General features: G+C 34.1%; 1 protein-coding gene and 2 long non-coding RNA genes across 8 annotated transcripts in view; 1 reads left to right on the top strand and 2 right to left on the bottom strand.

Annotated features, from left to right (window-relative positions):
* The window catches only part of LOC137629176 (uncharacterized), an 18765-nt gene extending 10225 nt beyond the window's left edge, over positions 1-8540 (top strand). Inside the window, exons 2-4 of the long non-coding RNA XR_011041469.1 lie at positions 1-83; positions 7969-8075; positions 8475-8540. The exon at positions 1-83 is cut by the window's left edge and continues 13 nt beyond it. This is a non-coding gene — a long non-coding RNA (uncharacterized lncRNA). The remainder of the gene's footprint in view (positions 84-7968; positions 8076-8474) is intronic.
* Positions 8541-21084: 12544 nt separating this feature from the next.
* LOC137629177 (uncharacterized) lies at positions 21085-35561 on the bottom strand. Of its 3 annotated transcripts, none has more exons than XR_011041472.1 (4): positions 35488-35561; positions 27570-27712; positions 25910-26012; positions 21085-23103 (listed from the first exon to the last, which is right to left on the bottom strand). It is a non-coding gene; the product is annotated as an uncharacterized lncRNA (long non-coding RNA). The 3 variants fall into 3 exon arrangements; XR_011041470.1 differs by having other exon boundaries at positions 25904-26012; XR_011041471.1 differs by having other exon boundaries at positions 25899-26012.
* A 3798-nt stretch (positions 35562-39359) lies between these two features.
* On the bottom strand, positions 39360-56691 carry LOC137629765 (serine/threonine-protein kinase mos-like). 4 transcript variants are annotated; one of them, XM_068361386.1, is made up of 11 exons: positions 56599-56691; positions 52955-53328; positions 51117-51264; positions 50130-50367; positions 48588-48684; positions 47647-47933; positions 47362-47543; positions 45761-45960; positions 43392-43548; positions 42876-43034; positions 39360-41559 (listed from the first exon to the last, which is right to left on the bottom strand). In XM_068361386.1, the coding sequence occupies exons 2-11, from the start codon at positions 53269-53271 to the stop codon at positions 41377-41379; spliced, it is 1968 nt and encodes a 655-aa protein (XP_068217487.1). In that variant the 5' UTR covers positions 53272-53328; positions 56599-56691; the 3' UTR covers positions 39360-41376. The 4 variants fall into 4 exon arrangements, with proteins under 4 accessions (XP_068217487.1, XP_068217485.1, XP_068217486.1 ...); XM_068361384.1 differs by having other exon boundaries at positions 51117-51321; positions 56599-56690; XM_068361385.1 differs by having other exon boundaries at positions 51117-51306; positions 56599-56684.
* Positions 56692-64320: the final 7629 nt, after the last annotated feature.

Here is a 64320-nt window from a genome sequence, read left to right on the forward strand (position 1 = left end):
TTTGAACTTGCAGACGAGGTTCTATCTAAATCATTCAAGATCAAACCTTGATTCCTTTCTACTGTAGTTGCAGAGACTTCAAGGTAAGAGTAACTGGATGGTTCACTGTCTAGTGTAAACAGAGTATTATCGAAGATAAGAAAAAGACTCGGTAGATATCCATAGTTCAACTTTATTATAAACCTGTGCAATTAACATTATTCAATGGAGCTATGCTTTAGATATATAGGGGATCGGCGTGGAAGAGGCTGGTTGTTAGAGCTTGTTATAAAGGTTGTGATTGTGAGGTTACGTGAAAACTTTACTTGTTGGATTCAAAACGTTCTGGGACTTTAGTTGGGTACTTCATGCAAATTATTGGTGTCTGGCATAAGAGTGGGAAGTTCGTGCTGTAAATTTTTGGTTGCATTGTCAAGAAAATTAAAAAAAAATATCCATCCTTATCTTAAACTATTTATTCTTTTCACAGGATTAAAAAAATATAATATGAAACTAGTAGCTGTAGGAATTTTACGTTGTTCGCTTGAATTACTGGTTTCACCATAATCAAGCTTTAATTCGTAATAGTTTAATCTTGTTGAGAATTTTCTACCCCCGGATGAAAAACTAACTCGTTGGCCTGTTTTATATATTTTAGTATTTAATAACCTGGCATATTTTGTGTAATATTCATTAAGTAGCGTTAATCAGAAGGGCCAAATATGCTGTCACTAAGTTTATCTAATTCCTTATTTTATGCCCATTTAGTCTAACTACTATTTTTGAAATCATAGAAAGTATACAGGTAGTAAGTGTTGGTAAAATTCTCTTGGCTTCTCCAGTTTATCAGTATAGTATTAGAATGGTAAATTATTTCAGCAATAATGAAGAGTACGGTTATTAGCTTAATATATGCGTAGGGAACCTTTCAAATTTTGATTAGTAAAAATACATGCAATGCTGTAGCAGTTAATACCCTTGGTTTTTATTGTAATGATATACCTCCTGGTAGGCAATTAGTGCACTCAATTCCTTCTAGCATTCCATACATAACTTCTGGGAGAAACTAGTGATAAAAGGTTGAAGGTTAAATGTCTAGTTCGTTCTATCAGAATAGAAGCTCACCAGAACGTCAGCCGAGCAAGCCCAACCACCACCTTTGGAGCCTACCACAGCAGTGGCCTCCCTAGTAAACAGCTTAACCTCGCGGCCCCGGGAGAGGGATCGATCTGTAGCTAGTACAGTAATAGAACAATTGGTTAAAACAAGTTATGAGCTTTAAGGTAATATCCTTAGTGAAATAAGATGTGGAAAATGTATATTTGATTAGAGTATGTACAGTTTAATTTAAATATCGCATGCTCTCCTTAACTATTACTTTTATAGCGTTAGCTTCGGGAAAAAACTCAACGAGTGCACTTGATCAATGAGGATTTTTCAATTTCAAATATGCATAGTAACTTTGAATTGAAAACAGTATTGGAGATATTTAATGTAATACATTCTTTGATAACCTTATTAATTCACATGAGCTATAATAGTCAAGCTACCTTGGTTTGGAAAGCAGAAAACTATAAACCTAAGACTACCGCAGGGAAAAGTAGCCCAGTGAGTCAAGGATGCAAAGGAATAGCAAATATTTATTTTTAAAAAAAAAAAATCAGGAGAGTAAAACTATTTGATTAATAACAAGGTTAGAATTGCTAGTTAAATATAAGTGACATTTACGTCAATCTGTTAGAGAAGTTTTAAAGTTTCAAATACCTGAATAGGAAGATCCTGTCACAATCTGGTCATAGCTGGAATGAAACTAAAAGAAAAGTGTAGTATTGTCTTACGGTGAAGGCCAAGGGTATTAATTTATAAATTACTTTGCTTTAAGCAGTGTTTTTTTCTATGCTATACTGCAGGGGAACCGTACTCTACAGGATCTTTCATAATACATTATATCGTATACATTCAAAGGCATACAGCATTACCAGCCGCTTATAACTTATTGCCAAATCTAATTATCAAAGCATTGTCTTCAGACCTACGAAGGATAGTTTTATTTGAATGTCTTTATGTAGTAAGCTAGCGAGTGCACTAATTAGCCTTGGAATATGTAAAATAAAACATTAGTAGGTAAATTATTAATATGAATGGCGTTGGTACGCATTTTCTACATCCTGATAATTCTGTAATTTAAAGATTTTGTGCATTTAGTGCTCGAACGCGCTCCTGCTAATAAGTGAAATATTGTTATAATGGAAATTGCAGCGATTTTGGTATTTTGAATTGATCTAAAAAGTATCAGCCTGTTAAAGCTTTCTAATGGTTAGAGAAAATTAACAAAAGGTTATCACAAGTTTATATAGATGTATTGATGAGAACCATCTATTATCAATCGGAAACTTTAAAGGTTCGTGTAGGGATCTTTGTATCCCTTCTAAGATATACTCAATGTTAAGAAATTTACTTCCATCGTGTTTTTAGGGAAAGACGGGGACGAAGTTAAATATTATCGTATTGTTCCTTTAAGGAGATTATTCAATCTAAGGCCGCATATTTAAGCAATAGAACTGTAAATTGTCATCCTAGTTCTAATAACTGAACCACCCGTAACTAATGCAGTTTCGACATTGTCTGATGTACAGCAAATCTCTATTGCCTTAAAAGTTCAGATAGCTTAATTTTAATTTCATATGCAATTCAATGTAAGTAGAACTTGATATAAATTGGCAACTTAAACAGATAGTATTCATCATCTACGCCTATTGAGGCTAAGGGGCTCTGGTTAGATTTACAGTCGTGTCTACCTTGACCTTTTTAATTAAATACTTCTCCATTCATCATCTACTTCGTGCTTCATAGTCCTCAGCCATGTAGGCCTGGTTCTTCCAACTCTTCTAGCACTCTGTAGAGCCCAATTGAAAGTTTATTGCAGGTGAAATACCCTATGCTTTCATGTGCATTGAAATTGGATTTTAAAAATAGAACTAACTATAGTTTTCAGTTGTTAGCTCAATGTAGCGTAGGATCAATAGTTTTCAGTTGTTAGCTCAATGTAGCGTAGGATCAATAGTTTTCAGTTGTTAGCTCAATGTAGTGTAGGATCATTTAAGTAATCTAAATTGGTAAAAAAAAACATAGGCTTACTAGAGCGCAGCTAATAACCTTGGTATTTGGAGTAATGATGTTTACAAAATAGCGCAGGCTATAATAGCGTACTTGATACTTACTGGTATTCATATGTAATTTTTCTAGGAGAAACTATTATTTTATTTGAAAAAAAAAAAAAAACTGTACTTTAGGTCATTTCATTTTCTGAAATAAGATTAAAAAGGCATAATGATTTAAGCAAGAATAAACTTGAGTTTAAGGTAGAAATTTCTTCCAACGATAATGTTTTTTTTTGTAGTCAACGCACGGAAGTTTCTAATAACCCAATTTCCTAATCTCTAGTTTACTTAAAGGCCCAAGCTAACATTTCAATAAAATCCTTCATCCTCGCTATGAAAGAATTTTATTTGAAACAGCCAAGAGGTCTGTAGAACAAAGGAATTAACGTGAATTTCTTGTATAACTATTGTGGTTGGCTGAAAACTATGAAAGGATTTTGTCAAGCTCTTTATTTGTAATTAGTCATATTTTTGGGGGATCCATACACTTCCCATGTATTATTATTATTATTATTATTATTATTACTATACAAGCTACAACCCTAGTTGGAAAAGCAAGATGCTATAAGCCCAGGGGCTCCAACAGGGAAAAATAGCCCAGTGAGGAAAGGAAATAAGGAAATAAATAAATGATGAGAACAAATTAACAATAAAGCATTCTAAAAACAGTAACAACGTCAAAACAGACATGTCATATATAAACTATTAACAGCATCAAAAACAAATATGTCATAAATAAACTATAAAAAGACTCATGTCCGCCTGGTCAACAAAAAAGCATTTGCTCCAACTTTGAACTTTTGAAGTTCTACTGATTCAACCACCCGATTAGGAAGATCATTCCACAACTTGGTAACAGCTGGAATAAAACTTCTGGAGTACTGCGTAGTATTGAGCCTCGTGATGGAGAAGGCCTGGCTATTAGAATTAACTGCCTGCCTAGTATTACGAACAGGATAGAATTGTCCAGGGAGATCTGAATGTAAAGGATGGTCAGAGTTATGAAAAATCTTATGCAACATGCATAATGAACTAATTAAACGACGGTGCCAGAGATTAATATCTAGATCAGGAATAAGAAATTTAATAGACCGTAAGTTTCTGTCCAACAAATTAAGATGAGAATCAGCAGCTGAAGACCAAACAGGAGAACAATACTCAAAACAAGGTAGAATGAAAGAATTAAAACACTTCTTCAGAATAGATTGATCACCGAAAATCTTGAAAGACTTTCTCAATAAGCCTATTTTTTGTGCAATTGAAGAAGACAAGAGACCTTATGTTTCTCAAAAGTAAATTTACTGTCGAGAATCACACCTAAAATTTTGAAAGAGTCATACATATTTAAAGAAACTATCAATACTGAGATCCGGATGTTGAGGAGCCACCGTCCTTGATCTACTTACAATCATACTTTGAGTTTTGTTAGGATTCAACTTCATACCCCATAATTTGCACCATGCACTAATTCTAGCTAAATCTCTAAGGGATTCACCAACCCCAGATCTACATTCAGGGGATGGAATTGATGCAAAGAGTAGCATCATCAGCATATGCAACAAGTTTGTTTTCTAGGCCAAACCACATGTCATGTGTATATAGTATGAAAAGTAATGGGCCAAGAACACTACCCTGTGGAACACCGGATATCACGTTCCTATAATCACTATGGTGCCCATCAACAACAACTCTTTGAGATCTATTACTTAAAAAATTAATAATAATGCTAAGAAACAACCCACCCACTCCCAACTGTTTCAGTTTGAAAACAAGGGCCTCATGATTAACACTGTCAAAGGCAGCACTAAAATAAAGGCCAATCATACGAACTTCCCGACCACAATCAAGGGATTTCTGTACAGCATTGGAGATTGTAAGAAGGGCATCACATGCTCCAAGGCCTTTACGAAAACCAAATTGCAAACTAGGGAGTAGATGATTACCTTCAGCAAACCTATTAAGACGTTTTGCCAGAAGACGTTCAAAAACTTTAGATAATATGGGAGTTATGGAAATTGGGCGGTAATCAGTGGGACTTGAGCTACCACAAACACATTTACATAGAGGAGTAACATTACCAATTCTCCAACTAGTGCTAAAAGCTCCTCTTCTTGCTAACTTGCGCAAAATAACAGATAACTTTGGAGCTAAGAAATCTGCTGTCTTTATAAAAAACAAAGGAAAAATACCATTTGGGTCTACACCTCCATAAGCATCAAGGTCCATCAACAGCTTTAATCTCACGAGATCGATAAGCTAAACTAGTTAGTTTAGCCTCAGGAAAAAAGGAAAGAGGAAGTTCAAGTTTTTCATTACTCTGTTTACTGTCAAAAACATCAGCCAAAAGGGTTGCCTTTTCCTTTGGACAGTGAGTGACTGAGCCATCTGGTTTAAGTAAAGGAGGAACTGTTGCATCTACACCAAAGAGTGCAGATTTAAGGGTAGACCACCATTTATGTTCCTGAGTTGTACCAGAAAGTGTTTCTTTTATGGTTAAATTGTACTCCTTTTCAGTTGAGGCATAAACTCTCTGAGCAAAAGCTCGAAGCTGAGTATAGTTGTTCCAGGTCAAATCTGATCTGTTCCCCTTCCAAAGATGATAGGCCTCCTGTTTCTCCAAATAAGCACGTCTGCAATCATTATTGAACCACGGTTTGTCCTTCACTCGGTACCTTAGCACACGAGAAGGGATACGCCTATCAATTATGTTGACTAGATTCTCATTCAAAGGGACAACAGGATCTACACTATTATATAATTGTGACCAATTCAAGCACAAAAGATCATGTAAAATCCCATTCCAGTCTGCTTGGGATTTCATATAAATTTTACAAGAATATGATATATCAGGGACAGGCTGCTCAGTCTTCACTAATAATGAAATCAAGGCATGATCAGATGTCCCGACTGGAGAACCAACCTTACTAGTTATAACGCCAGGGGAGTCAGTGTATACGAGGTCCAAGCAATTACCAGACCTGTGAGTAGCTTCATTTATGATTTGCTCACAGCCTGATTCAGAGGCAAAGTCTAAAGCTCTTAAGCCATGGCGATCGGTAGGAGAGATAGAACTTAACCACTCCCTATGGTGAGCATTAAAATCACCAACAAAGACAAAAGAAGCCTTTCTATCATCTTCTTGTATCTTAGCCATAATGGTAAGAAGACAATCGAAGATAGAATCATCTAAGTCTGGATTCCGGTAGATCGAACACAAATAAAAGTTGTTATGCCTGCCACAAACTTTTATTACCTGGATCTCATGACATCCACATTGATAGCAGGACTTATGAGAAGCAGGGTACTCGGTCCTAATATACACCGCCATTCCCCTGGCCCTAGGGATGGCATCACGTTTCAACATTATTGGTTTCTTAAAACCAGTTATAAGGAGCTCAGATGAGTGCCTCATATTAGAAACCAAAGTTTCTGAGCACAAAAGAATATCATACTGTCTGGACGCAACTGTAAGGTCTTGGATATTTGCATGAAGACCACGAATATTGCAATACAGAAGACGACATTGATGAAATCTAGGACGTACTGGTCCCGGATTTCGCTCAATGTCTCCAGACAGCATAAGAATTAATAGAAATAAAAAAGAGACAGCATACTTAAAAACTAGATTAACAAGAATTATAACAAAAACAATACGTACAGAATTAAAAACAAAGTGATTGATGATACCCATAGACTATAGTAAAAAGTCGGAGAAACTGGTCAACATGGAGGAGCCGATACACCATGCAAGGCTAAATACCCACACTTCTTACAACAGAGAATGGCTATCATAGTTTTTAGACGGATTATCATTACTTTATAAACTACAAATTAAATTATGTGGTCAATTTCTTTCATTGTAATTACAAACTGATTGTTCGTCGTATTTTGGGGGATCCACACACCTCCCATGTACCCACACTTCTCACAACAGAGAATGGCTATCATAGAGCTTTTAGATGGATTATTATTACTTTCTAAACTACAACCTTAGTTGGAAAAGCAGGATGCTATAAGCCCAAGGGCTCCAACAGGAAAAATAGCCCAGTGAGGATAGGAAACAAGAAAAAATATATTTCAACAAACTCCTAAACAATTCATTTATAAACTATAAAACTTAACAAAACTTAACAAAACAAGAGGAAGAGAAACTAGTGCCCGAGTGTACAAAGACAGGTCCTGAACCCTGATTGTTAACGAACAAAAGTGTGCATTGTATACTGTTAGTCTTTTGATTGGAATTTCTCCGTAAAAATATCCGGTTCTCAGCCGTATTAATGTCAAATATCGGAGACAGTTTTTTACTTTTACAGGTTGGTGACCGTAATACCACTCCTAGTCAATATATCAGTTTTTAAAACATTAAATTCCTGTCAAAATTTACTCCAGGTCTTTTTAGTTTTACTATAGTTTTTGAAATAAGGTAATATGCTGGGATTAAAATTTCTAGATTTCCAGATTTAAATGAGAATTAGACAGATGATTTATTTATTTTTAGGTTGAATACTGATCAAATTGTTGGCCTAGTCAATAAAACTGCTTATCATAATTGCCTCTAAGAAATGAAATAAATTTAAAATTTAGATGACTGATATAAGTTTTTTTTTTTTTTTTTTTTTTTTTTTTTTTTTTTTTTTACAATGAAGCTCCAGTTAACGATAGTCTACTTTGAGCAGACTTTACATTGATCAGCAGGAATGTAATTAGCGATGTTCAAATGCTAATGCTGAATATTAGTTTTCGTTGTCTGTTAATATTTTCAATGCATCGACAATTTATGAACCTTTATTTAATTTAGTATTTAGCTAATTGAACTTTACTTTTACAGATACTGGCTTAATTTGGAGCCCGCAGACGAGGTTCTTTCTAAATCATTCAAGATCAAACACTTGACTCCTTTCTACTGTAGTTGCAGAGACTTAGACTTTATTCAAGGTAAGAGTAACTGGATGGTTCACTGTCTAGTGTAAATGAGTATTATTGAAGATGAGAAAAAAACCAGTAGATATCCATAGTTTAACTATACTATAAACCTGTGCAATTAACATTATTCAATGGAGCTGTGCTTTAGATATACTGTATAGGGGATCGGCGTGAAGAGGCTGGTTGTTAGGACTTGTTATAAAGGTTGTGATTTTGAGCTTACGTGAAAACTTGACTTGGTGGATCTAAAACTATCTGGGATTTTTGTTGGGTACTTCATGCAAATTATTCTTGTTTGTCATAAGTGGAAAGTTCGTGCTGTAAATTTTTGGTTGCATTTTCTAGACATAAAGTCAAGAAAATTAAAAAAAAATATCCATCCTTATCTTAAACCATCTCTTCTTTTCACAGGATAAAAGAACCCTTGGCTGAAGGAAACAATCCTTTAAAGCTCTGCTCTCAACACTCCGACAAATTATTTTCGGTTACAGTGCTCTACTTACATTTTACTGCAGTTATAATACTTCCGTTGAAACTACCTCTACAACTGCTGTGAACAAGCAAAGTTCCTAAGGATGACTCTTCTTTTTTTTTTTTTTTTTTTTTTTTTTTTTTTTTTTTTTTTTTTCTTAAAATTTGCAATGTCTTTTATGTACTTCCCTTGAAGTTGGCAGTCTCGGTCCTTAAAAATAGTTGTCAATGCGTTTAACGAATTCTCTATTTTGAGACTTAATTTAGTTTTAGAGCCTTACCTGGTGAAACATTTCTTGTTCTTGGTCAAATTTACTTAATCTGGTTCAAACTTGAATCTTTTCATATAAGGAATTCAATTTCCACTCCGAACATCTACTTTTAACCAGTCTATAAATTCAATTCTTTAAGCCCTAGTAATGTATTTCATATGGTTAAAATTTTCATATTTTTATGGCATAATCATTATCTTCAACTATTTAGATTTCAGTGAATATCTAGTAACCATAATTATATTTTCCTATAACCTCTGAAAGCATCCTAGTATAAGCTATTAGTTTATTTAAGACCATCTGAATTATTCCCACAAAGTTGAAACTATCCGTAAAGCGATTAAAATAGTCCTGTTTTAAATTTAACGTTCTCTCAAGGACCCAGATTGATTAAAATTGTAATTAGTAATTGACAGGAATTTTAATAAATTAAGCTAGATATTTAAGCAGAAAGGTTATGAAATAATTTCAAATGTGAGTTTAGCAGTCATAATGCATTTGATCACTTTTAAGGTATTTCTAATTGTCCTGTCTAGTAAGGAAACTAAAACCAAACGCCTGGGGTCTTAAATATCGGAGAAAATATCCTAAAATCATTGAAATTAATTTCCCTCTTAACTTTTTATAAACTTGAAAAGCCGGAGGTTAGTTTCTTCAAGTCCAGGGGTTTCAAACTCATGGCTAGAGTAACTTAAGATCTTAAAACTAGTTACTGCAATTTTTATAGGAGGAAACCAATCAAAATGTAATTTTTGCCAAACCAGGTTGACCAACAAAACTTATGTCTTGCCAGAAAGTAATTGACCAATATTTGATGGCCCTTGAGACCAGTTAACTGCGTAATTGTCCAAAGAAAGGATTTGAGACTGACATTTCTGTTCTAGACTGTTTAAATTATTATTTGTGAATTTATGTAACTACTATAAACAACGTCATCAAAACGTGTGACTGTGGGTTTATTGGCTTTTTTCACGCTCTAATTTCTCAAATCTATTGGCATGGTTTAAAATTTCTTGGAACTATAACCTCGTACCATTTTCTTAATTATTCATGTGCTCTCGTAATTTATTTATATTTTTAGTTTATTTTTCATTTTGATATTGGCTTTAAATATCTGGTGTTGCTTTATAACTACTATTCGTCAACTTTTATCGGCATCAATGACCTTAGATATCAGGATGCCAGAGAACTAAAAATCATTCATGTAAGTTAAAGTTGACCTAACCAATGTCTTTTGTGTTAGTTATGTCTGAGTTGGTTTTAATGTTGAATTACGTTGATTTACATCCAAATTTTGCGAAGAATTAATTAGTTTTAACTTGCTCTGTCCCTGTACTGTAGAAAAAGCTTTGGTGCCATGGATATTATTTGAATGACTTGAGACATTAGGTAATTGGGAAAGTTCCGTAAAGAATATTTGGCTTTAGTTTTTAAAAATATTCTTAAGTTATTTTTATTTTAAGATACTTATTTTGAAGAGTTTTGTATTAAAAGGCACAAGCCAGTGACCAAGAAAATATTTCATATCACAGCCATTTAAAAGCCTGTATACCTAATGGTATTTGATTTAGATAGGTCGAAGTTACCAATATTACCGGGTATGAAATTGTATATTAAATTTCTCTCTCTCTCTCTCTCTCTCTCTCTCTCTCTCTCTCTCTCTCTCTCTCTCTCTCTCTCTCTCTCTCTCTCTCTCGATAATGTATTGTATATTGGTGTTTCACTAAGTTCCCGTTCTGTTGGAGAGAAAATAATTGTAATTGTCAATAAAGTTAAGACTGCATCATTGTCCATTATTTTCAGTGTCATCTTGAATTTTCAATGCAAATTTGGTTTAAAGAAAAATTCTTGGTTGAACATACTACAGTCACACGTAAGATCCTTGTTTAAAGTAGTTGAAAATTTGTCCCAATCCTTTTGAGTTCATAGTGTTTGAGAAGCCTTAGAATGACGTAACTGCTTTGGAGACGATAATTTAAGCAAAGATAATTGTATCTTATGAAATGTCTTTATTTTTGGTATCTCTTTAAATGAACCGGCCCTATGATCTGCTTCATGAAAATATACCTCAGTCAAATGACGTAATGGCTAAAAGAATGTCAGGAAGATTAAATTCAGCTTATGAATCGGATTAAATTAGGAAAGACATTGTTTTTAACAGGTTAAAGTTAGGACTGAATTATCAGTTATTGGTACTGTAGTTATGAAAAGTTATATGAAAGGTTGTAGAATACCATTATTAGATTATAGATTTCGAGGCATAATTGTGAAATTAATGCGCCAAGAAAGGGTAGGTTAAGGAATAATTAGATCAGTTTTGAAGTAATTTGTGGAACATGTTAATGATTTAAAGTAACTATCAAACTAATAACCCATTAAAGGATAAAAATCTGAAGGAGTTATAAGATAGTGGAGTTTTATGGTTTTCATGAAGTCTAGTAAAGAATAAGTACAGAAATTTCATAGTGAAATGACAGGTTTCAGGAATATCCTACTGAAAGATAGTTGTTTTAATGGGGTGATTGAGATAAGAAAATATATTTACCTGAAAGCTTATGGAAATAGTTAAAGGCTTCTAATAAAGGGGAGCCTCCTTGATGAATTTTACATGAAATATTGTTTGATGTAAGAATAGCTTTCAGTGAAATTAGACTTTGTTTATAGATTCATTCCAGGAAGGCGGTCCAGAAAAGGCTGGTAGTCTTGCCTCTTGGTATTCTTTTGAGAAAGTTTTGTAGATAAATTTGTGATCGAATATCTTTATTGTAATTGAGGGTATCATAAGGGATATCTTAGACTTGAAAAATCTTGCAGCAGGTGTAAAAGATTCACCATCGTTATTTTTCAAGCTGTATGAAGGAAAAGATTAAGATTTGTTCAGTGCACTACGCGGGAGATGGCGTTGGCTTAATTTCTCCCTGGTTTAAAGTATGTCACTACTAAAAAACTTAGGTAATTTAGACAAATATTGTTTGAAACGAGTGATTAGCCTATTATTACAGTAAGGACTTGGCGATAGAAGTTAGCAATAGAAGAGCTTAGGTTCCAAAAGGGGAAAATTATTGCTTGAAACTTTTCTTTGCGATGGTAATCAGATCATGCAATCATTGCTTGAAATAAACTTAATGAAAATATTTTTATTTGCATTTTGTCGTCATTCTAAGGTGGCTCTTAACTTTAAAGGGTGTTTAAGATTTTGGAGCGTTATGCGTAACTAAGACTTAAGAAAAAAAATTGGAAAGTAAGTTTAAAGCTTATTGATGAGTTTCAACTTTGAATGCTTAGCTCGTTAATATCAGTTTCTTGAATGGTAAATTACAGAGCCATTTAGTAATAAAGAAATTAACGTAACTAATACCCTTTAAAGGAATAAAACTCTTTTCATGTTCAGATGGGCTTGCTTTTAAATAATTTTTCTCAATATACGTTCACTAACATCATGCTCCAAAACATTCTTTGTCGTAATTAAGGCTTCAAGTTTTGGTAGTTGCTATAAATCAACATTTTTAGTGAGTATAATCACTAAAGAGCGAACATTTAACATCTCGATTACCTAATATTTTGAGTTACAAGTGTTATAGGATGTAAAAGAGGAAGGGTTAAGTTCGGGACTTAGGAGACTGGGTTAGAGTCGGGATATAACACAATGGGTTAAGTTCGGGATATAAAAGAGCATGGGTTAAGTTTGGGATATAAAAGAGCATGGGTTAAGTTTGGGATTTAAAAGAATGGGTTAAGTTTGGGATAAGAGAAAGGGTTAAGTTCGCGATATAACAGAATGGGTTGTTAAATTCTGGGTATAAAAGAAAATGGTTAAGTTCGGGTATAAAAGAGAATGGGTTGTTGAAGTTTGGGTCAAGTTCTGGGTATAAAAAAAGAGAGGGTTCAGGGTATAAAAGAGTGGGGGTTAAGTTCAGGGTATAAAAGAGAATGGGTCAAGAAGTTTAGGGTGTTAAAGAGATTGGGTCAAGAAGTTCGGGGTATGAAAGAGAATCGGTCAAGAAGTTCAGGGTATAAAAGAGAATGGGTCAAGAAGTTTAGGGTGTTAAAGAGATTGGGTCAAGAAGTTCGGGGTATGAAAGAGAATCGGTCAAGAAGTTCAGGGTATAAAAGAGAATGGGTCAAGAAGTTTAGGGTGTTAAAGAGATTGGGTCAAGAAGTTCGGGGTATGAAAGAGAATCGGTCAAGAAGTTCAGGGTATAAAAGAGAATGGGTCAAGAAGTTTAGGGTGTTAAAGAGATTGGGTCAAGAAGTTCGGGGTATGAAAGAGAATCGGTCAAGAAGTTCAGGGTATAAAAGAGAATGGGTCAAGAAGTTTAGGGTGTTAAAGAGATTGGGTCAAGAAGTTCGGGGTATGAAAGAGAATCGGTCAAGAAGTTCAGGGTATAAAAGAGAATGGGGTAAGAAGTTCGGGAAATAGGAGAGAATGGTTTAGGAAGTTGGGGATATAAAAGGGAATAGGTTAAGTTCGGGATATAAGAGAATGGGTCAAGTTCGGTATGGCCAGTTTGACTTTTGAGGGAGGAGAATTCAATTTGAATTATATTTTATATCAAGAGCATCTTTTAAAGGAAAAGTAATCGAGTCGGTTAAGTGTTCGTTGTATGGCAATTTTACGCTACTATACAGTAAAGTTCATATAAAAATTGATTAATATTTAAACTTTTTTTTTTTTTTTACATAGCAATTTTGTCTGCTTATTCATTGCTAGTCTCTTCTGTGTATATACTACTGTATATTCTATGTATATATTGCTACTGTAGCTTCTATTTATGCATTACTACTGTCTTTATTTATACAATTGTATTTTCTGTTTATAAATTGCTACTATATTTTGTAATTTTGATCTGAAAAATAGTTGTTAAAACAATGAAAAGCGCAGAAAAGAGTGGTCGTGTATTTTGCTCGTCTTATAATACAAAATAATACGGTATAGAAGACATTCATGACTAAGCCATGGGTTATTGTTTTCTCTTCTATATTGTATTTTTTACTTAAGGGTTGTAAGTCTTTCACAAAATACATGACTAGTCTCTTTTCTGCGTTTTTTCTTGTTATAACAGCTCTATTTTCAGATCAAAGTTACAAAATACAGTAGCAATTACAGAAGATATACTAATGTATAAATAGATGCAATAGTAATGAGTAAATAGAAGATGCGTAAAAACGAGTGGCAAAGCAGTGAAAAATGAAAGACACTTAGTAAATTTTTTTTACTTGTAAAATGGATTGGTTGTAATAATTTCTATGAAACTAAAGTTGTGAATAAAAGAATAGAATAATATACCAAATTTATTTTCATTATATCCTTATCAAAAAGAAAAATTCTACATCGATAATAAAAATAAAAAAATACAAATTTTAATAGCATGGAGTATTCTCCCTAACTTAACGTTCATATGATTGAGTGTTCTCCCCAGTCGGCCCCCCTCACCCCTCTGGTACCAGTAAATGCCTGAGTTCTCTCTCCTCTGGAAGACCAGAGTGCTCATGAAGAACACCTCGCTTTTAACTATCATAAACCACTAGTGTTCATCCTAAGACTTGTTTATTTCCCTTCCCATGTACAGAGCTCGTCCACTCTTTCACTGGTAGTATGAGAAAAATAGCCTCTCTTGCCATGTATGTATTATCATAATACATTAGACTGTGCACTGTGGTAACTCATGTTCAGTCCACTTATAAAGTAAATTCATTCCTGACAACTCTAGTCTTGTTGAAATATTATCCTCTAATTCAGTTATCTTTGAATATGCCTCAAGCTTGGTTTTATTTAAACACTGTTTTTAAAGTCTAGTCGACTATTCAGTAACAATTTAAAAAATATAGATTAAAAATGAAGAAAAACAAATAAATTTCGATCAAGTCTTTTATTGTAGAAGATTGGTTGTCATACATAGGACAGGTTTCATTCAATACACTCAAATAGCAATATTCAAGTAGAAATATGAATACACTACTAAGTCAATGACAGACTATACCAAATCCTTTTAAACCCATTTTCTAACAACGAACCCAACCAACTACAGAAAACCATAGAAAACGGACCTTTCAGACATCATAGCATGGGGTACTGAATGAATTCGTTTTCTTTAACTTTTCTGAACATTGAGATGAGTTTGAAGTTAAACATTTGAGATTAAAAGCGCCATGATTGTGTAAATTATTGAAGTTTTCAATAAAATAAAAGAGAAGGAAATGGAAAGCCCACCAAGGCCCACCCCTTCCCACCTGGCAACAAAATATTTAATTGCTTTTCTTTTGAACAAACAAAGTCGCCAGGCCCTTGAATGCTTTCCATTTCCTTCTCTTTTGAAGTATTTTATTGAAAATTTTACATAAAATAATACAATGATTGTGAATTAAATATACCAAGAATATTACGATGTATTTTCAAGGTAATGTTATAGCATTCTAATAATTAGATTTCAATGAAAATGGCAAGTCATTAATTATTAAAGTGAAAATTTAACAGAAGATAAAAATTTTACACTAATTGATATACCTTAAAGAAATTACGAAGCAAGGGGATTTCTTTCAAGATCTAAATTTTCGTTTAGAAACGACTATAGACTAAAAATTATAGGTGGTAGAGGAGTCATTATCAATCTTATTGTGCAATTTCACCACGATCAATTACTCCAGAAACCTTTTGCTTTCTCAAAAGCAGACAGGAACCACAACTGCCCAAAGGCATCTCTCATCCGTCCCATTTCATGTGCATGATTGAGTCGGGTAAAGGAGAAGACACGTGCAAACCACTGCCCTGACTATCCTTACTACTCCTCCTAGCAGATAGCCAGATCGGACCGAAGTACACATTAACCTTGCACGTGGACCACAAAAATCAATTTAGTTCCATGTGTAATAAATTCTCAAATAACAACCCCCCCCCCGCCCCCCGCCCTTTGGAGCCAAGTGGAGAGAACCTAATTTAAAAACCCTTTTCGGAGGCTACTTTAAAATCTTGAAAGTTAGACATTATTTAAACTAACATTACGTACAAAACAAAGCTGTTGCTTACCCTTAAGTATTCCCCTAGTGCTCTATTGCCTAGTACTTAGAAGCTGTTGCTTACAAAATAAGTATTCCCCTAGTGCTCTATTGCCTAGTACTTAGAAGCTGTTGCTTACCCAATAAGTATTCCCCTAGTGCTGTATTGCCTAGTACTTAGAAGCTGTTGCTTACCCAATAAGTATTCCCCTAGTGCTCTATTGCCTAGTACTTAGAAGCTGTTGCTTACCCAATAAGTATTCCCCTAGTGCTCTATTGCCTAGTACTTAGAAGCTGTTGCTTACCCAATAAGTATTCCCCTAGTGCTCTATTGCCTAGTACTTAGAAGCTGTTGCTTACCCAATAAGTATTCCCCTAGTGCTCTATTGCCTAGTACTTAGAAGGTGTTGCTTACCCAATAAGTATTCCCCTAGTGCTCTATTGCCTAGTACTTAGAAGCTGTTGCTTACAAAATAAGTATTCCCCTAGTGCTCTATTGCCTAGTACTTAGAAGGTGTTGCTTACAAAATAAGTATTCCTCTAGTGCTCTATTGCCTAGTACTTAGGTGTTGCTTACCCAATAAGTATTCCCCTAGTGCTCTATTGCCTAGTACTTAGAAGCTGTTGCTTACAAAATAAGTATTCCCCTAGTGCTCTATTGCCTAGTACTTAGAAGCTGTTGCTTACCCAATAAGTATTCCCCTAGTGCTCTATTGCCTAGTACTTATTTCTAACAGACTAGCACACCAACTTACCAAAGAGTAGGCCTACTTGATAAAAATTATCTACACCACCCAGCCCTGTATAAATTCTATCTACATACCTGTTCTTGAACATCTCTTACTAAACTATAAACTATTGACAAGCTTAAGGAGACTTGGAATGATTCAGAATAATACTCTCTTTCTCATATGAATACTTTTAAGTAAGTCTGCCTTAAACTGAATATCTTCGGTATTTATAAACTTAATTACAGCCGTAACATTCAATAGAGAATTAAAGACTTGGAAAATTGGTTCTTTAAAACGTTTTAGTGAAATGAGTAATTTGAATATGATTAATTTGTTTCAAAATAAAAAGTTTAAAACTAATTTCTAAGGCAAGAGTTAAAAGGAAAATTATATTCGGTCTGTACATGCTTTGGAAATGTTTTTAACAATGTACAAAAATATAGCAGCGAGATGTTAAATTCTCCGTAATGTTAAGAATAATTGGCCGGTTCTTATAAGACCGTTCTCATTTTCCGCAAATTACTGTTATGATAATGGACAACCAGATTTCCTTCTAACCAAAATATCTACATTTGGACATACTTGAAAACAATAAGTTTTTTAAGTTTAATTCTAAAAGAATTAATGCAAAAACTCAAGGAATCTATCATATGAATGAACTAATGACCATTCTCTTATCAAAAATGAATTCCATTTCTTAAGCGAATCTCGTGAAAAATCAGAATAATAAGATATATTACAGAAAGTTCAAATTTTAAATTTAATTTCTTATGGTATAAATGAAAAGCACGAATCTGAATTTTGTCCACTAAAAAACTTGTGAAAATCTTTAAGCTTATCCTACATAATAATTGAAAAATTTATAGCTGCATTATTCAACACTCGACAGCTTGCCTATCGCCTTATCTTATATTGGCAACGTAAAAAGTTTTCAGAGATTCGTAAAATCTATAGTCTGGAAATTTATGCGAACCAAAACTAGCAGCGGGGAAAAAATAGAACGTAAGTTACAAATTAACAGTTACGGCTTTACTGATCTACTAAAGCTAACAAATGATTTAAAGAAAACTAAGCAGGTCTGTCCATTCGTAGAATGCACTCTCGGGATATAATGGTTATGAATTGATTTGCTACCATAGAAAAATAGATTTAATCCGAATTAGTAAGGCAAAGAAAAGTAAAATTACATTGATTAAACGACAGACGTCTTTTCATAAACCATTCAATTAGTATTCAAAACAAATTAAAATCTAAGAATCAAATGCAATAAATTTGGGTAGGATGCCCGAATTATCAAATCTCAAAACATTTTTAGTTGCATAATTTGCCGAAGGTTAATTTCAAACCTAAGATTGTCCTCTAAATAATATAAATTTTAGAGCTGCCCACTGAACGTTTGCCCTAATCTCAAACTTTCGAAAAAACATCTAAGATTTAGAATAAGTCAAAAACTTGTGATACCCGAGGTATAGACTACTTTTTAACCTTAATTTAATTCTTGAATATTGCCAACCTAGGTGCCTCACTGGGATAACCTTTACATAAATTCAGCACCTAATTATAACTACTTTAAAGATAACATTAGTACGATACTAGCTTTTCTGTAGACTAACACCAAATACCAGACGGCCTTAAACAACTTGGTTATTTACAAATTAACTGATGTACAAGGAATGGTCTTGCCTATATTTCTAAATTTAATCCCAGGGTTCAATTTACAGTGATAGCAGTAACTTAAGTGACTGATTAATGCCATAAAACAATGGCAATTTAAAATTATTTGCTCAGGTACAATGAAACTTTCTTGTCCTTTTAAGTTACATAAAATCAAATATTTTATTAAAAGTTTATACACGTGAGAAGATTTTTAAAGTACACTACCCAATTTGAGAAATAAATGACTATTTCGTAAAGGTAATACATCAGATTATTAACTAAAAAGCACCCAAAACTATTCAAACCAAAACGGTAAGTTTTCTATACTTCCAATCTATGTGGAAAAAAAATTCCCAATTAAAATTTGCAGATTTTTAAAAAGGAATTAGAAATAAGGTAATTTTTATGCAGGTTACATAGAATTTTCAAGACTAAATTCTCTAAAAACGAATTTATAAAGTTTGTAGTAATCGCTTAAAGTTGATAAAATTTTGTGAATATCAAAGGACTAAGTTTTGAATTATTCTGTTTCTATATATTTACTCAAGACTTAAGTTACAATTTTGAGAAAAGTTAAAAAGTTTCAAAATGAAACTTTTTAAACTTATTAAACTACAGTTTGACCAACAGTTTATCATAAAATTTAAGACTATCATTAACGCAGTTTCAAAGCTTTAGGGACGCATAAGCAAACCACATAAGCAGACCAGAGTTTACCAAGCTTTTGAGCTTTTGGCCTTAAAAAAAAAAAAAAAAAAAAAAAAAAAAAAAAATAACAGCTTGTTATAAACTTCTTAAAACGTGACCAACCTAATGTATACATTTGAATCTCTAGTATTGGCAAGATTAAAAGAAAATTGAGTGTTGAGAGTTTATTTCAATAAAACACCAATGGTTTAACCTTTTCACCACCAGTGGGGACTTCAGCATAATTTCCGATACAGAAAATTCAAGACCACACAAGCCCTACCTTGTTCCTATTAGAAAACTTAAAATCTTTCCATTGAATACAAACTTGTATGATTTGGGTAATTTTCAAATGATAGTTTCCTTTTTTAAAATTTTGACTAAATCACTAATGGCAGTGTAAGGGTTAATAAGGATTAATACTGGCTAAAATCTGAATTACAATGTTTCCACGCACAGGAAAAAACTTCAACAGGTAATTTTTGTAAATTAATAGACAAGATACATCCTTGTACATCAGTATCACAGTATACAAGATTAAATCTAATGGTTGAACTTTAATCTGGCACCATATCGCAGACTGCTTTCAAGATGAAACTATTTGAAATTATAATTTGACCCTTATTTACCTGTACAAACGTCCCTTAACTAGGTTACCAGATCCTTAATTACACAAACAAAGACTGGTAGACCTAATAATCTAATACCCCTAGTAAACATTGACAGTAATTCCTAACAACTCAATCCCTAACTTAAAACTAAACCAACAAATTCAAGAACTTATTACACATTTCTTCTAAAATGACTACAGCAGTTCTTTGTCCCTCCTTTATTTCAAGAACAAAAATGGTAGAAATCAGATAACTTTGGACATTTATAATCCCAGCTGGACCCCTTTTCAGAGAGCTCGGATGTCTCAGTGTAATAGAAAGCAATGAATTGCAAGATTGATAAATTCTCCACTTTTTGAAAAATTGATTAAAAAGTTTAAATTTTTCAAACTGATTTTCAGATTTAAAAAATTGAGCAATACAAATACTAATTCAACATTAACTTTGAAAACACATTCTTGGATATCAAATCACCATCTTGATAATTTCACAACTCAATTTACACAATAAATGAATAATTTGATATAGTGATATTGAAATTACAGTGTACACATCAGAAACCTGTTCAATTTGACATGGCAATCTCCTACAATTAAAGATTAAGAAAATTAAATTCTAAACTATTTAAAAAAAAATTAAAAGCTTGAAATAAAAACTTTAAAACAATTTGAGGCTGTAAAGATTTAGATTATTTAACAAGACAATCATGACTAGAGTTCACAAGAGAATCTACTATTATCAAGATCTTTGAAATCTACAAGATTTCAGGGAAATCAGAGTGGACTGAACATTCACCATGACAGTCTAGCATTTTGACAATACAACATAACCAAGTTAATATACTTCTCTCATTTAACCAGCAAAAGAATGAACGAGTTCCGTACATGGGAAGCTCATAAACAGCCTAAATGAACAGTGGTTTAGTCAAAAGCAAGATGTACTTCATGGGCCTTCTGGCCTTTCACTGGTGAGGAATATGGCAAACACTGATACCAGAAGAGGGAGGGGGGCAACTGGGGAGGGAGGCTCAGACATATGAACGTTCCCATTTTTTTTTTTTTCATCTTTCCAAATTGGGAGGGGGGAGGATCAAGGAGTGGGAATGGGACCTCTGAAAAGTTTCTGCAAATTTTAATCTGATTGGAATAACTTTCAAAATTTGATTGTTGATTTCAAGGCATGTTCATGCAGCTCAAGATAAAAGAATTAGTATTAGTACGAGCAAAGGCCCTACCAGCCCCCCACCAAAGCTCTCCTACCACCCTACCCCCCCACCACCAAAGCTCTCCTACCACCCCCCAACAAAGCTCTCCTACCACCTTACCATCCGCCCACAAAAGCTCTCCTACCACCTTACCATCCACCCACAAAAGCTCTCCTACCACCTTACCATCCGCCCACAAAAGCTCTCCTACCACCTTACCATCCGCCCACAAAAGCTCTCCTACCACCTTACCATCCGCCCACAAAAGCTCTCCTACCACCTTACCATCCGCCCACAAAAGCTCAAGAGCTCTCCTACCACCCCCACACCAAAGCTTTCCTACCACCCCCACCCCCCCACCCCACACCAAAGCTCTCCTACCACCCTACCCCCCCCCCCCAACACCAAAGCCGACTATCGCCTAAAACTTCACTATTCTGCATAATCCAGCAATATTTAAGGCATTTAATTCCCAGTACTAAACGTTTAAATTTATTTCAATTAAAATAACCTTTCGACCTTCCCAAAAGCATAAATCCTAAGGAGCATCTTTATTCAACTTCGTTTTTTTAATCAAAATATGCAATATTTTTTTCATTATTAAAATATGCTAATAAACTGAAATACTTTTACAATAACTTTCAATTACCTATGCTACACTTATCTTTTATTCACACTACACCTAAACTAACGACCAAGTCACCCAAATATTGAGAGAGAGAGAGAGAGAGAGAGAGAGAGAGAGAGAGAGAGAGAGAGAGAGAGGGGGGGGGGGAGAAATATGGTGAGGGAGGATGGACATTCCATCAAATACGAATTCAAATTTAATAAAAGTGGGCAAGTTTTTCATACGAATTTCAACCATTGAAATATTTACTGATTTTTAAGAATAGGACTAATAGTTTAAACTTTAGATTACCCCCAATATACATTTGCTAATTACCACATTAAAAATAGAAAAATTATAACTTTCAAAATGCATTAAGAGGGATCAGAAATCTAAGGTATAATAATGAAACTTGAAAGGGTTTAGTAGTAAGTAAACTTTTGAAAAAGTTCAGCAGCTTATAGGAAAAAGAAAAAAGGTTAAACAAGAACACACCTTGAAATCAACATTGAAAACTATTCAATAACCAAAAATAAAGAAATTAAGAAATCACTTTTCATCAACTGAATTTTGGCCACCATATAATTTAGTGATTTTATATAAACTATTCTTTTATAGTTTTGTAATTTTCCCAACCATTGTACTAACTTGTCCCTGTTTCCTGAACTTTAAAAAGCATATAGATTGCAAACTAAACTCAATTTATGTTTTCCAAATCTTACTACACATACTAATCCTTGATAGTAAAAATTAGATATACAAACTTAGGCAAACTGCTAGAATCTCTATCTACCCCCCCCCCCCTTATGCCATCACAGTGGATTGAACAATTTTAACCTGAAGATATCTCTATGCTTTGAGATCTAAATTAGATAACCCGGTTCCTATCTGAAAATTTCGTATCCAAGCCCATCCCGCCCCTACTTGACATGGCCTAACCCAGCCCAGCCCCTATCAGTCATAGCCTGAACCTAACCTAGCCCAGCTCCAACTAGACATAGCTTGGCCTAGCCCTCACCTGGCAACCTAGTCCAGTCCTGCCCAGCCTTTACCCAATATAGCCCGGGCCGACATGCCTCTACCCGACATAATCAAGCCCGTAACTGACACGGCCAAGCCCAGCCCATAAGTGACATATCCAAGCCCGTAACTGACATAGCCAAACCCAGCCCATAAGTGACATATCCAAGCCCGTACCAGACATAGCCAAGCCCGTACCAGACATGGCACAGCCCAGTCCATTCCTGACATAACCAAGCCCGTATCTGACAGCCCAGCCCAACCCAGCCCATACCTGACATACCCCAGCCCATACCTGACATACTTGTACCACCAGTAATTTCATGAGTTATTTCCATGACATTATATAGGTGCCACCAAGTTAATGGGAATGAAGTTGGGCTCTTGTTATTTGGGTTAGCTCACTTAAGAGTGCAATCTCGATTATTTCTACTAGTAGAGACTAATTTAACTTTGAATTTTAGTCATTACCTAATCATTAAAGCAGTTTCTAATGGGAGTTTAGTATGAATTCACTAAACTAAAAATTCAAGATTTTAGATAAATTAATAAGCTAGTAATTTAAATTCATCATTGTCCAAGACTTAGAATATTTAGATACTTGAATACTCATTGTGAAAAAAAAAAAAATTTAAATTAGAGACATTTTCCTACACAATCCAAACGTCCAAAATGGGGTTTTATGTAGAAGTTCCACTTGTTCTTCTCCCACTGAAGTACTTTACAAGGAGTGCCAGGATAATCCTCTATGCATCAATCAAAAGCATCCAACTGAAGGCCACGTTAACCTGTAAGTAAAAAAAAAAGTGTTAACAGGAATTACACAATCGACTGTGCCACAAGACAACTGGGGCATTTCAAGCCGCCCCCACCCCCAAACCCTGCACGCCATCTACAACTCTAAACCATTCAGGACAAATAACCCCAAGACGCATTTGGGACAATTAACCCCAAGACGCATTTGGGACAATTAACCCCAAGACGCATTTGGGACAATTAACCCCAAGACGCATTTGGGACAATTAACCCCAAGACGCATTTGGGACAATTAACCCCAAGACGCATTTGGGACAATTAACCCCAAGACGCATTTGGGACAATTAACCCCAAGACGCATTTGGGACAATTAACCCCAAGACGCATTTGGGACAATTAACCCCAAGACGCATTTGGGACAATTAACCCCAAGACGCATTTGGGACAATTAACCCCAAGACGCATTTGGGACAATTAACCCCAAGACGCATTTGGGACAATTAACCCCAAGACGCATTTGGGACATTTAACCCCAAGACGCATTTGGGACATTTAACCCCATAACACATTTGGGACATTTAACCCCATAACACATTTGGGACATTTAACCCCATAACACATTTGGGACATTTAACTCCATAACACATTTGGGACATTTAACCCCAAAACACATTTAAACCCAAAACACATTTTGGGACATTTAACCCCATAACACATTTTGGGACATTTAACCCCATAACACATTTTGGGACATTTAACCCCAAGACACATTTTGGGACATTTAACCCCAAGACACATTTTGGGACATTTAACCCCAAGACACATTTTGGGACATTTAACCCCAAGACACATTTTGGGACATTTAACCCCAAGACACATTTTGGGACATTTAACCCCAAGACACATTTTGGGACATTTAACCCCAAGACACATTTTGGGACATTTAACCCCAAGACACATTTTGGGACATTTAACCCCAAGACACATTTTGGGACATTTAACCCCAAGACACATTTTGGGACATTTAACCCCAAGACACATTTTGGGACATTTAACCCCAAGACACATTTTGGGACATTTAACCCCAAGACACATTTTGGGACATTTAACCCCAAGACACATTTTGGGACATTTAACCCCAAGACACATTTTGGGACATTTAACCCCAAGACACATTTTGGGACATTTAACCCCAAGACACATTTTGGGACATTTAACCCCAAGACACATTTTGGGACATTTAACCCCAAGACACATTTTGGGACATTTAACCCCAAGACACATTTTGGGACATTTAACCCCAAAACACATTTTGGGACATTTAACCCCAAAACACATTTTGGGACATTTAACCCCAAAACACATTTTGGGACATTTAACCCCAAAACACATTTTGGGACATTTAACCCCAAAACACATTTTGGGACATTTAACCCCAAAACACATTTGGGACATTTAACCCCAAAACACATTTGGGACATTTAACCCCAAAACACATTTGGGATATTTAACCCCAAAACACATTTGGGATATTTAACCCCAAAACACATTCGGGACATTTAACCCCAAAACACATTTGGGATATTTAACCCCAAAACACATTTGGGATATTTAACCCCAAAACACATTTGGGACATTTAACCCCAAAACACATTTGGGATATTTAACCCCAAAACACATTTTGGGACATTTAACCCCAAAACACATTTTGGGACATTTAACCCCAAAACACATTTTGGGACATTTAACCCCAAAACACATTTTGGGACATTTAACCCCAAAACACATTTTGGGACATTTAACCCCAAAACACATTTGGGACATTTAACCCCAAAACACATTTGGGACATTTAACCCCAAAACACATTTGGGATATTTAACCCCAAAACACATTTGGGATATTTAACCCCAAAACACATTTGGGACATTTAACCCCAAAACACATTTGGGATATTTAACCCCAAAAAAATTTAGGACATTTAAACCCCCCAAAACATTTAGAACATTTAAACCCCCCAAAACATTTAGAACATTTTAAGCCCCCAAAACACTTTGAACATTTTAAGCCCCCAAAACACTTTGAACATTTTAAGCCCCCAAAACATTTAGAATATTTTAAGCCCCCAAAACAACTAGGAAACTTTTAAGACCAAAAAAAATTGAGGTTAACTTGACTACAAAAATTAGGATATTTCAAGAAAAGATATGCAGTAATGAGATTATTTTTATACCTACTGTATGTTAAGTTTCCAACAGTGAATTCACCTAAATATAAGTGAAAAGACATTTGCTAAACAAGCTTAACCAAGTACATCACGTCTGGTGCACTGACTATCCACGTACAAGAACAATGTTACTGGAGAATGGATTACAGCTTCACTCATGCCAACCTGGAAACTTACCAAAAATGTAACCTTTTTTTGTGTAATTTTCATATCTAAGTAGGTTACTTCACGTCTAAATCACATCTAAAAGAATTAAACTAGAAACTTATCAAAAATGCAACTATTGAAGGGCTTTTTAAATACTAGGATTTGGTAAAAATCGGCAGATTTATTATAGCTTTAGTGAACCCCATGAGGCCTATCACTTCAGTAACAAAGGGGGAAAATAAATCATTGAATGGAAAATATCTAGGAATATAAATGCCTACAGAAAACATTATCAGCTATTTACTCAGTCTAGCTTGATATTCCTGGTCTGTATGCAATTCCATACGAACATCAAATGCCACAAAATCTAACCTGTCTTCTATAGAATACAAATCTAAACCAAATTAATGATTTAGGGAAAGTTTACAGCATTAGTTCATTATGGAGGGTCATACTTAACTTAAACAGATGATTCAAACTAGCAATTTCTCGACTGGCTGCAGGATAGCCTTCATGTCCTCTTCGGGGTTCAGTGCCTTATACCATACCACGAAAACAGGAGCACAAATCTGTAAATGATTAAAAGTTAATTTTACCTATTTAACATTAATTTTTGCTAAAATAGTTTAAACTCCTTCAACGGTTAAGACTTTCTCCATCCCATGTCTAAGGTTAAGCCACTGATTATTTCCCTATCCTACGTCAGCCGTTCGAGTTTACTGCCAGGCATAAAAGGGCTATTTAAATATCTATCTTGCGAATGCTTGGATTAAATAAGGGCAAAACAATCTAGTCACAAGGTTACCTCCGATAGCCCTTTCAGATACAAGAAATTTGAGTTTAATAAATAGTCATTGGTTAACCAAGTTAATCTAAAACAATCTACTACTGGTAAAAAATGAGGGGCAACTAGTCCACTAACATCTGAGTTTTTGCCTTGGTTTACAAGGTAAGATTTCATTAATTTCATAAAGAATGCTACAGTTTTATAATGTAGAAAGTGACCACGGACGTTTATTCTTATCACCAGCTTCCATTAGTTTTTAGGGATATGTAGATTAGTTTTGAGAGATTTGAGATCTACAATAAAGTTATAACCATCCAGGATATTTCAACCCCCCCCCCCCAAACCCTGCACTCCATCTAAAACTCCAAACCATTCAGGACAATTAACCCCAAAAAATATTTGGGACATTTAACCCCAAAACACATTTGGGACATTTAACCCCCAAAAACATTTAGGACATTAAACCCTCAAACTATTTAGGACATTTAACCCTCAAACTATTGAGGACATTTAAACCCACCAAACCATTTAGGACAAATAAGCCCCCCCCCCAAACAAAAAAAAACAAAATGTCAACCGTTCGAGTTTACTGCCAGGCATAAAAGGGCTATTTAAATATCTATCTTGTGGATGCTTGGATCAAATAAGGGCAAAACAATCTAGTCACAAGGTATCTCTGATAGCCCTTTCAGATACAAGTTTGAGTAATAAATCAAATCACTGGTTAACCAAGTTAATCTAAAACAATCTACTACTGGTCAAAAATGAGGGGCAACTAGTCCACTAACATCTACTGACGAGTTTTTGCCTTGGTTTACTAAGTAGAATTTCATTAATTTCATAAAGAATGCTAGTTTTATAATGTAGAATGTGACAACTGACTATATTTTGTCACCAGCTTCCATTAGTTTTTAGGGATATGTAGATTAGTTTTGAGAGATTTGCGATCTACAATAAAGTTATCCCAGAAATAAATCTGAGTTCTATAGATACTGTGGTAACCGGGGTTGCATTTTTGTTCTATTTGCTTCTCATTTTCATTTTCCAAACTTAAAAAAAAAAAAAAAAGATCTGAAGAGTTACCAGTTTTCCTAAAACCATGGCTACTTCAGCATTAGATTTTTTTTTATATACAATTTTCGTGCACTAATCTAGGAGGCTTCAGCTGTTTTTGCATGGAAGACAACATTTTAGGAGGCTTCAGCTGTTTTTGCATGGAAGACAACATTTTAGGAGGCTTCAGCTGTTTTTGCATGGAAGACAACATTTTAGGGGGAACAATCTAGAAAACAAGCGAGACCTGGCGTTTGTGTTTATAAAATTGCTGGTTTTAACTCACCTTAAGCTTTAAACAAGTCAAATTCCATTCCTAGAGTTCAGCTTGATAATGTTGATTCAGCCGTTCCATTCCATCAAGTTCAAAGTAATTAGCCGGAATTTCTTTTCAGTCATTGGATTTCGTATGCAACCCGCTATACACATCTGGAAGAGAAATTAACACTAGTCAAAATCTGAAATTGTATATCGAACGTAAACTGCTATCAACATTAATTTGAAATATGGAAAAAAAAAATTGAAAATAGTAAAAGTATACTCACAAAAAGCATTAATGCTAAATTAGTTTGTCTACACTATATGGTATATTTCAATCTAACCCCAGTTATTCAAAAGTTGACAAAAATAACCAAAGTGCTAAAGTATATATACTAAAATTATGAACGTCGTAGGCTCTCCAAGTAAACTGCCATTTATTTGTTGGTAAAGAGGTGAAAACCCTTAGTCATTATAGTTTACTCTGAAAACCTTTATAGATAATTCCATTTTCTAATTTTTCCTTTGTACTTCTAAAACGCCAAATAAACCATGCATGCTTATTTCATTTTTGGGGCGTTATGGCAAACATAAGAATTAAAATCTTGTATCAAGCTCATATTTGTCAATTTGATATAATTTACGATCCAGAGAAATGGAAATAGTAAGTATAACCCAATAAAAGGTACAGAGTTAAATGTTAGGTAATCTTCTAGCAGGTAGTATGTAGGAACAGTTACGCAAACCACACTTCAGTTGTTTAAATTCTGTATTAGCGATGACACCTGGGTTTACAGTATTACTAACCTGAAGGCATCGAAAGAATAATTTCTCGAACCATCAATAAGCATTTGAAATATTGATGGAGGCTCAAATATGACTTTCTGGGCAATATACAATGAATTTCAATAGATGGAAAACAAGATTACAAAACAGATCTACGGTTCAATAAGAATGTTGAAAAATACAGTAACGTTGCTGAAATCAATATTCATTAGCTGTACAGAGCTACAAGAAAGTGAAATTCAGGCAAATTCTAATGGCTATTGTTACGGTATCTTCCGATGTTCAAGGCTGAAGTCTACCTTTATAAAATCTTTAAAAAACCCTAAGGACAGTAAGACTAGTTCAATGGGAGCCAGGAATAAAACTAATTAACCTCAATACACAACTAAAAACATACCAGAGGAGCAGTAATGGAGTTCCTAGCATACTTAAAATATAACTGCTGAAAAAAAAAAAAAAACTTTGCTCTTAAGCCACTTAGATATAACTGCTACCCCCGCCCCGCTAAAGCCATTCAACAGTTCTCTCCGTAGTACCTTAGAATAAACTAAACTTCATTCGGTAAAAAACTGCTTTCTGCCCTTACAAAATTTTGTATGGACCCATAGACCTAACTAAAATCATCCTTATAAAACCTTGATAGCTGTCAACTGTCATTATTTGAGGCAAAGAGGAATATTCTTATCACATTAAATTAAATTCAGTACAAAATTGAAAACGTGAAGGAATAGCAACTAATATAAAATGCTTTAGAGCTAAGGTAATTTAATTTATAACATTTTATATTTCTTGGGATCCGAGCACGTTTTATGTTCTCTAGTTTAACTCAAGGTTAACCCTGGTTTAACCAACCCCTACGACTAAGGACTAACAAGTTTATTTCCACCTTAATTTCTTTAGTTTACCCCTTATAGCACTAATACATTAGGTATATAAAAACCGAAGATTAGAGTTTTAAAATAGATTTAATTCCACAACCCATGGCCATCTAATAATTTAGGAGGATGTCAAAATATGTAAAGCATGAAAATATCAGGCAACTTTTAGCATAGAAAAGTTGTATAGGAAGTCTCCTTTACAAATTTAAATGTTTATAATAAACTGCGAAGACTGCGGTACTGTTCTATATTTGTTTCTTTAAACGTATCTTATTCCCTTCCATTCCAAGCAATGAGACCTAATTTGAATATAGCTGACTGGGGAACAATTTGAGACCTTACCAATCTATGAAATAATTGCCTTGCTACAACCTAAAATTTCCTGAATATCCTATTAGCAGTATTAAAATACCTATCTTTGCACTGGAAACAGTGTGACGGTGCCGAGTGATGGTTGTGAACTCAAAGGCACATGTACCAACCGTGTGTCACAATTGTACATAATTATTTTGTATATATGCTTGTATCTGCGCTGTTCCCTCGCACTAAAAAGAACCTGAATGATCATGTCTCCGTTTTGCTGTAACATACCCTGTTCGAGGGACGAACAATGTTACAGAGCAAAACGGAGGCATGAACATTCAGGTTCTTTTTAGTGCGAGGGAACAGCGCAGATACAAGCATAATATATACAAAATAATTATGTACAATTGTGTGACACACGGTTGGTACAATAGCTAACTCATGTAGGAACGTATACAATAAATATACTGATAATTTAAGTTTAAGGTAATAGAATAAATTTGGGTAAATGTCTAAGATGCCAGGATGATTTAAGACAATCTTAAGTAGAAATTGGACGGTCGTTATGAAATTAGCTTCAAGTGTTTTAGTAGTCAAAGATAAACTTTTCAGGACGATCACGTTCGTAATGCTGCATTTTACTAGGCGAAATATTTTAAAGGCTTATATTAGCACAAATATACAAGAACTTTTTTATATCAAGTTTCTCATAATGCTCGCCACTGGGGACAAATTTGAGCCATATGGCCTGCCACGTAGCATAGGATGGAGACGTTAAATTTGACAAATATGACACACGACTGGACTGTGGGGACAGATTAATTTGGTCCATATAACTTTCCACCAGGTTTAGAGATTTTGACATAGACTGCCACTGGAAACATGGTGGGACAGACCGTTCGTTAGTTTTAGATTGCCTTGCAGTATGTATGACAAGGTCTCTTGTGTTGGCAGCCCGTAAATATGGGACAGACTTTGGTAGGGATGTTTAAATTGGCCCATTCAGGCCCACCACCACTGAAACTTAGGGATTTCATTAAATTTGATTCATGACCTGCCACCAACAACAAGGAGGGAACATTCACAAATATAGCCCCTATTGCTCAACTGGAAACAGGGTGGGGAAGTTTATACAAGTTTGACCCATATGGCCCAACACTGAGGCCAGGAAAGCCATTCAACCCCGAATGCGCAGAAGAGTAACACATTTAGCCAAGGTTAATCGAATTTGGACTGTATGCGATGAAGTGGGGAAAATTGTAAATTAGTCGAGCAACGACGCTTCTCAAACTAAGTAATGCCTACATTGTCCCTAACTGTTACATGACCAATCTCTCTCTTCAGAACTCTATACAGTAGAATGAAATTGTACTATAGGACAATTCTTGAATGGAACATATTTCAAAGTGGACTATGTAATAATCGGACTTAACTACTTAAAAATGTAGCCAATAACAAGACACTAGCAATACCAGCTACCAATTTAGATTTGATATAGGGCTATGAAACTAAGTTATCTTAAAAAATCTACGAGCATCACAGGTTCATATTGGCATAGATGCAAGAAACTTTTGAAAACTGCCCACATGTCAAACCTTAATATACCTGGCAAAAATGACGTTTACAAAACTAGACTACTCAGTATTCATAATGCTCTTAAGTTACACTATTGCCAGCACAATTCCAGTGTAGCAATTATCAACTAAAAACTTCTCGGCATACCTATACACAACCAAAAATAAAATAGCTACACACTTAACTACCCAAAGAGAAACTTCATTTTATTAAGTTTTCTTAAATTGGCAGACATCCATTCATTAGTTCCTTTCTTCCAAAACTGAGCCCCACTTTCGTTTTGGCTTAGGAGTGTCGTTAGTTACGTTTAGTTGGCTTAATCTATTACAGTCAGTCAAGTAATTGTCAACTATGTGGAGTCAGAATTTGAATAATGCGCTAATAGCACTCCTTTCGTTGTACTACAGATACCTTATTCAATCCACTACGCAAACTGATTAAATAATCCTTTTAAACGCAAACATTTATTTGCTATAAAGCAAGCCAGCGATCCAGTTTAAACTTTGTAAAGAGAAGACTTAAAAAAAAAAAGTAACGTGAATGGACTAGCGGACAATGTTGTAGAAGCTTTATAAACTATTCTATTACTTTCAGTTACGTACGTTAAGGTGAAGCAAGCGTTTCAGGACAAAAGTTTCCAGGAGTTAATAGGACTGCCAAGGGAAAAATGCATGCACTTTTTCGCTAACCGCCCCTCCCCTTCACCCTAAGCTTCTAGGGGGTAGAACTTGAGAACGAGCAGGATTGTGATGGGAACACAAGATTCAAAGTAAACTTGAACTAAGCTAAGCCTCCAAATTAAATACTGTAGATGAATCTTGAGACTATGCCCTTATAAAAACCATTTACCCAGAACTGACGTAGCCTTAAAACCACTTACCCAGAAATGACGTAGCCTACAGAGTTGTGAAGCTTAAAACTTTGAATATCAGCCAAAAAATATCCAAAACGTATGAATAATATAGAAGACATTTGTTTATTGCGCATGAGTGCTAAGAGAATAAAAGATCCAAAACTACAGGTATTACCAAAGTATTAAAGATTAGCTTCACGGGTATATTTTATTCGAACCACTCGAAATCTGTTAAATATTACGTGTTCAGGACAATTTTGACAACGCCATGATTTAGTAGCAAATTCCTTCTCAATATGACCACCGCGTGAGGTGCATTAACGCTAATACTAAATAAATTATAAAACTGTCGTTAAAAGTCTTATTTGGAGCCACTAAGCATTCTAGAGCGGTATTTAAAAAAATGTAACTACAGCTTATTCCATAGCTATTCGATAGGACGACACGAGCGATATTTGCTACAGTTTGCTTGAAGTAAAATAAGAGTATATATTTAAGGGCGCAAGGAATATTGCCACTGGGTCAATTGCCACTGGGTCAATTGCCACTGGGTCAATTGCCACTGGGTCAATTGCCCACCTAGGAATATTGCCCACCTAGGAATATTGCCCACCTAGGAATATTGCCCACCTAGGAATATTGCCCACCTAGGAATATTGCCCACCTAGGAATATTGCCCACCTAGGAATATTGCCACCATTTTTTTTAATTAAATGAAGTGAAATTATTTCTCAGTGTAAAACTAAACCCATAGGAATGGTTTAAAACAAACAGACCCACAACTTTATTACCTTATATCCCCGACTTTTACTATCAGTTTTCCATTCAAGATTTTCCTTGTTATCTGTTATTGTTTCGACAACTGTTTACCTCAAGATTTTTAGATAGGTTTCCAAACCACCATTATTTAGGAAATTTTTAAGTTTTTTATAAACAAAAATATCACAATAACGAATTTTAGTAAGCAGGAATATTAGGAAGTGGAGACAAAAACTTTCAAATTTTCCTTCCGTTCCATGTGGAAGGGCAGGATAATCGATACCACTAGAATTTACAGTCATAGACGGCGGGAAAACTTTCCTTCAATATGATTCAGGTATCGACAAAGTGGATCGCATATTGATGTTTGCATCAGATGCTGGGCTACAAGATTTAAAACTTTTTAAGCATTGGGCAATTGACGGTACATTTAAAGTTACTCCGGAATTTTATTATCAACTTTTAACCGTTTATGTACAGCAAGATAAACTGAGTATACCACGTGTCTTTGCTCTTTTACCTAACAAGACCGAGGTAACATGTAGAAGAGTTTTTGAAAAATTTAGTAAATTTCTAGGTGGTGAAGAAACCGAAAATATTACAACTGATTTTGAAAAGGCTTGTTTTAATGGAATAAAGGCGGCTTTCCCAGAAGTTTTTCTTAAAGGGTGTTTCTTCCATTTCTCTCAATCGCTTTATAGAAAGATAGTTGAATTGGGTTTTAAACAAGAATACCACAACAACAACGAATTCTCTTCAAAAAGGAGACTTTTCTGCCCTTGCCTTTGTGCCAACTCAAGATGTTATTTGGGTTTTCGAAGAACTGTCAGATTATGCCATACCGCAGGAATTTCTGGCTTATTTCGAATCTACATACATAGGAATTGAGAGAGGGACAAGGAATAACAGACGAAGAGTTACAGGTATATTTCCACTAAGTTTCTGGAATGTTTATAGCCGTGTAGTCAACAAATAACAACGTAGAGGCGTTTCATAATTCGCTTAATAAATCAGTAGGTAATGCCCACCCCAATATCTGGTGGCTGATTGACGCACTTAAAGATGAAGAACGCATAGCAACAATTAAGAGAATCCATTTTGAACGAGGGGACTCACTTCGACAAAAAAAGTACCAATATTTAAACGCCAAAATAAAGAACATTCTATTGAAATACAGCACTTATGATAAAATTAGATATTTACGTTCAATTGCATATAATATGCATGTTTTTTAAATAAAAAAGTTGTTTTTATTTATGTACTCTATTTTTTTATGTATTTTTTTAAAAGTGTTGGAAATAAACAAATTCTGGTCTGTATTCTTTCTCCTATATATTTCCTGAATGTCATTTTAAGTGATAATATTCCTAAAACTATAATAAAAAGTAAATAATTTGCTGTCCTGTATTCTTTATTCCATATCGTAATTCTAAGTGATTTAAAGTTCATAAAACTATATCAAATGAAAAAAAAATTTTTCATAGTGGCAATTTTCCGGGTGGCAATATTCCTAGGTGGGCAATAATCCCGGTGGCAATTGTCCCAGTGGCAATTTTCCCAGTGGTAATATTCCGCGCACGATATTTGAGTGGTTTATAGATTTTAGTATTACCTATTTAGCGAGTTTTAGAATGATTAACAAATGCTTGGCAAATATATCTACATACATTTCAGAAACAAAAACTAACAAGTGAATGTTTACAACAATACTGACAATATCTAATAACTAATACACTGAACTATTGAAAAGCTCATGGAATCCCGAGGATATCACGTGAACGCGTGAAAAAAAAAGTTACTTTCTTACACTATCAAAGTCAAATGGAGTCAAACTTAAAATGCGCTACAAGTACATTAACAGCCCGTCACTGCCAGATTCCCATAGCCAGATTAACTCCAAACCATGCACAAAAAGTATTGAGTCTGGTAGAGTAACCCATCTCATTTTGGTTAGTGTTCTCATTTACTTCGGAACAATCATACTAAAATGCCATGATCAATTGGGCATTTGTAGCTTTCTAGACCCGATCCAACTCCCATGGAAGCTATGGGAATTTCCTGGGCAAAATTTAATGGCCACTAAAAACTACCTTTCATATTCCTATTACCTTTAAGGGATCAACTTGCACCTTCGCTCACGTGTATCAATAAGATAAACTTAATTTACATGTGAAAATTTTTAACATTTTAAAGTGCTATTAAAGAGCCAAGTTCACTAAATTTAAGAAAAGGGATAGAAAGTCTTTGAATTGTAAGTACTTTTCACCAGCAAACAATTATAGAGGACTAAAAGGCATGGAAAATAATGCCTCAAAAATATTCCCATGTCAAAATAACTTTCCAAAGTTTGTCATCTTCTGTTACGAATATAAAGAATTTTGTTAAAATCCCCAGAAATGATTGAGCATTGACGTCACAGTATGCTTTTAAAATTTTCCCTAATGTTATATTTGAGTAAACCTAATAAGCCACCCCAAAACCGTAAAGAAATTCTAATTATCCAAAATTAATTTAAAAAGTTCTTTACATCATTTGCTTGAACGTTCATACATGTCCAAATTCTATCCGGTACAAAGTAATTTAATAATCAATGGACTTCGAGACGAGTGCAGAAATAACCCGTTCAATATCCAAGAAAAACAAATTACACAGGAACGCCATTAATGGAAAGCCTAGACATTTAAATTCAAATAAATTTAAAACCACATCGATATATACACTAAACTCCACAAATATATTGCTCGATAAAATAAAAAAATATCACCATAACCAAACTTAGTAAATAAACATACCTGCATATCTTCGGCAGACATATTCCCTGGTCGAAAGTTTATGTTGAAAAGGAGTAACGAGCTCAACCGAGACCAATTGTCAATTAGCAAGAGGAGCCAAGGATAAAAGAATGACGAAGCCACAGTTTACCTAGAGATATTTTCGGTGGTTAGCCTTAGAGCAAAGAGCGCCATCTAGAGTTTGCGTTCGCAGTATTATTGCTAGATCATTATCATGACCACGGATTTTAAATCTAGATTTAAAAAATAAGTCCCAGTTTCAAAGAGCAATGAAAATCAACAACTATATGGGAATATAATGGTTTATTCTTGCAATAGGTTGAATTCGTTGAAAGAATTATGAAATATAGGATAGTTCCATCTATATTTATAGAAAATGGAAGCATGCTAAATTGAATGATAAAATATGGAAAGATTTTAACCTAAACTATAAAATATCGAAGGGTTCCTACCGTAACCATAGAGTGTGTGTATATATATATATATATATATATATATATATATATATATATATATATATATATATATATATATATATATATATATATATATACATATATATATATATATATATATATATATATATATATATATATATATATATATATATATATATATATATATATATATATACATGTATATAATCAGCCGTTTGTAGTCCAATGTAGGGCAAAGACCTCAGAAATTTCCCTCCACTTTTGTTTGTTTATGGTTTTTCTATTCCAGTATATACAATGTAAATGTTTAGCTCATCAATCCATGGAATTATATTTCTTTTTTATTTTTCTACAGTCTCTAGGGACCCATTCTGTTATTTTTAATGTCCATCTATTGTCCGTCATTCTTATTATATTTCCTGTCCATATCCATTTCTTTTACTTAAAAGTTAGAATATCCTCTACTTCAGTTTGCCCTTGTATCCAAATTGCTCTTTCTTCTGTACCTTAGCATTATTCCCATCATTATTCTTTCTATAGCTCTTTGAGTTGTTTACCAAAAGCTCTCTAGCCAATGCTTATAGGCCTACTTCTTTTAATTTCGGTCTCATTTTCTGGGGAAAATTACTCTGTCTTAAATACGTATTTTCATCAACAATCTCTGGAGGTTCGTTCTTAACTCTTATTTGTTGTTCTCTACATTTCTATTGAACATTACTTCAGCTCTATTTATAATATCATAACTATCTATTTATATTAGCTTCCTTTCCTTCCTCTATTCAAACAGGCTATCATCTTTTGCAATTCCTCCCAAGATTTACTAAACACAAGAATGTCATCTGCAAATCATAAGTTGATAAGGTATTCCCCATTAATATAAATTCATATTATTTTTTATATAAATTCTTAAAAACTTCTAGGCATGCTATGAATAATTTAGGAGATGGGGTCTCCCTGTCTAACTCCTTTCTCAAACAGAGTTTTTGCACTATCTTTAGGATTGCTGTACTTCCCGTATAGATATCTTGAAGTGTTCAAACATAAGATTCATCTATACCTAGCTAGTCTTTGAAGGGCTTTCATCACTTTTTGAAGTTTTGACTGAATCAAAAGCTTTCTCACAGTCTATAAATGCCATACATAGGGGTTTGTCATAACTCTTGATTGCTGCAGTTGCTGGTTAATCACATGGAAATCAGTTGTTGAATACCCTCCTCTGAAGCCTGCCTGCTCTCTTGCTTGATTTAAGTCTAGCTCTCTTTCTATTCGGCCTATGATTTTTGTACATATTTCACATATTACGGAGTAAACTTATTGGGCAATAATTTTCAGGACTTTTAAGTGTCCTCTATGTGAATTAGTATAATGATAAAGTTTTCCAAGCTGTAGGTATAGACCATTCTAGCAGGCATTTTATGTAAAGTTTAACCAGACTTACTTCCTGAAATATCCTCTATCTTCTGCTGTTTTTCCTCTTTCATGCCTTTTAATGCTTTCTTTATTCCTCCTACTGTTACTACTGGTATCTGTTCTTATGTTTCATTATTTCGATTGACAAAGGTATTTCTTATTTCCCTATTATATACCAAAATATAAAAATCTTCTGCAGTTTTTATCACGATCTTTGTTGATATTCCCATTTTTATCTGTTGGCACCCCATTCCAAGTATTTTTTTTTTTACTCAATTTGATGCTTTTTCCTTCATTTATTGTTTCCTCAATTTTGGTCTTAATGTGTTTAGGAACGTCTTTGGTTTTTAATTTGTTTATTGTTTGGGTTAGTTCTGCTAATTCTACTTTATCTCTTGGATTTTACCCTTATTTCTGATCTTTTCATTATTAGAGTTTTGTATTGTTAAACTAAACGTCAGATTTTCGTATTACAAGCATTTATTTTCTTTATTAAAATTAGTTTTTCTCTTTGTCCTTAGATCTAGACCAATTTTCCTTCTCAACATACTATGGTTGCCGACTTCAATTTAAGTTATATCTTTAACTAAATAAAATTTTCCACCGAGAATAAATTCTTTCGTTTTCCATGTTCCTTTTTATTAAAAAAAAATAATGATTCTATGATTGATTCTGAAAGTAAATTTACAAGCACGTCTCCTCTGTCATTCCTTGTGCCTACTCCAAATTTACCTACTGCTAATTAACCTCTTCTTTTGACCTATTCAAGTATTTAAATCACCCAAAACCAATGTAAACAGTTCTATGTTTTTTCAGTTATATCCAGATCTTCATAAAACATCTCTTTCTTCCTCTGTATGGGATGTTGTTGGTGTTTGTTTCAATTATCTATTGAGTGAGATAATTAATCCTGCAATACTATCTTAAATAGTAAAAAATTCTCCTTTGTTACCTGCAAGATTTTTATTAACACCCACTTCCTTTTCTTTGCTATTTACGTGTCCCGTGAAACAAAATATATGGCCCCTTTTAAACTATAAAATTCTTCTAATTTCACTCAATCCTATTATACCTCAATGTATTCATTTCAGCTCTATTAGTATCACAGCAGGATCTACCTTAGGGTCCTGACATTGTATGTTGCAAAGTTCAGTTTCCAAAGGTGGCCAGTCTTGTCCAGAGAGTTAATAGCAGTATAATCCGACTCATTTGATAATTTCATACAAGTTTTGAGATGTACAGTACATAAATACATGCACTAGAAAAAAATATCAATATTAAACTTAAACAAAGTTCAAATACAGTATGAAATGATTAACAATCAATTTTAAATTTTAATCTAAATTTTCTTTGAAAATAAAGCACTGCTCTGGCAATTAACTAGAAATATATTGGATTATCCAATCTATGAACAAATCAAAAGGCAACAATTGTCTGGTCCATAAGCTTGTTTCTTTTCTTCAGATACTATCAAGAGCATGTTTAGCTCAAAGTGTGTGTGCTGTCTCCTTTTCCTCTGAAAATCTATCATAATTAAACAGCACTACATGACCGTTTATCTCCATCTGTTCGTTCTAATTTGATTCTCCCTAATTCTGGAAACCTTACTGCCTTCAAGAGAGGAATATACTGTAGTTTACTATGGAAAAGTTTCATTCTTTTATCACTATCTTAAGTCCCATGATTGACAATGGCATTGGTTGCCAGTATCTACTTGCTCTTGTATCAAAAATCTAATTATAACTATACAGGTAAACTTCTATGGTATATCACTCGTAGGAAATATCCCAAGTAGAAAGCTGCCTAGAGGAACTTCCATCAGGACGACATGATTATCTCACACAAAAATAGATTTTTCCTTTGTCAAATTCCCTTATATAAGGTATAAATACAACAACGCAAATAAAATTATGCCTTACCATAAGTCATATTCCATTTTTAAGGCTTGGTATAATATAAAATAAACTACGTAATTATAAAGCAGAACAATTCCATGAAACAAGATGAAAATCAAATGTGTACCAAGTTAGCAAAAACATTTATTTAAAAAGTTAATAATTTAACAATAAAATTCTTATAGGAAAAAATCAACAGAACAAAAGAAAAAATAAACTTGCATCAACTGATGACATTTTGAATACTTTATAGGCAACTCTAAGAATATATAACCGATAGCTGAACTTTGGGACTAAAAAATCCCTCCACAACAAATACGGCAAAAGTGAGCCGGTAGAACGTACATTAAATAAACTCTGTAGCACTTTTACAATTCTGTGATAATGGTCATAAATTCTCACTGCAGAAAATTAATCAATGACAATAAAAATTTCAACAGTATATCAGTAGGATTCATAAACTGCAATAATAATTTACTATAACAGTTCAGTAACTAGTAAGTTCTATAAATGGAAAAAGAAATCGGTTACAAACTGAAAATAATCAAAATTTTTTCAATCAAATTTACAAGTGAAGTGCATGGAAAAATAAATGGTTTAATGTTGATGTATTTAAGCATTTCAACAAAAATCTTCAAGATAAAAACAAATCTCTTCTAAAATCAAATGGTAAAAGAATGTAGAAAGACATAACGAATAAAAGTCAAGATAAAAAATGCAGTTTACGTTAGGCATACTGTACTCATGGTTATGTGCAATGCAGATAATCCCCCTCCACAGTAATCTAGGACAAGTTTCAATATACAGTATTTACATACCTTCCTAACTACTAAAAGAAACTAAAATTGCTATACATCGACTCTAAACTACTATAACACCTTATCTAAAAAAGGTTGCTGAAGATTATGCACAGAATTAAAATTCAGCCAATAATGAATAAAATATGTTATTTAAACATTTAAATATACAGTATGATATAAAAAAAAATTGCTTTGGAATTTAATAGAATAAATTTATAATACACTTTTGATATCTAAACCTACCTTACATTAAAAAAAATAAAATACCTAAAACATTGCATATCAACACAACACCCTAATATCAAAGAGTTAAATTACAACTTTTAAAATCTCCTGTAAACATAAAATTTATAAAAAATCCCACTTCATGAAAAACTTGGAAAATGTACACGAAAACAAGTACAATACATCCTCATACTAATGACTGAAAACTTATGAAATTTTCATTTCTTTAAAATATTTTCCTCATTAAAAATGTTAAATGAAAAGTTGAAAACAATTTTCCCTAACGACAGAAACTATTTCTAAACTGTTAGTGAAAATATTCTCTATTCCTAAACATGTGCACCCAAGAGGCTGCACAATATTTTTATTCATTGAATAAGTTTTCCTAATTTCAAGTCTATGCACTCTTTTCTGTTGCTATATCATACATTTTTTTTTTTCTAAATAAAATTAGATTAAAATACCGATCACTACAGTTGGAGAGACCTCAAAAATCTGACTGGCATGTAATTTACCCTTTACTATAATTTCTATAAGTACAGAAAAAAAATTACTAAAAAAAATTATCCCAAGTTTTGCCCCTAAAACTCCACACAAGGAAAGACACTTATGACCCACTTTAAGAACTTTCAGTGATCATACATCCAAAATAAATGCATCACTACACTTATGATAGAATGATAAGCTTAATATCTTAATTTATTGAAATTAATATTTCAGAAATCTTATTCTATACTTAAAAGTAATTCCCAAGTTGTATAACACTATTTCCTGTGATGTACAATTTATGTTAATTTCTTACTTTATGGGGAGTCATGCCAACCTGTACTCCAAGTCTTCACGGAATGATTATTAAGGTTTAAAAATCTTTTATTGAACCCTGGTTTACTAATTTGTTGACGTTATTTGTTCTTATTTAATTTAGAAAAAATATAAAACTAATCAAACTTTCAAGTGGTTTGGGGGTAAAGGCAGATCTCTTCTAAACTAATATTTTTCTTATGATTTTATTGAAACAGTCCAACATATAAAGTTCTTGGTGAAACTAATGCTCTCGTAAACCAGGGTTCAATAAAAGATTTTTAAACCTTAATAATCATGCCGTGAAGACATGAACATAGATCAAGTAGCTGGAGAAAGGTACAAGGCTGCTAGGTTAGCAGACACAACCGAAGCAGAAGGCCTTTGCTTTGGATCCTCTGCCCAACACCGTACAACAATGCTATTCAACAACTGTTCGAGAAGTGTGTAAGAGCTAACATGTACAGGAAAGTGGTCGACTGGACGATGTAATAGCTTGGTTACCTGAAAATCCAAAAACAGTTACTGTAATTTTCTACATATAAATTAACAAACTTTCTGGAAGAAAGAAATAGTTCCCATTTTTAACTAAAATCATTGGATGCACTTCCAACTCGAGAGCCACAGAGCCTCCCTGAAGTTGCACAGCTTAAAAATCATTGGAGTTCCTTCACAAGGGTAGATGTTGCCATGTCTTCATGTATATTTTCAAGGCTACAAAGCCATAAACAGCAGTTTAAGGCTTAAGGTTATTATTGGGAGGGCTACATAAACAGAACTTTCTATCAAAAGTACCCGACCCTTTAGAAATATCAGAAATTAGAAAAACATTGCACATAAAATTCAAATAAAACTTGATAAATTCCTGAGAGAAAGAGTAAACCAATGAGTTCCAGCTTAAGTCCACTTTTGCTTCAGCATTAATACTCTGCAAGTCTCCCTGGAAATGATACCTAACGCAATTCATTATAAGCATATTCTTATTCTCATTAGCTTTCAAAGTGAATATTATGTTCAGCTTTATTTTATTGGTGTACCTATCCCATTTAACTGATGGTTATAATTTTCTTTCACTGAGTCTTAAATCTTAGCTGTATTTATGTACATTATTTATGTACATGTGTCCTACAGCCTGCATTTTCTTCCAGTGTATCAGTAAATCAGTATAGCCCAGACTAAAATGTTCTGAACACACAATCTTTTGTTTTTGGCTTTCTTTAAACCTGTAAGTTGGTTGGCTTTTGCAAGTCCTGTATATTCTATCTCAAGAGCCTTGATATGCATTGTGTGAAATTATATTCATACTATGATAATTGTTTCGGTGTTGTTTTAAAACAAAATTATAATAAAAAATGGATTACAAAAATAACTACTCCACAGATAATCTTAATTCTCTAATATACATTAAATTATTTCTCTTTAACAAGTTAGAGGATAGAGTGCAAGACCATACTGCCAACTCTGGTAACTTGGTCATTATCAATTTAGTGTACGTTTATTGTCAATGTTTTCCTCATCAAAATTTCACTATATTGTACAGTTCTTTTCTTGGCTGTTTATCTGCTATTTGCAAAGAGCTATTAAAGTTTTTAGAAACTTGCATAACCAATTAATAAATTTTTTTGTCATGAATATGAATGTGTACTAAATATAAAGATAGTAATTATAAAACAAAACAATTAAACAAGAATTAATAGGCTACTGCATACTTCAATGGTAACTCTAGTAACTATACTAACTATCAGTATCATTTAGTGTTCTTAGTTAAAGATATCCAATCTATTTTTCTAAAAATAAGACATACAACTGGACTCACGAACCTTATAAATTATAACATGGGGATGAATTCCTCGGAAAGGCACCACTTGAGTGAGAAGGTGCCATGCTGTAACCCCCAGCGAGAAAACATCACAACGGTCAGTAATCTCCTTCCCTCGTAACACCTCGGGTGCTTGGTAATTTATTGTGCCCAACACGCGCTATAAAGATGAAAATTGATTACAATGTTTGACAATAATACATGAAATTTAGTAACAATGTTAAAATTCTCACAACTAGAATATTTATGAGATTTAATTTTTTTATAATGTTTGTTCACTACAATGTAAAAAAAATTCAAAAAGATGTTATCTTCATCCCTAACCCTATATCTGACCTAAAAGATTAGTTTCTTTGATAAAGATGATATAATCTTATACCTGTACCTGTATACAAGTAATTCAGGATCAATAATTCTATGAATCAAACAAAAATCATTAAACTGAGAAGAATAAAGGAAAAAATAACTTAAGTAACACTAGTTCTAAAACGTCAAAGATTGGGAAAATTTGACTAACCTCATTTCTTTCACCATAAAGCTCCAAACAACATCCAAAATCAGCCAATTTTACGTGACCAGTATGTGCGAGTAGTACATTGGCAGGTTTAACATCCAAATGAACAAGGTTTTGCGAGTGCAGATACGACAAACCATTTGCAATTTCTCCAATAAATCTATAATTGAAAGAATATGAATGAGCTTTATTTAATGCTGTAGAATACAGTAAAGTTAATATGTAAGATAAAGCTCCAAGGAATTAATAAATATATGTGAAGGTTGGATAGTACTCATGCTATATTTTCAAATATTAAATTCTTAACATAACATAAATCACCACTAAAGGTAGTTAACGGAATCATCACAAGCCTATTTACGTTTTTTTTCTTGAGGGGCTAATTGAGATATTAATTCCATCAAGTCTTCTCTGTCATATCCTCTTTCTATCTGAACTCCAAAGAGGTATGGAGCTTCATCTACTCTGTATCTGTTCTTAATGCAGTACATGTACTGTTCAAACCACTTAATCTTTGAGACCTCAGGTAATATTTCAGCTTTTGAACACCACATCTCCTTGCCACTTTCTCATTCAAAATATGATCTACCCACCATACATTGGCATTTAATCTTGACATTCTATTGCTTGTGACCATGTTTCTGCTACACACAGAACAAGTCTTATGTAATAATCCTAAGTCTTTGCTATCTCTATAATGGGAGATTTTTGATAACCAGTAGTCTAGCTATCTCTCTTCTTTTTAGATGCTTCACAGTCCATTATATCATGACATGGTTCCCCATTCTTTGCCAATTTGTTCATTATGGGTTTCAAGATGTCAAAAGTACCTTCAAGCATATTTCATAATCTAGAACATTTTCTTTGGTACCAGCAGTTACATTTGGTGCACATTTTATTTCCCCCATCAACAGACACTTGCTTACCTTCCAGGCTCTACTTTTTCCTTTGCATTCTTTTTTGTCCTCTAAACCTTTTAGCTACAGTTTATTAATTTCCAGTCTTCTTTTAGTAATTCCACTTATCCTTATTAACATTTCAATGACCTTCTTCTCAGATCATGTAATTAAAACTAGGTTATCTGCATACCCAGTTTGTGCAGAGATCCTTCATGGTTCTCCTTCCTTGCTTCCTCCAGTAATATATGAACAGCTAAAAGTTCTACAATACACACTTCTTACAACGCATAATCGTAGTCTACTTTAGAAAGTTTTAAATCTTGATTCTAGTCCAACGTACAATTCAATTAAATATAGTACTTCAATATACAGTACGAATTGCAGTTTTCTTTCTGCTACAGTCAACTGAGAAGCAGCAAAGTATATCAGAGATATCTACAAACAGTTTCTGTCTCATTGATAGTACAGGAAAAAAGTGTGGCACTAGGCACACTGCTGTAAGAAAGATTTTTTTTTTATATCTTTTTTTTCTTCAGATGTGTTGACAACTTTCAAATGGATATATATCAGAAGTAGTTTTTTTTCTTTATTTAAAGGGCATTTCTCTACTTAGACTGCATTCATGCAATGTCTTCAGAATCTAACTTCTACACACAGTTTAGATAGGAAGCAATTTGAAAATCAGATAAGTAGAGAAATAAATTTTATCATCAAAATCTCATTCTTGAGAAAATGTTAGAGCAGCTCAGAAAACAAAGTTCAGTACAAGCATATCCCAGATTTTAAAGCACATTGCTTTTTACTAAATATTACCAGCATCAAGTAAATACCCTCATAAACAGGGGAGAACAGGAAAATACTCTGCTAGGTACATAAATGCAGTTTTTTTCCCTTCTAAAAACAAAAGAACTTACGATACTACCCTTTTGTCAATATAGTTATGGATGACAGCAAACAGGCAGTAAAACTTCACTCGACTGACAATAAAATAGTCTACCTAAAATAACACTTCTGTACTAAAATGTTAACATTATGGCAAAAGAACCAACTTTAATCTTTAAAAAATTAGAATAAAATCCAATTGATTTAACGTAACAATTAGTCTAGAAATAGACATCCAGAGAGACAGAAGTTAGGCAATCACCAGGCCTGTGTACAGAACTACTTTCTAGAAAACAGTTTCCTTTTTAATTGAGCATACAGCATCTAGGGTTTCTGAATGCCACAAAGGTGGGCCATTCATAAATGCTGTAAGGGGTTTGTTCTGAAACAAAGTATTTACCAGGCATTCTTAATCCAGAATTTACCAAATACTCTACATGATGTATATCAACTAGTATTTTGAAAGGTATGTCTGATAATATACACCAAGAAACTGCAAGGTATTGCAAATATTGAAATTATTTTTATGCAAATATATTAGGAATAAAACTATTTACAAATAAAATTACCACAAAAGTTAAGAACATTTACCTTACTTTATCTCTAGCAGTAAGCATAATATTTGGCTCATGGATAAGAGTGAGAAGCGTGCACGGTGTACAGAGCTCACTCACCACCCATGCCCATTCTATGGCTCCATTGCAGTCATGATCCTCTTGATGTGGAAATGAGACATCCTGCATTGGAACACCAAAAAGTGACGAGACCAACTTCAAAGGCAAAACTTCCTCCTTCAGAAGAAAACACTTAATTATAAAATTTATCATTTTGACACTTAAACTCTCAAGTCACATTGCTTATTCTAATTTTCAAGGACAATGGTTATTTCCTCTCTACAATGCATTATGCTGCGAGCCAGTGGCATTTGTTGTTACTGTATTCCTAAATATCTTTTGATTCCATCGTTATTGTGTGGAGGTCATTCACAAGTTATGTTGTCTGAGCTCAACTACTGTATACATTTGTTAAAACCAAATTATACCAATGTTTCATCAGAAATCACATATTATTCATGCAAGCCCTAGTCCAGCCAAATGCTGTATAAACTACTGTATATCAAGATGGTTTCCTTAGGGGAAAAAATAATAAAAAAAAAGACTATCCAACAAGGCCACTGAGCTTGCATTCCTTTACCAAGAGTAGAGCACCCTACCCATTTACAATTAACGAGAAATTTCCAAATGCCATCTAAATATGTTAAAGGTCCTCAAAAAAATAAGTACAGTACAGTATACAGCAATAACTAAATCCATTGGAAATAGGACCTCTGTCCCTACTGTACAATTTAGCTTGGGAACTACCTCCTACTAATAAAACACCCACAGAGAACAGCCTACAATGAAGCAAAAGGAAATTAATAATAGAAGGTAGAAAAGTCTACATGGGAATTAGTCCATCCTCCTGGTCTGGTAATGAAATTCTATATGTAAAATTTATTAGAAAGCTACACAACCCTTCCGTAAACCTTTTCAATAGTAATTCATCCCTACAGACTAAGTGTTAAGCTGGAGGAAGTTTATCATCTTTATGTCCAAAGAAAATCTTAGAAAACCTAAACAAACAGGACTGGAAGTGTGTTGATACTTAGGGAAAAATTATCACAATGGTATATCATATGAACAACCAAGAAATAAATTAAAATCAAATCAAAATATAATGAAGCAAACATGAGAAAACAAGATGTACTTAATAGCTTAATAAAAACTGAACATATACCGTGATTGGATCATGGTACATTTTGCAGAATGCAGCTGTGACTATGTAGTACTGAATGGTAAGCTCTTCTATGAAAATTACACATTTGAAATTTCACAATTTTTATTTTTACTATTAGGTTAAATTTAGTAGCCTCATTTAATACTTTAAGGCCTGACCTCTATTCACTACTTCTCTAAAGATTTCAATGCTACACCTTTAATCTGGGAAAACTAGCTCCTTGGGGTTCAAATAATATTGGAAATTTTCTACTTGGCTACACACAGTAATTGATAAGCACTGATTAGATGACAAAAATCCAAGTAAAAAATACTGATAATTCACTGAATTACTCTATGAATTGAGTAAGCTTTATATACAAATTACAAATGAACTGGAAAAAAATCACAAACTATACATCAATTCAAGTAACGCACCTCCGAAGTCTCTCCGATCTTTGACCAAGAGATATTTGCAAAATCCTTAGAAGTAGACGAAGTTATGACTGCCAAAGTAGAATTCACATGCGCTTGCGGTTGAATCTTTAAAAGAAGGGCTTCTCTCAATGCTGACCGAGCTTGTCGCTTCCCTTTAAGTACTTTTACAGCTACGCGCTTTCCTTGAATCAAAACAGCAATATTTATCTAAAAGATCTAGAACTCCAAAGAATGGATGTTAGCTACGATATGCAACGAATCACTAGAAAGAAAACTTTATCGTACCTTTGAAATGACCGAGTTTAACAACTCCAAACCCACCTCGGTTGATAACACTCCCTACCGGCTTCAGAATTAAATTGCTGTAACTCAAAGTGGCTGCTCTCTTTAGGATATTGTTGTTAAAAGTATTATTGCTACTATAAAGCTCAGATCCACTGAGTCTCCTATGATTATGAAAAGAATTGCCATGCAGCTGCACTGACTGTGGGGTCAAAGGTCGGGAGGCAAAGCTACCGAGATTGACATTTTTACTTAGACTGTTGGGTTGCACTTCAAGAGAGAAACGTCGTCTGAAAAACATTCACATCAATTCACCCATTAGAACTCCACATCAAAAATATTAATGACAGGATTTTGATTTTAATTCCTTTTGAAAAATTCCATCCTATAAAGAAAAAAAAGAAGAAAAACACTGCAATTCAACAAAACAACTGATATTTAGCATTATTGATCAGGCGAGAAATTTTGATCTCCCGACTATGTAATTCATTACATTTCAGCATAAGGCTTTCCACCATCGTTTCGTTGGCTTGTGTCACCAAACTTACTAGAAGCTTCTTTCATCCTATTCCTCACCCTTCCCACTCCAGTCCAGAATGGGTAGAGAGGCTACCTTGAGCAATTGCTATTAAGTGAGGTTTCTGTAGTTAACATGGTAACTACTCCTTTGGTAATTATTCAAATTTATTCATATACAGTAAATTTAATTTCCAACAAATGCTCTTCTTTTTGCCCTTACATTAGTACTATATACTGTTTGCATGGAAACAAAGTAATCACTGGAATCAACAGCCAAATATTCTGTTTTCATGAAGATAAAATAAATTTCATACTTAAATATATCAAGCTTATGATTGATCAAAATTTCAACCTTACATAACCTGAAACATCTAATATAATCAATAACTTATGATCATAAGCTTGGACAAAAATATATTTCTTACCTACAACGATGCATACAAGTTGGCGAATAACTTGGGTTATTACACGAAGTGTCAGCAAGGAAGTTTGATGAGGTTTTGGAATTCTCTTTATCCTTTTCTTGACAATCATCACCCAAGATAAATTCATAAAGTAAATTAATTAAAATCTAAAATAATTCAAATTGCACTAAGAAAATGTGCAACAATGTTACTTTCATTTTTAAAGATATTAGCCAGAACCTTTTACCTAGCATATGGGAAAAGATACCAAGAAGCCACCAAGACCATCTAAGCCAACTGGAAATAGCAGGTTACAATATGTGTCAAGGAGACAGATTTTGACCAACTACATAATTGAACTGTCGGAAAATAGCCACCATTATTTTAGTAGTCTCGCCAGCTGCTTAAAGTCAAGTATACCTCGATATGAATCGTTAAGAAACCTTTTCAGACCATCATAAGTATTGCCAGGATGTTTTCTTAGATGATCAAAGTGGCTTTATAGGAGTTCTTGGAAGTTGGTACCTTTAAACATTCAACATACGTTTAAATATATTGTCAGTCAAGCTTGGTACAGTTGCATTTAAATGCAAATGCAGTACTTTCTACAGATAAACTCAGCATTATAGATTCCCTTGTCAGTAAACTTCATAAAAGTCAAATTCAGATTCAGATGACCACTACCTTACAAGCAACAAAAACTCAACCAGACTTGCAATGACAGCCTGAAGCAACAAGCAGGGTTTTCCTGCTAGTGGTTACTGAGCACTAATACACTACTATACTCTAATGCTTTGTATGCCATTCATCTAGCTGTATTATCAATAATAAACTTGAATTTAGAAAGGCATTCAATTATTTGGTTAGCATTCAATTGTACCCAGTTTAATTCATCATGTTTTTGCATAGAATACAGGTACATAGTTTGTTTTTCATATGATTTCTTTTTCTATAGTACTGTTATACCAGATTTCTTATTTCTATATCTATCCAAGTCATAAAAAACTGGTTAAATAGAATTATTGCATATTACAGTATTATACAATAAAACTTATTTACTTCCCCATCACTTGTTATTGGTTCTATGTACTGTAAAATAGTACAGTACAGTGCTACATACCATAAGTACCAGCATTCATGGTATTAGTGCTTTCCTTGGTAATCATCATTATCATCATCTCCTCCTACGCCTATTGACGCAAAGGGCCTCCATAGACTGACTAAACCCATAGAGGATTCATTGGCTAAATTTCGAGAGGGTCAAGATACAAGAGATACAGGAGCTGTGACACAAAGATTTCAGGTTCTATACTCAAAATATATTTTCAATAAAGACTTCTTATATCATGGGTTTATTGCACCAGAAGACAGGAGGTGGTATCTTTAAGAAATACTGTAACAAGTCCTAGAGTTTTCCAGACAAATTTTAAAAATACTGTAGCTGTCTAAGTAGGATTTAATCAAAAGTGAACTCTAATCATATCTAAATACATTAAGTCTGACATATAAGAACATTGCTTCAGGACACAAAACAAAAAGAAGAAATTAACAAGATAAGCTTACCTGAATGTACAGTATCAACGTAAATCTTTGGTATGCTAGAAATTAGTTTGGCATCCACTGCCAACTCATTTTTTCTGGCAGACTCTTCTTGAATTTCTCCTTTACATACAAGCTGTTTGGCATGTACTTGGGAACTCTCAAAGGCGAAATGATCCGACTTGCTTTTTGCTTCTATGCAGGGTGATAACGATGGGAAGACTATGTACGGAGAGCTGCCTTTACGATGGCTATTACTCGTCTGTAAAAATTAATTTCAAAATTCAAGTCACTTACAAAGATAAAATATATAGGAAAGTATATAAAATTTGAATAAAAACAGCGTTCCTAATATAATTACAAATTCTTATACAGTATTTTTAAAAAGTGCTTTCAATACAGTTCTGAAAACAAATAGTCTAACCTCCAACTCTATGGTCAATAATGAACAATGATTATTATTGTAAAGATGTGGTATTAAAAGTTCTTAAATGGTGATATTTCAAGTAATACTTTGTTTGAAAGGAAGAAATCCTTTCATAGCTTAACTAACTCTCTAGTGACCAAGAGTTGGACAAGACTTTTAATATTTCAAGTAATACTTTGTTTGAAAGGAAGAAATCCTTTCATAGCTTAACTAACTCTCTAGTGACCAAGAGTTGGACAAGACTTTTGATAAGCTAAATTCTACTGTACTGTCCAACTGGTCATTAAAATAATCTGGAGTAGATCTATGAAATTTTATCTATATGGTCTAGATCTAAGGTCGTAAAGGCCATTATAAAAAAAAAAAAGTTGCGGCTAGGGAAAACCCCACATTTGTACTATGAAGCAATATTAAGAGTTGGACAGCACGATGGAAAAACAAAAGCATTTTGATATACAGTAAAGAAGAAAGCCACAAGGTATGTGTAAATAAGGGCTGAAGGGAACCTGTTATGACCTTTTAGTAATACCTACAGTGATGTATAAGAGGTGTACTGGAAGGCAAAAACCCCCTACAGGACAAACCTTAGAAGAATAAATGTCTCCATTTCTATATGATGGGGTTCTACTACAGGAACGATGATGTAGATGTTCTAGAAATGTTGAACTCTCGTGTAAATGTCCGACTGCCAAACCGCTTTGGGTTAAATCCTTGCTCAAGTGCTTTGGCGTACTACAAATGGATGTTTTATTGATGTTCCCGTCCTGGAAGCTCCTAGAAAGGAAGGTACTTGAAGTACTGTTAGTTGGCGAGAAGCAAAAACATTTTTTACGTTCATTGTCGCAAGGCTTGTCTGAAGTTTGGGACGATGGCACTTGACATATTGCATTGCTTGAACATGTTCTAGGTTTCACATAATTCGGGGATAAATAAGATGATGATGAATGGTTAAAAACACTAGCTAGATTGGCATTCCTCGAAGCTTCTGATGAAACACAAATGCTTGAATCATTACTGGCCAGGAAGACAGGCGAAACTAAGGATGGACTCTTATGTTGACTGGCATCACATAGCAAACCATTAAAACCAAGTTTTTCCTTTGTTATCTCAAAAGTTCTATCCAATTTCACATAATACGGGGATAAATATGATGATGATGAATGGTTAAAATCACTAGCTAGACTTGCATTGCTCGAAGCTTCTGACGAAACAAGCATTTGTGTTTCGTCAGAAGCTAGACTTGCATTGCTCGAAGCTTCTGACGAAACAAGCATTTGTGTTTCGTCAGAAGCTAGACTTGCATTGCTCGAAGCTTCTGACGAAACACAAAAGCTTGAATCATTACTGGCCAGGAAGACTGGCGAAACTAAGGATGGACTCTTATGTTGACTGGCATCACATAGCAAACCATTAACACCAAGTTTTTCCTTTGTTATCTCAAAAGTTCTATCCAATTCAATTTTACTTCTGAAAAGAAAAGGTAAACAATTACAGACAAAGATTTATGCCTTTATTCTTGTCGAGAGGATGGTATGAGAAGCAAATTTTGATGTTCTCACCCCTGGACATAAACAAGTGATGAATGTAGAAATATGGAAAAAAAGCTAAAACTTACATTTATGATAGGCTTGTTAATATTTCAAGTTCTAAGGACTAACAATTTAATGTAGTTACCTTCATGAAGAACAAAAAGAGCTGAAAGGTCTCCTGCATCGTTATAAGAATGTCTCTTTTGATGTACCAGGTAAGGCCAGAATATCACAGAATGGTGCTGATCTTGGCAATTCAAGGGCCATTAAACAGAAACCGATGTCTACTAAACCCCCAAAAGACCAAAATTGTTGAATAGGAAGTAATGTACAACTAAATCAAATCAACCTATCAGTATTCAATGGAGTTCACCTGTACCTCAGGAAAAAAAGGCTCAAAGTCACAACTATTTATGTTTTGATTACAGAGAGGTGAATCTAGTTTCAAATATAGGTTCAGTATCAATCCCTTGGGCATACTGCATAATGGCATTAACCTATTTTGATATTCTATATTCATCACATTACAAAGTCCTGAAATGTTGAAAGGTTACCTATTAGGACCGAGAGCAAAAGTAAAGTTTGTATCTGTTTTTGTTACATCACTTGGGTTATATTCATACAATGTCATATGACCTTTGGAATTTTGAAAATTCAAGATGGTGGTTTCTCAGATTAAGGTCCTAAATGATCTTGAGGGAAGAGTCATGCACGTAGTTAATATGATAATTATTAGCGACACAAGGTAAGAACATTTTAGATTCATGAAAGAACATACAGTACTATATTCAAATTGTAATCCACTTGAAAATTATCTGTATCAAGACTAGAGATATGGCAACTAGCAAAGATGAATAAAGTTCTCGTAGGAAAATTTCAACTGTAATACTCACTTTGAGACACCTGGTTGTATCCATTCAGTCAAAAATATATTGTCCAATGATGCCCTTTTTCGACTGAGGTACGCAACAGAAGGTGGTCCATTGTCATAGTTAGGCACGCACAGAGAGGCTCTTTTCTCACTAGATTTTCCTCGTGATTTATATGGTAGAAGGGCATCAAACGTTCCTATGGATGCTCTGCGCTTTTCAGAAAACTCTGGCTTTACCTCCAAGCAACGTGTAGACAAGCTGAGAGGATCACAGGATGCCCGTCTGTTTGCTACAGTCTCTGGGGTTAAAAAGCTAAGTCTTCTCACTACCCCAGCCATTGTTCCTTTGTTTTATTATTATATACAGCGCAAGGGTAAGCCTATATTTCTGGAGTTCTGAAAAACAAACATTTAAATCTAGCTAATAAAACAGGATGGGCATACATGAATAACAAATGCACATTTGAGTTGATGCTCCTTGAAGCATTTTCTTTTACACAATTTGGAGAAGCTATATATCAGATGTGAACTGTAATGACTAAACTACCCAATTAGTTTCAGAGGGGCATTCAGTAGCAAGCATGTCTTTGCCACAGCAAGCAATCTTACTTTACTCTTAACTCCACTGCATACTTTTACGTCGATATATTTTCCTCAAAATCTAATGGATTTGTCCTAGAGTCACACCCCTCTGGTCTACAAATTTTGTTGAAATCGGTTCAATAGTTTATGTAATTTTGTTCACAAAAAATATAACGAAATATTTGCCATTAACTTGACACTGCAATTATTTCCAAAGTACTCCTGCATACGTGTTCTTTGGTATACTTTATCCAAAATGTTACAGATTCATCACTGGGTCAAACACAACAGGACTACCGAGCTTAGTCAAAACCAGTACAATAGTTTTCGTGTCTAGTTGCTCATAAACGAATAAATAAAGTACAATACTGCAAGAAAGACAGACAGACAGGCGAGTATAGTGTAGTGTATACCCTTCGCAAAATCTTTGATCTTGGCGAAGGTAATTAAAAGGAGATAATTATTCATTTGGGAAGATCTCGTTACCTATGTATGTGTTATTTGTACAGTATTTCTGCAGTCTATTTGATCGAGACCCTTTGAATGAATTTCTAAAATGTTAATTTTCTGTCGAGAATGACATCCAGAATAATAAACAAGTTGCATTTATCTGAAGGAATATTGTCAATGAAATCATAAAGAATCCAAGAGAAAGTGCTGATAGTGAACAATCTGCAAAGGCAGAGGTTAAGTACCAGTATTATATCATACAGTATCCAGTACTGTATGTAGGCTACGATGTTGTTATGTACTAAAAGCAAAGTTTTTGGTATTGTAGATGATGTAACTTTTTAAAAAAATACTGTACAGTACAGTACTATAATTAATCTAAATACAGTAGCAGCCTACCTTAATCCAGTATTAAAGTACTTGTGAATACAAGCAAACTGGGATACGATCATGCAAATTCAAATTGGATTAAGAGTATAGGTATTGCACTGGTCTGTGAGCAAATATTTTCCTCTGTATGAAAATTTTTCATGGACAAGCACTGTATAAACGAGACAATCATATGATAGGCAGAATTTCGAGGATATAACAAAACACAGCACTGTAGGCTACTACTGTATCTGAAGTTTCAAACTAATGGACCTTGAATCTTTGATGCGAGCTTAATTTCCTTACAACTCTATCACAATGGATTGAAAAGCTAAGAATATTTGCAGGTATAGACATTCATATAAAAACCACAAACAGTCAAGTGTGGAAGGAAATATCGGAGGCCTTTGTCCTGCCGTGGACTAGCTACGGCTGATGATATCACAACACTAAACCCGCAATCAATTAAAAACTGAATGGGAAAAGCATTGACCTGTTCATATGACATTTTGATTGTTCCCTGATGAAATATTGTTTTTCAGACTTATCCTAATGAGATTTGGCCATTTTGAGACTTTTCTACTACAAATTGTTAGGATTTTGAATGAAGGAAAATAGCCTAAACTCTAATACAATTCATTTCTAGTATAGAGAGATATCTGAACAGATGAAAAATGACAATACATTAGAAAAACTACATTTCACCAACGATACGAATTTTGAAGGCATATGTATTTACCGCCAAGTTAATAAAGGGGTAACCTGAGCTAGGCTAAGGAAGTAAATATCTTGGTAAATGAAACGATAGTATTTTTTAAACAATAGCTGCAGGGGATGTGATGGAAATATATGGCCAAGTCCTGATAGTTAAAACGGTAAAATTATAGTTACGGACGGAACCAACATTTTTGCTCTTTATTGTTTTACTTTCTTTTACCCAGGAACATGATTATGAACACAGATGTTTGAAACGTCGTTATTTGTTGGTGACAAAAATAGTTTTTACTGTAGTAAATGTGCTTTCACTAAATTCGACCTTCATTTCAACAGCAAATAAACCGAAAACCTGTTAGACCGTCTGAGAACAGGGATATTCTTTAGAAATCTAATAGTTTTTGCTTCGCCGTGCGTTACCTTGGCTCGCAGAAAAAGAAAAACATCAAAAGCTGCACAAGCTACACCCATTTTGTTTTATTACCCAGATAATCAAGATTTTATTTCAGGTGAAAGTATATATATATATATATATATATATATATATATATATATATATATATATATATATATATATATATATATATATATATATATAAAATACATTTCTTTATAGGAAACACCTGTCTAATAGTAGAAAAGCTTTTTCAGTCCGTAAATATAATAAAACTGACAAAACGACATCACCAAAGGTAAGTTAAGTTAAGGAATACAAGATAAAATTACTTTCCTACATTTTATCTTACAGCTGGTACAAAATTCTGGATCTGGCTATTTGAAGGGGTTAGGCACCGAGGTTCAGGTGCCCTAGGTTAGGTCAGGATGCATTCCAGTACTGTAGTTTACTATGGGTTACCTACTGAGGTCAGGTTACATTAATTTATATTGCAATATTTTGGGAAGAATATACATTTGTTCTGTCACTAAAAAAGATTGTTTTTGTCTACAAAATTATTTAATATACGGATTAGGTTTCCCCGACCGTAACTACAGTAATACCAAGGTTATAGCGTTTCCTACAAGCTGTGATTCACGAAAAGGACGGACCTTTTCCTTATAAAAATGTAGTTTTTTCCCTAGGTTACATTACCCTATAATTCGGTACAATAATACCAAAAGTAACATTAGGATATGAACATCAATTTTATCATATGCCTATTTGAATAAATCATACAAGACAAACCTATAAGCAAACTCTAAAGACACAGCATCATGCATTTCGTAATTCTCAAGTGGGTATTATTATTATCATTATTACAAGCCAAGCTACAACCCAAGAAGGAAAAGCAAGATGCTATAAGCTCAAGGGCTCCAATAGGGAAAAAATAGCCCAGTGAGGGAAGGAAATAAGGAAATAAATAAATGAGGAGAACAAATTAACAATGAATCATTCTAAAAACAGTAACAACGTCAAAATAGATGTCATATATTAACTATTAACAACGTCAAAACAGATATGTCATATATCAACTATAAAAAGACATTAACTTCCATTATAACATAGAAAACCAGACATACTTAGACAAACAATTACTGATAAAGAGGTTGCACCTTAATGTTCCAAATATTCCATAAAATGTAAGTAGAAGTAGTCACTTATAAAATGCAGCTACACTTTACTGTAGTGAACCTCGAACTCAGGACGAAGCCTCTCACCGAGTGACGTCATAAACTCTAACTTCTGAAGTTTCTGGACTCGGATTGGTAGTTGAGTTATTAAAAGCTTGAGAAGAATAATAATCTATCAGACTGTTGGTGGATTTTTTTCTTTATACACTCTACATTAAAAAAGTAGTGGTATTAATTCATATTTAGGGATATTTTTGAATGAACACAGCTCTAAAGAAATTTTTGAGTCTTTTTCAATGTCCATCTATTCTTGTCAAATTCATTTATTTGTAGTTCGAAATCAGGGCATTTTGACCATTATAACCAAGTTTGTAGTGCTTGGATATGCATGGGACTTTTCTTTTCACTAACACTAATTTTTTTTCTTCAGTGTTGGTCCACAAACATATTTTCATGGCGTTAGCATTACTTTGTCTTTCAAGCTTGTCTCTGGGCTTGTGGGTGTGTCTTAATGAATTAGTTTTAACTAGCAAAAAACCAGTTCATGAATAAGTTTTAATCTGAACTAGGTAACTAACTATATAACTAACTACAGAAGATAAATGAGTGAAGATGCTGACCAACGACGAATCCTTTAGAATTTTATTCTTTGGATTTGGAAAAGTTTGCTCTGATGACCTGACCTGACCCTGGAATCAACAGGCTATTCAGTACCGTTTCGAGACCGTAAAGAAATTGATTTGAAGGAGTTGGTCAGCAAGACAAAGATAATTCGGAAAGTAAATGAAACTGAGCATACGTACTCTATACTGAAACTGTAAGAAATCATCACATTTGCATTGCCAAGCAACAGTTAGTGAAAACCGATGGACTGCAGGGATATAAAAGGCTGTTATACATGATGAGATATAAGTGGGAAAACAGATGGACTGCAGGGATATAAAAGGCTGTTATACATGATGAGATATAAGTGGGAAAACAGATGGACTGCAGGGATATAAAAGGATGAATTGCATGATGAGATATAAGTGGGAAAACAGATGGACTGCAGGGATATAAAAGGCTGTTATACATGATGAGATATAAATGGGAAAACAGATGGACTGCAGGGTTATAAAAGGCTGTTATACATGATGAGATATAAGTGGGAAAACAGATGGACTGCAGGGATATAAAAGGCTGAATTGCATGATGAGATATAAGTGGGAAAACAGATGGACTGCAGGGATATAAAAGGCTGTTATACATGATGAGATATAAGTGGGAAAACAGATGGACTGCAGGGATATAAAAGGCTGAATTGCATGATGAGATATAAGTGGGAAAACAGATGGACTGCAGGGATATAAAAGGCTGTTATACATGATGAGATATAAGTGGGAAAACAGATGGACTGCAGGGATATAAAAGGCTGAATTGCATGATGAGATATAAGTGGGAAAACAGATGGACTGCAGGGATATAAAAGGCTGTTATACATGATGAGATATAAGTGGGAAGACAGATGGACTGCAGGGATATAAAAGGCTGTTATACATGATGAGATATAAGTGGGAAAACAGATGGACTGCAGGGATATAAAAGGTTGTTATACATGATGAGATATAAGAGGGAAAACAGATGGACTGCAAGGATATAAAAGGCTGTTATACATGATGAGATATAAGTGGGAAAACAGATGGACTGCAGGGATATAAAAGGCTGTTATACAAGATGATATATAAGTGGGAAAACAGATGGACTGCAGGGATATAAAAGGCTGAATTGCATGATGAGATATAAGTGGGAAAACAGATGGACAGCAGGAATATAAAAGGCTGAATTGCATGATGAGATATAAGTGGGAAAACAGATGGACAGCAGGAATATGAAAGGCTGAATTGCATGATGAGATATAAGTGGGAAAACAGATGGACTGCAGGGATATAAAAGGCTGAATTGCATGATGATATATAAGTGGGAAAACCGATGGACTGCAGGGATATAAAAGGCTGAACTGCATGATGAGATATAAGTGGGAAAACCGATGGACTGCAGGGATATAAAAGACCGAACTGCATGATGAGATATAAGTGGGAAAACCGATGGACTGCAGGGATATAAAAGGCTGAATTGCATGATGAGATATAAGTAGGAAAACCAATGGGCTGCAGGGATATAAAAGGCTGAACTGCATGATGAGATATAAGTGGGAAAACAGATGGACTGCAGGGATATAAAAGGCTGAATTGCATGATGAGATATAAGTGGGAAAACCGATGGACTGCAGGGATATAAAAGGCTGAATTGCATGATGAGATATAAGTGGGAAAACCGATGGACTGCAGGGATATAAAAGGCTGAACTGCATGATGAGATATAAGTGGGAAAACTGATGGACTGCAGGGATATAAAAGGCTGAACTGCATGATGAGATATAAGTTTGAAAACCGATGGACTGCAGGGATATAAAAGACTGAACTGCATGATGAGATATAAGTGGGAAAACCGATGGACTGCAGGGATATAAAAGGCTGAACTGCATGATGAGATATAAGTGGGAAAACCGATGGACTGCAGGGATATAAAAGACTGAACTGCATGATGAGATATAAGTGGGAAAACCGATGGACAGCAGGAATATAAAAGGCTGAATTGCATGATGAGATATAAGTGGGAAAACCGATGGACTGCAGGGATATAAAAGGCTGAATTGCATGATGAGATATAAGTGGGAAAACCGATGGACTGCAGGGATATAAAAGGCTGAACTGCATGATGAGATATAAGTGGGAAAACCGATGGGCTGCAGGGATATAAAAGGCTGAATTGCATGATGAGATATAAGTGGGAAAACAGATGGACTGCAGGGATATAAAAGGCTGTTATACATGATGAGATATAAGTGGGAAAACAGATGGACTGCAGGGATATAAAAGGCTGTTATACATGATGAGATATAAGTGGGAAAACAGATGGACTGCAGGGATATAAAAGGCTGTTATACATGATGAGATATAAGTGGGAAAACAGATGGACTGCAGGGATATAAAAGACTGAACTGCATGATGAGATATAAGTGGGAAAACCGATGGACTGCAGGGATATAAAAGGCTGAACTGCATGATGAGATATAAGTGGGAAAACCGATGGACTGCAGGGATATAAAAGACTGAACTGTATGATGAGATATAAGTGGGAAAACCGATGGACTGCAGGGATATAAAAGGCTGAATTGCATGATGAGATATAAGTGGGAAAACCGATGGACTGCAGGGATATAAAAGGCTGAATTGCATGATGAGATATAAGTGGGAAAACTGATGGACTGCAGGGATATAAAAGGCTGAATTGCATGATGAGATATAATTGGGAAAACAGATTGACTGCAGGGATATAAAAGGCTGAATTGCATGATGAGATATAAGTGGGAAAACAGATTGACTGCAGGGATATAAAAGGAGAAAATAGCCATAATTTAGAAGATAAGGTACGGATGATGTCAATGAGGAATTAAATAGAAACCCCGATGGAAGTAACTGCTTAAAATGGGTAGAATCCTGGCCTCACCAGTGAGTTGACCTTGATCCGAATCAAGAAGACAAAACAGCTTAGACAGTGTCCAGAATCAGGCCTAATGCATCTGTTGAACTCAGAAGATGAATCAAGCATAGAAAGGTCAGAAGCAATAAACACTAGCCTCGTGTTTTAATGTCATTTGAGAACTGGAAGGCCCATAAACTTGTATCAACAAAGGGCACAGTCCTACAGATACCCAACAAGTCTTTGGTAGGGGTGAGGTTACTAACTTCCTTACCTCAAGCCCTGTTCTTCACTTATGAAAGTGCTGAAGTCTATTCCTATTTGGGTGTCATTGAATGTGGGCAGTGAGTAGCAAGCAATCCACGACCTATTAAATGGGAGCATAGTGCTGTATCAACAGTATTATTCAGCTAAGTGCTCTGAAAACACACCAATAGTAATTGAAAAAGAAAATTATTTTATATATAAATTCCTTTTATGTTTGGAATAACCGGAGAAAATACTGTTATTATCGTGTTATATACTATAGTAATAACTACTTATATAAAATAGTCATATATACTGTAGATATATATCATCATTCTAATATTCAATTCAAGTGCGTTTTGTATTGGCATTTCTTGAACTGACGAATGGCTCTTTTAGGTAATTGAAGGAACAGCCAACTATTTACTAACAGTTTGCTTCAATGCAAAGTAGCAAGTAGCAACTCTCCAAACGTTTCTCAAACCGGATTTATACAGTTCTGTTAAAAAAAAGCCCTTGCTGATGCCATCTACTAGCTGAGAGAACATTGTATAATCTATTGCATTTTTACTCTGCAAATGCATGATAAATCTCTCATATATATGCTGACAAATATAATAAAAAGAAAATATCTGATAGAATATCCACATTTAACTAAGAAATTATATGAGTAAACATTAAAACCTTTAGAAGAAATTTCCTGGTAAAACTGAACTAGTACAACAGGCAAAAGTTTAACGGGGTAGAACATGGTAAAATCATAGATTAGTCATCTGGACAGAGGTCACACGTTCGTGTGTGTGTGTGTGTGTGTGTGTGTATGTATATATATATATATACAAACACACACACACACACACACACACACATATATATATATATATATATATATATATATGCATACATACATACATATATATATATATATATATATATATATATATATATATATATATATATATATATATATATATATATATATATGTAAATATATATAAATTATCATGGGTGCCTCCTGGGAAGAAAACAGGCAGTGACCCCAGAGTGAAGGGACCTACTACTTCACCAGTCACTTCATAAACTACATAGAAGGCTCTTCAACCGAGTGCAGAACTCCCCGGCACATAGCTTGCACTCTCTCACTCCCCGCCTTTCTAATATCTTCGCCAACAAAAACAAATATACAATATCCATTTTTAAAGGTTTAAAGGGTTTAAAGGTCATTCATGAATAGCAGAGGCAAAGGACAGGACAATAACCTAAAAACAGGACAATGACTGACCTCATATACATATGACCAGCACCCAAATACCCTCCCCTTCAAGATAGGACCAGGGTGGGCCAGGCAATGGCTGCTGCAGACTCATCAAGTAGACTTATAGACTTCCCCAACCCTAAGACCCATCCCTAGCTCACAAGGAAGGTGAGGTTGCAGACACTACTAGAAACTATCGAGCTAGAACGGATCTCGAACTCTCATCCAACAGATTGCAATGCAGGGACGTTTCCCATAAGCTACCACTTTCGCAATTCATTCTGACGACAAAACAGAACTACTCTAGAACATTGATCCCTACTTTCACTTATATTAAGCGAATGATCTATTCTATAATATTCAGTTTCTCATACTTTCGATATGTGTGGCGTAGCGACACGAGGATATAAGAAATATAGAGAATGGAAATGAACGCATACAATCGCCATACGTCCCCTATATTTCCACATGACCTACACCAGGTGATCCGTTACCTCAGGTGGTCTCTCTCTCTCTCTCTCTCTCTCTCTCTCTCTCTCTCTCTCTCTCTCTCTCTCTCTCTCTCTCTCTCTCTCTCTCTCTCTCCAGACACACCTTCATGGTTAGGATATTCTTGGAAAATAAGAATAAATCATTTTTACGTTCCGGAAAATAAAACTAATTCATTATTATTATTATTATTATTATTATTATTATTATTATTATTATTATTATTATTATTATTATTATTATTAGCTAAGCTACAAACCTAGTTGGAAAAGCAGGATGCTATAAGCCAAAGGGGTCCAACAGGGAAAAAATAGCTCAGTGAGGAAAGGAAATAAATAAACTATATGAAAAGTAATAAAAAATTAATATATCTAAGAACAGTAACAAGATAATAACAATATAATATTATAGGAACAGTAACATTCCTCAGAAAATAAAATTAATTCATCATTACGAAATTCCTCGGAAAATGAAATTAATTCAAGGTTACGACATTCCTCGGAAAATAATATTAATTCAAGGTTACATTCCTCGGGAAATAAGATTAATTCAAGGTAACTACATTCTTTGGAAAATGAAATTAATTTATCATTACTACATTCCTCGGAAAATAAAATTAATTTATCATTACGACATTCCTCGGAATATAATATTAATTTATAATTACAACATTCCTCGGAAAAGGAAATAGATTAATTGTTACCACATTCCTCGGAAAATAAAATAAATTTATTATTACGACATTCCTCGGAAAATAAAATAGATTAATTATTACTACATTCCTCGGAAGATAAAATAAATTTATTATTACGGCATTCCTCGAAAAATAAAATTAAGTTATTATTACGACATTCCTCGGAATATAATATTAATTTATAATTACGACATTCCTCAGAAAATAAAATAGATTAATTATTACTACATTCCTCGGAAAATAAAATTAATTTATAATTACGACATTCCTCGGAAAATAAAATAGATTAATTATTACTACATTCCTCGGAAAATAAAGTAAATTTGTTATTACGACATTCCTCGAAAAATAAGATTAATTCAAGGTCACGACATCCCTATGAAAATAAAAATAAACCCTTTGGAGGTTTCAATATGTCTCAACCATGGCTAGAATTTCTTCAACTAAATCTATGATTCAAGAATTTAAAGAAAACATAACATCTTTGAATCCCATTTCTTTCGACAATGTTAAAAAAAAAAAAAAAAAAAAAAAAAAAAAAAAAAAAAAAAAAAAAAACAAGATATACGGTATAAATCACCCTGACTCGTATAATTCATTCTAAGCCATTGTTCTCAGTTCAAGATTTTTACTTTGGAAGCAAATTCGTTCCAATGCAGAGAGCTCCATTAACCAAAATTTCTGCATGAATTCGGACTGCTCATTGAGTAATATTTGTCTAAATATTTTCTCTTTCTGAATAGAAACTCTGGTGAAAAGTTTTGAAGATTGACAGGATAAAACTGATAGTGTTTGATATCAGAAAATCTATCTGTCACTGATATAAGGGAAATCTATCAGTCTCTGATATCTGGATAATCTATCAGTCTCTGATATCAGGAAAATCTTTCTCTGATATCAGGAAAATCTTTCTCTGATACCAGAAAAAATCTGTCTCTGATACAAGAAAATCTGTCTCTGACGTAAGGAGAATTTGTCACTGATACCAGGAAATTTGTTCCGATACCAGGAAAATCTGTCTCTAGTACCAGGAAAATCTGTCTCTGGTACCAGAAAAATCTGTCTCTGGTACCAGAAAAATCTGTCTCTGATGTAAGGAGACTTTACCTCTGATACCAGGAAAACTTTTCCGATACCAGGAAAATCTGTCTCTAGTACCAGGAAAATCCGTCTCTGGTGCCAGAAAAATCTGTCTCTGATACAAGGAAAATCTGTCTCTGATGTAAGGAGAATTTGTCTCTGATACCAGGAAAATCTGTCTCTAGTAACAGGAAATCGGTCGCTGGTACCAGGAAAATCTGTCTCTATTACCAGGAAAATCTGTCGCTGATACCTGGAAAACCTGTCTCTGGTACCAGGAAAATCTGTCACTGGTATCAGGAAAATCTGTCAATGAAACCAGGAAAATATAACAGCCTCTACCACCATGAAAATCTAACAGAAATATGTCTAATGCACAAGGATTGACAGAAAACACCTCTTCTATAAGAAAAAAAAT

The sequence above is a fragment of the Palaemon carinicauda genome, chromosome 37, assembly GCF_036898095.1.
Source record: "Palaemon carinicauda isolate YSFRI2023 chromosome 37, ASM3689809v2, whole genome shotgun sequence".
NCBI lineage: Eukaryota > Metazoa > Arthropoda > Malacostraca > Decapoda > Palaemonidae > Palaemon > Palaemon carinicauda.

Excerpts from the sequence above, each read along its gene's own strand:
- LOC137629765 (XM_068361384.1), bottom strand. The coding sequence starts at position 53,271 with ATGGCTGGGGTAGTGAGAAGACTTAGCTTTTTAACCCCAGAGACTGTA. Across the intron at positions 43,549-45,760 it reads ACTGCTAGAGATAAAGTAAG|ATTTATTGGAGAAATTGCAA; the intron begins GTAAATGTTCTT and ends TTTCAATTATAG. Across the intron at positions 43,035-43,391 it reads TTTATGGTGAAAGAAATGAG|CGCGTGTTGGGCACAATAAA; the intron begins GTTAGTCAAATT and ends TCATCTTTATAG.